Genomic DNA, 72089 nt, shown 5'->3' with positions numbered 1-72089 from the left:
GCATGAGTAGACACTTCTCCAGAGAGACATACAACTGGCCAACAGACACATGAGAAAATGCTCCACATCTCTTGTCACCATATAAATCAAAACCACAATGAAATATTACCTCTCATGAATTAGAAAGGCTAAAATTAACTATACAGGGAACAATAAATGTCAGAGAAGATGTGGAGAAAGGGGAACCCTTTACACTGTAAGTGGAATGCAAGTTGATACAGCCACCTTGGACAACAGTGTCTAGATTCCACAAAATTTAAAAACAGAACTACCCTATGACTCAGCAATTGCTCTACTAGGTATTTAGCCTGAAGATACAGACGTAGTGAAAAAAAAGGGGTACATGTACCACAATCTTCATAGGAATAATGTCCACAATAGTGAAACTGTGGAAGGAACTGAGATGTCCTTCCACATATGAATAAATTAAGAAGATGTGGTCCGTATATACAATAGAATATTACTCAGTCATCAGAAAGGATGAATACCTACCATTTCATCAACTTGGATGGAACTGAAGGGTGTTATCTCAAATTGAATAAGTCAGGCAGAGAAAGATAATGCTATGGTTTCAATTCTATGTGGAACATAAAGAATAGTGAGGAGGACCACAGGGAAAGACAATTCTCATATGGTTTTACTTACTTGTGGAGAAAAAGGAATAACACAGAAGATATTAAAAGGTTAAAGGAAAACTAATGTAACTGACTCTTTTCTTTTTTTTTTTCTTTTTTTTTTTTTTTGCATGTTAGTATATTTGTCTTCCTGTTACAACTAAGTTTCTAAGTCAGAGTCTGAATGGGTAGGCATGGAATAATGTCAAGGAGGCTCCCTTGGGGAAACTGCTCTATGGAGAGGAAACCGCAGAACCTGACAGGAAACCTCCCATAGCTTCCATCTTCAGTGGCTACTGGGGCTTAAGGACAGAATTGGTAAGTAGTGTGCACCTTCTGCTGGTCTGATACCATTGCAGTTTGAGGTTTGTGTCTGGGTTCACACTGATGTCCTCTCACTGGGTCTTTCAAAAAGTAAGACACGGCTGTGTCCTTGGCTGTCAGGCTGTTCATCTGCAGATAGAACATGTTCATGCTTTTGTCTCTGGAGATGGTGAATCGGCCCTTCACAGAGTCTGTGTAGCTTGTCCTACTTCCATTATAGCTAATACCTGCGACCCACTGCAGCCCCTTCCCTGGAGCCTGGTGGACCCAGCTCATGCCGTAGTCACTGAAAGTGAACCCAGAGGCTGCACAGGAGAGTCTCAGACACCCCACCCCCAGGCTTCACCAGTTCTCCCCCAGATTCCACCAGCTGCACCTCACACTGGACACCTACAGACACCCTAGTCAGGAAACTGTCACACACCCATGGATTCTTTCACTCATATCCACTCACATACTCAATGTCTCTTGTTCTCCAGCAATTGCCTTTTAAAAGAAAAACAAGGAAAACCCAGCCAAGTACAAACTCCATGGTGAGTTCTCTTGTTATGTCCTGATTAGTGAATGTGGACACATGGAAATCCCAGAACGGGGGCTCCTCTTCCAGCTGTATGGTCCGGGCTGGGCTGTTTTATTCAGTGCAAGGAAGACCCTATTTGCATGTCCTCTGAGTATATAGTTAGCTCCAGACACAGGTTCAGTTCTTTACAAGTTAAATACAAAGATTGCATTATTTGTGGACCACTTCGTTTAGATGGCACTTTGACAATATGCAGTATTATTTTTTGTTTGTTTGTTTAAAAATGCATTTATTGGGTGCCTGGACAGCTCACTGGGTTAAAGTCTCTGCCTTTGGCTCAGGTCACAATCCCGGATTCCTGGGATCAAGCCCCCAAATGGGCTTTCTGTTGGACCGGAGAGTCTGCTTCATCCCCCAGCCCCACCTGCCTTACTGACTACTTGTAATCTCTGTCAAATAAATAAATAAAATCTTTAAAAAATGTATTTATATAGACCCTCAACTCTATTGTCAAATAATCTTCAACAAAACAGGAACAAATATACAGTGGAAAAAAGACAGTCTCTTCAATAAATGGTGCTGGGAAAATTGGGCAGCTATATGTAAAAGAATAAAACTCGACCATTCTCTTACACCGTACACAAAGATACACTCAAAATGGATAAAAGATCTCAACGTGAGACAGAAATCCATCAGAATCCTAGAGCAGAACATAGGCAGTAATCTCTTCGATATCAGCCACAGCAACTTCTTTCAAGATATATCTCCAAAGGCAAAGGAAACAAAAGCGAAAATGAACTTTTGGGACTTCATCAAGATCAAAAGCTTCTGCACAGCCAAGGAAACAGTCAAGAAAACAAAGAGGCAACCCACGGAATGGGAGAAGCTATTTGCAAATGACAGTACAGGGAAAAGGTTGATATCCAGGATCTATAAAGAACTCCTCAAACTCAACACACACAAAACACACAATCATATCAAAAAATGGGCAGACGATATGAATAGATACTTCTCTAATCGAGACATACAAATGTCTATCAGACACATGAAAAAAATGTTCATCAGCACTAGCCCTCAGGGATATTCAAATTAAAACCACATTGAGATATCATCTTACACCAGTTAGAATGGCTAGAATTAGCAAGACAGGAAACAACATGTGTTGGAGGGGATGTGGAGAAAGGGGAACCCTCTTCCACTGTTGGTGGAATGCAAGTCGGTGCAGCCTCTTTGGAGAACAGTGTGGAGATTCCTCAAAAAATTAAAAATAGAACTTCCCTATTACCCTGCAATTGCACTCCTGGATATTTACCCCAAAGATACAGATGTCGTGAAAAGAAGGGTCATCTTTACCCCAATGCTTATACTAGCAATGGCCACGGTCGCTAAACTGTGGAAAGAACCAGATGCCCTTCAACGGACGAATGGATAAGGAAGATGTGGTCCATATACACTATGAAGTATTATGCCTCCATCAGAAACTGCGGAAACTTTTGTAGCAACATGGACAGGACTGGAAGAGATTATGCTGAGTGAAATAAGTTAAGCAGAGAGAGTCAATTATCATATGGTTTCACTTATTTGTAGAGCATAAGAAATAGCATGGAGGACATGGAGAGATAGAGAGGAGAAGGGAGTTGGGAGAAATTGGAAGGGGATGTGAACCATGAGAGACTATGGACTCTGAAAAACAATCTGAGGGTTTTGAAGTGGTGGGGGGTGGGAGGTCGTGGTACCAGGTGGTGGGTATTATAGAGGGCACGGATTGCATGGAGCACTGGGTGTGGTGCGAAAATAATGAATACTGTTATGCTGAAAATAAAAAAGATAAAAAAATTCTATTTGTTTATTTAAATGTCTTTTCAGTGTTCAGAATTCATTGTTTCTTCTCCACACCCAGTGGTCCATGCAATAAGTGCCCTCCACAATACTCAACACCAGATTCACCCAACCTCCCACCCCTCTCCCCTGAAAACCTCTCAGTTAGTTCCTCTGAGTCCACAGTTTCTCATGGTTTGTCTCCCCTCCAATTCTCCCAACTCCTTTCTCCTCTCCAGCTCCCCATGTCCTCTGTGTTATTCCTTATGATCCATAAATAAATGAAACCAAATGATCATTGACACTCTCTTTTTGACTTATTTCACTCAGCATAATCTCTTCCAGTCCCATCCATGTTGCTACAAAAGTTGGGTATTCATCCTTTCTGATGGAGGCATAATATCCGTAGTGTGTATGGACCACATCCTCCTTATCAATTCATCCATTGAAGGCGATCTTGGTTCTTTTTGCAATTTGACGACCGTGGCCATCGCTGCTATGAACATTGGGGTACAGATGGTCCTTTTCATCACTAAATATATATACTTTGGGTAAATACCTACTGGTGCAATTTCAGGGTCATAGTGAAGCTCTATTTTAAATTTCTGTTTCTTTTTTTTTTTTAAATTTTTCAATTCATTTATTTTCAGAAAAACAGTATTCATTATTTTTTCACCAAAATTGAACCAGGAAGAAATCAACAACCTGAATAAACTGATATCTAATAACGGGATTGAAGCAGTGATCAAAAACCTCCCAAAAAAAAAAAAAAAAAAAAAAAAAGAGCCCAGGACCTGACGGATTCCCTGGGGGAATTCTACCAAGCCTTCAAAGAAGAAATAACATCTATTCTCATGAAGCTGTTTCAAAAAATTGAAACAGAAGGAAAACTTCCAGACTCTTTCTATGAATCCAGCATTACTCTGATCCTCAAACCAGGCAAGACCCTACCAAAAAGGAGAATTTTAGACCAATATCACTGATGAATATGGATGCTAATATTCTCAACAAGATCCTAGCCAACATGATCCAACAGCACATTAAAAAGATTATCCACCATGATCAGGTGGGATTCATCCCTGGGCTACAAGGATGATTCAACATTTGCAAATCAATGTGATACAACAAATTAATATGAGAAGAGAAAAGAACCACATGGTCCTCTCAGTTGATGCAGAAAAAGCATTTGACAAAATCCAGTATCCATTCCTGATTAAAACACTTCAAAGTATAGGGATAGAGGGAACATTCCTGAACCTCATCAAATCTATCTATGAAAGACCCACAGCAAATATCATCCTCAATGGGAAAAAGCTTGCAACCTTCCCGTTGAGATCAGGAACAAGACAAGGATGCCCACTTTCACCACTCTTGTTCAACATAGTATTAGAAGTCCTAGCCACAGCAATCAGACAACAAAGAGAAATAAAAGGTATCCAAATTGGTAATGAAGAAGTCAAACTCTCTGTCTTCGCAAATGACATGATTCTTTATATGGAAAACCCAAAAGACTCCACCCCCAAACTACTATAACTCATACAGCAATTTCTGTTTCTTATTAACATAAAATGTGTTATTAGCCCCAGGGTACAGGTCTGTGAAGCTCTTTTAATTTATTAAGGAATCCCCACACTGTTTTCCAAAGTGGCTGCACCAGCTTGCATTCCCACCGATAGCTACACATTTTCTCTAACACTTGTTGTTTAATGTCTTGTTAATTTTGGCCATTCTAAGTGGTGTAAGTGGTATCTCAGTGTGGTTTTGATTTGAATCTCCCTGATGGCTAGTGATGATGAATATTTTTCCATGTGTTTGATAGCCATTTGTATGTCTTCATTGGAGAAGTGTCTGTTCATATCTTCTGCCAATTTTTTTTATATGATGGCCTGTTTTGTGTGTGTTGATTTTGAGGAGTTCTTTATAGATCCAAAGTCAATGTACAGAAATCAGAGATTTCCTTATACACTAATAATGAAAACACAGAAAGGGAAATTAGAGAATTGATTCCATTTACTGTAGCACCAAGAACCATGGGATATCTGGGAATAAACCTAAGCAAAGAAATAAAGGATCTGCACTCGAGGAACTACAGAACACTTATGAAAGTAATTAAAGAAGACACAAAAAGATGGAAGACCATTCCATGCTCTTGGATCAGATGAATAAACATTGTTAAAATGTCTATACTGCCTGGAGCAATCTATACTTTTCATGTTATTCTGATCAAAATTTCATCAGTATTCTTCAAAGAGCTCGAGCAAATAATCCTAAAATTTGTATGGAATCATAAAAGACCCCGAATCTTTAAGAAAATGTTGCAAAACAAAAATAAAACGGGGGGCATCACATTACCTTATTTCAAGCTTTACTACAAAGCTGTGATCACCAAGACAGCATGCTACTGGCATAAAAACAGACACATAGACCAATGGAACAGAGTAGAGAGCCCAGATATGGACCCTCAAGTCTATGGGCAAATAATCTTTGACAAAACAGGAAAAAATAGACAGTGGAAAGAAGACAGTTTCTTCAATAAACTGTGCTGGGAAAACTGGGCAGCTATATGTAGAAGAATGAAACTCAACCATTCTCTTACACCATACACAAAGATAAACTCAAAATGGATAAAAGAAATCAACGTGAGACAGGAATCCATCAGAATCCTAGAGGAGATCATAGGCAGTAATCTCTTCGATATCAGCCACAGCAACTTCTGTCAAGATATGTCTCCAAAGGCAAAGGAAAGAAAAGCAAAAATGTTGGGACCTCATCAAAATCAAAAGCTTCTGCACACCAACGGAAACAGTCAAGAAAACAAAGAGGCAACCCATGGAATGGGAAAAGATATTTGCAAATGACAATACAGACAAAAGGTTGATATCCAGGATCTATAATGTATTCATTATTTTTTCACCACACCCAGTGCTCCATGCAATCCGTGCCCTCTATAATACCCACCACCTGGTACCCCGACCTCCCACCCCCCGTCCCTTCAAAACCCTCAGATTATTTTTCAGAGTGCATAGTCTCTCATGTTTCACCTCCCCTTCCAATTTCCTGCAACTCCTTTCTCCTCTCTAACTCCCCTTGTCCTCCATGCTATTTGTCTCCCCATTTTTTTACATGATTATTTCTCTAGTGTATGTTGAGGAGTTCTTTATAGATCTTTGATATCAGCCTTTTGTCTGTATTGTCATTTGTGAATATTTTCTCGCATTCTGTGCGTTGCCTCTTTCTTTTGTTGACCGTTCCCTTTGCTGTGCAGAAGTTTTGATCTTGATGAAGTTATAAAAATTCATTTTTGCTTTTTTTTTTCCTTTGCCTTTGGAGACATACCTTGAAAGGAGTTGCTCTGACCGAAGTTCAGGAGGTTACTGCCTATGTTCTCCTATAGGATTCACTTATTTTTTTTTTAAGATTTTATTTATTTATTTGACAGAGAGAAATCACAAGTAGATGGAGAGGCAGGCAGAAAGAGAGAGGGAGGAGGAAGCAGGCTCCCTGCTGAGCAGAGAGCCCGATGCAGGACTCGATCCCAGGACCCCGAGCTCATGACCTGAGCCGAAGGCAGCAGCTTAACCCACTGAGCCACCCAGGCGCCCCTAGGATTCACTTATTTTTTAAAATAATTCTATTTAATTATTTAACTTTTAAAATTTCTTTTCAATGCACCCGAATTCATTGTTTATGTACCATGCCAAGCGTTCCATGGAGTACGTGCTTCCATAATACCCACCTAACAGGATCACAAAATCACCCACCCCATGCCACTTCAAAACCCTCAGATTGTTTCTCAGAGTCTACAGTTTCTCATGATTAATCTCCCCCTCCAATTTCCCCTAACTCCTTTCTCCTCCCCAGTTCCCCATGTCCTCAGTGTTATTTCTTATGCTCCACAAATACGTGAAATCATATGATAATTGGCTCTTTCTGCTTGACTTATGTCACTCAGCATCATCTCTTCCAGTCCTGAAAATGTTGATACAAAAGTTGGGTATTCATCCTTTCTGAAGGAGCCATAACACTTCATAGTGTGTATGGGCCACATCTTCCTTATCCATTCATCCATTGAAGGACATCTTGGTTCTTTCCACAGTTCGACGACTGTGGCCACTGCTGCTATGAACATTGAGGTATACATGGCCCTTCTTTTCACTACACTTGTATTTTTGGGGTAAATACCCAGCAGGGCAATTGCAGGGACATAGGGAAGTTCTATTTTAAATTTCTTAAGGAATCTCCACACTGTTCTCCTAAGTGGTTGCACCAACTTGCATTCCCATCAACAGTGTAAGAAGGTTCCCCTTTCTCTACATCCTTTCCAACACTTGTTTACTCTCTTGTTAATTTTGGCCATTCTAATTGGTATATGGTGGTATCTCAATGTGGTTTTGATTTGAATCTCCCTGATGGCTAATGAGGATAAGTATTTTTCCATGTGTCTGTTAGCCATTTGTGTGCTTCATTGGAGAAGTGTCTGTTCTTGTCTTCTGCCCATTTTTTGATGTGATTATCTGTTTTTTTGTGTGTTGAGTTTGAGGAGTTCTTTATAGATCTTGGATATCAGTCCTTTGTCTAACGTCATTTGCAAATATGTTATCCCACCCCATGGTTTGCCTCTTTGTTTTGTTGAGTGTTTGCTTTGCTATACAGAAGCTTTTGATATTGACAAAGTCCCGAGTTCATTTTCGCTTTTGTTTACTTTGCCTTTGGAGACATGTCTTGAAAGAAGTTTTGGTGGCTGATGAAATAGAGGTTAATGCCTATGTTGTCTTCTGTAATTTTGATAGATTCCTGCCTCACATTGAGGCCTTTTATCTACTTCCAGTTTATCATTGTGTTTGGTGTGAGACAATGGCCAAGTTTTGTTCTTCTACACATAGCTGTCCAATTTTCCCAGGGCCATTTATTGAAGAGACTGTCTTTTTTCCCACTGGATATTTTTTCTTGCTTTGTTGAAGATTATTTGACCATAGAGTTGCAGGTCCATTACTGGGGTCTCTGTTCCACTGGTCTATGTGTCTGTGTTTGTGCTAGTATCATGCTGTCTTTGTGGAAATAGGTTTGTAGTATATTTTGAAATCAGGAAACATGATCCGTCCTGATTGGTTTCTCTTTTTCAACATTTCCTTAGCAATTCAGGGTGTTTTCTGGTTCCACACAAATTTTAGGATTGTTTGTTTCAGCACAAAGTAATGAAAAACATTCCATGCTCTTGTATTAGAATAATAAACATTGTTAAAATATCTATACTGCCCAGAACAATTTGTACTTTCAGTGCCATCCCAATGAAAATTAAACTGGCATTTTTCAAAACAAGGACTTTGAATGACACACTTGAGCAGACTTATTTCTTATATTATACTTTAAAGTATTTTAATTCAAATTCAGTTCAGTTAACACATGGTGCATTACTGGTGTCAGGGGCAGATTTAGTGATTCATCAGTTGAATGTAACAGCTAGTGCTCATTCCATGAAGTGCCCTCCTTAATGCCCTTGGCCAGTTAACCCATCCCCCACAGCCACCCCTAGTTTAAACACAAAATTTTGAAGATAATTTCAAGATTCGGATTGGAGAATGTTGAGCCTAGAATTATAAATTTTTATTTATTTTCTCACAACATTATCTGTTTAAATTCTTTTAAAAATTATGTTCAGTTAGTCACCATATAGTACATCATTCGTTTTTGATGTAGTGTTCATCAATTCATTATTTGTGTGTAACTCTCATTGCTCCTCCCAGCTTGTGCCCTCTTATTGCCTATCCCCAAGTTACCCCATCTCCTGAGCCCAACCCCTCCTAAACCATGTTTGTTTCACAGAGAAACATATTGATTTCTGATTTTATTTATTTGGGTGTTTTCTCTTTTCTTTTTGATAAATCTAGGAAGAGATTTCTCAATTTTATTTTATTTTTTTCCAATAAACTAGACCTTGTTTTTTTAATATTTTATTTATTTATTCGACAGACAGAGACCACAAGTAAACAGAGAGGCAGGAAGAGAGTAAGGGAAGCAGGCTCCCTGCTGAGCAGAGAGCCTGATGTGGGGCCTGATCCCAGGACCCTGGGATCATGACCTGAGCCGAAGGCAGAGGCTTAACCCACTGAGCCACCCAGGTGCCCCCAGACCTTGTTTTTTTAAATCTGTTCTGGTGATTTTTGTTTTTTATATCATTTATTTCTGCTCCAGTCTTTATTATTTCCTTCCTTCTGTTGTATTTAGGCTTCAATCATTGCACTTTCTCTAGCTCCTTCAGATGTAATATTAGGTGGTGTCTTTTAGATTTTCCTTACTTCTTGAGGTCTTCTTGTATGCTGTGTATTTCTGTCTCAGGACCACCCACGCTAATTAGGTGAAAGTGATGAAGGTCTTATACTCTTGTGTGTGTGTGTGTGTGTGTGTGTTTAATGTTCAGGCTCCACATCCACACTACACCTGGTGGGATTTCAATGCTTTCTGATGTTATCACTAATGTTGATGCTCTGAACATTGTTTAATACAGTGACACCCACTCTCCAAAGACCCTTTCTTCTTTTTCTTTGGATTGTTGATGCTTTTGTGCCCTCATGTGCAGTATGCACTTTATGCTCCTTCTATCAAGTTTGTATAATTTGCTGGGTGGAACTGTGATGCATACTGAGTGGCTCTGGGATTCCTGTAAGGGTTCAGTTGATGAGCTTCAGGATATGTGTGATTCATTGGTATTTAGGGACAGGAATAAACAATGTGAGTGACTCTGTATTTTGTGCATTTTAGTATATTGTTTTTCCATTAGAACAAATTTTCGAAGTTAGAGAGTGAAGAGTTAAGCACAGAATCATGTGTGCAGAGAGGGCCCTGAGGGGAAGTGTTCTCGGGAGAGAAATCACCAGATCCTGATAGGAAAATTGCCCTTAACCTCCATCTGCATCTTCTTATGGGCTTAAAGACAGAATTGGTGAGGAGTGTGCACCCTCTAGTGGTCCCTATCCTCTCCTACATTGAGATTTCTGTGTGGGCTCACACCAATGTCCCCTCACTGTGTCATTGCATAATAATATATTGGCAGTGCTCTTGGCTCTCATGATGTTCATCTACAGATACAGTATATTATTGCCATTGTCTCTGGAGATGGTGAATTGGCCTTTCACAGAGTCTGTGTAGCAATGACCTCCATCATTGCTAATGCATGTGACCCACTGCAGCCCCTTCCTTGGAGCCTGGAGGACCCAGCTCATGTGGAAACTGCTGGTGAATCCAGAGGCTGCACAGGAGAGTCTCAGGATCCCCCTGGCTTCACCAGCTCTCCCACAGACTCCCCCAGCTGCACCTCACACTGGACACCTGAGGACACAAGACATCCTGGTCAGGAAATTGTCGCAGACCCACTGTTTATGTTACTCGTATTCACTCTCACACTCAAGGTCTTTTGTTCACCATGAATTAATTTTTAAAAGAGCAACAAGGAAAACCCATCCAAGCACAAACTCCATAGTGAGTTGTCTGTGTTCTGTCCTGATTACTGATTGGAACACCCAGAAATTCTGGTGCTGGGGTTCCTTTCTCAGCTGCATGGTCAGGGCTGGGCTCTTTTAATAGGCAGAGGGAAGGCCCTATTTGCATGCTTTCTGAGTGCATAACAAATTTTCCAGATAGTATCCTCATGATGGCAGTGACTTAGACCAATTGTGAGGGTCCTGGGGGAATTTGGTCACCATGATATCTTTGATGAAGCCGCACTCTTTTATTTTGTGATTTTGCTAGAGAAACTGCTTAGCACCCATTATTTTCCTTTTTTCACATATGAACCTCATCATTGTGATGTAGGTTACCAGTTTTACCACTATTTTATAGGTGGATATGTACACAATGCAGCACAGAATGGTTGTGTGAATCTCCAGGTGAGCACAACAGGTGAAATTGGGCCCCAGTGTCTGAGTCTGTGCTCCTCACCATGGGAACTGTTTGCTCCCTTGAACCTCCTGCAGGACAGAGCTGGACATGAGATTTGCAAGCTTCCTAAATTTCCATAATTCCCAGTAGACTGATGTGTGGATATCAGGTCTTTCCCTCATAGAACCTTGGAGACATTGAGAAGCCTTGACAGAGACTCACAGAGCTTCTGAAGGTGCTGTGGGTTATCAACAACCACAAGTGGCATGTACGCCTGTTCTGTCTATACACATCAATGGACCTTTTTTTTTTTTTTTCATTTATTTATTTTCAGCATAACAGTATCATTATTTTTTCACCACACCCAGTGCTCCATGCAATCCGTGCCCTCTATAATACCCACCACCTGGTACCCCGACCTCCCATCCCCCACCACTTCAAACCCCTCAGATTGTTTTTCAGAGTCCATAGTCTCTCATGATTCACCTCCCCTTCCAATTAAATGGACAATTTTAAAAAAGATAAAAGAATGGAATTATTAGTTCAACAATTAATGCCAAAACACCTGAGATAAGAAGGCATGCTGTTAGTTAAAGACAATTCTTTATTTCTGAAATGGTGATAATTGTACTTCTACACTCATATGTATTGCTATGATGATATCAATTACATTTATCCCAATGATTCATCCTTGAAAGTTTGTTTTTTGTCATTATGACGGTTTATTCTGATAATGTAGGACTCTTCTGTATTTCTACAGATTTACAAACTGTTTACTGTGTTTCTGTCTTGGAGAAGTTGTCAGAGCATTTAGCTAGAAACTGTAGGGAGGAGACCAGCCCTCAACCAACCTCTTGTGCTGGATCATGAGTGAGAGAGATTGTGAGTGCACCCTGATGGTCCCAGTGCACCAGCCGGTGTCACAGACCCTAGCAGAGATACAGGGACTCCTCTTTTCTCTTCCCCATTTATACAGCATGTGAGGAGTTACCCACTCAGCATAACCACTACAGATTGTCCTGTTGAAAGGCTATGTCCTCATACTTACCTCCTTTTCTTGAGCTCCTTACTCATCTCCTTAGGGTACAGCATCCAGCTGTATTATTTGTATTCAGAGGTGAGCAGGAACCTTGGATCAGGTCCCTACAATATATAAGATGCCCACACACTGTGAGGTTTCCCTTCTGATGGTATAAATTCATGGGTTCTATTGTATGGGAAATGTCTCCTGTTTCAGTAAAGTGAGGGTCAGCGGTTTGTCCTTGGATGTGTAGTCCTAGAAACCATGTCCCTATATGTTTCCAATTATATTAGTCGTGAATCACTAATGAAATTGTCATTGGTCTGAGAATTGTGTTCAGCAGGTATGGGATTTGTCATTCTGACAGGTATGAGGTGACATCTTTCCATGGTTTTGATTTGTGCTTTCCTGATGATAACTGATGTTGAGTGTCTTTTCATGTATGTGATATTGATCTGGAAGTTTTCCTTCAAAAAATGTTTATTCCTTTCTTCTGCCCATTTCTTAACCACATTATTTGCATGTTGAGTGGGGGAAAGTCTTAAGAGATTATGGGTATTAAACTTTATCAGATATGTCTTTTGCAATATGTTCTCCCCTTTATAACTCATATGTGGAATTTATGAAGGAAAACAGATGAACATAAGAGAAGTGGGAGAAGAAAAAAGAGGAGGGAGGGAAACAACCATAAGTGACTCTTAGTAATAGAGAATAAACTGCAGGTTGATGGAGGGAGATGAGTGAGGACTGAGGAGATGGATGATGAGCATGAAAGAAGTCACTAGTTTTGAAGAACACTAGGTGTTGTATGTAGGATGAATCAGTGAGTTAGTCTCAGGGGTCACAGGAGCTCCTGCTTGTACCCAAGTACTGCTAAAACTGCAAGCAGTATTAGTCCATAGAGCTGGCTTCTAAGGCCTGCCTTTGCCATGACTATCTGGGCAGGTCCAGACCACTGGAGAGATCTCAATCAGAGAGAGCATGATGAGATTTTCCTGTGGGCAGGGGCTTCGAGTGTTCAGGCTCTTGCTGGTCCTTGAGAGCACCAGCAAGTTGCCTGCACAGACCTCTATCAAGAGAGGGTGTGGAGCCTGACTCAAACTATGGTCACAGGGTGCACATGCAGAGTGCAAAAGGCTGGGGTTCTAGAGATTGATGGCTGGCCTCCACACCAGATTCTTTCATGTGCTCTGCAAACCAGACACTCTCACATGCACTGGCAGCTCAGGGACCATGGCTTGGATGCTTCGCCGCACTCTCTCTGGCAGGGCACTGGTGGTGGCAGTCCTGGGTATGTGGGCTTAATTAAGCCCATGCCCCTAATAGCCTGATTCCACCAATTTCACCTTAAGATCTTTTGGTCTTTTTGAATGATTTTAACCAGACTCCAAGTTAATACTGGTTCCCAATCACAGGGTACTCTTGTATTGGGGTATTACTTTCTAATGGGTCTCTTCTGGTGGCTCCCTCCCCCTTTCCTTTATCTTCCATATCCGTCCACATTCCTACTCCACTTTACATGTCCACTGGTATATTCTACCACTGTAGATATCCAGAAGTCTATAATCCTACACCTCACTCTGATTTCATGTGTGTTCAGAGTGATCCAGTAGATAATTAGCTCACTTTAGGGGACCAGTTGAAACAGCATCTCCTACTTCTCCACCATCTTGCCCCTTCCTGCCAAGTTTTATAATTCTTAATTTTACATCATAATAGTTCAATAGCTTAATTGCAGGATATTGAGGAGAAGGGTAAACCTTCCCCAAGAGCTTCACCTACTCTACTCTGGAAAATGTTGGTGTATTTTTGGCTGTATTCAGGATACTTGGCTCATATCAGGTGAAATGAAGAACTTATTTATTTTCTTTTTAAAATGAGTGTGGTTTACGGACATGCATATGGATGCCCAAGATTACAGCAGATCAACTTGTGATGGTTCACTCTACATGTCAAAATGACTGGACCATGGGTGCCCAGAGTAAACATCGTTTCTCTGGATGTCTGTGATGGTGATTACAAACAGATGGGTATTTGCATCCATGATCTCTGGGTATGAGGACATTATCCAATCCTTTAAGCTTCTGAATAGGATTAAATTCAGAGGGAGGAGGAATTCCATCATTCTTCCTTCCTACATGTTTGATGTGGAAGCTTCATATACTACTGCCTGTGGAGACAGTTACACATTCATGTCCCCAGGTTCTCAGATGAAAGATTAGTTCAGGAATAGTTGAGAACTACTCCATTGGCTTTCTGGGGACACCAGCATGTGAGAGTAGATCATGGGACTTCTCAGACTATTCAGTCATGTATGACAGTGGGCTTTGGCATCTGTTCCTCAGGAGAACCCTCAATAATACAAGGAGATCCTATTGTGTCTTGTGGATTATGGCAACTGAAAAAATAGGTCACACATACAAAGGCTTGAGATGCAAAGTGCTATGAATGGAGTGTCATGCTGTGTGTTTTGGATAAGTGCTGAGTGAGGATAAGAATGAGGATAATGAGGATCTACATGATCCTGAAGAAACCATGTACTTCAAGAAGGGAGAGATATCAGGTCGTTGGACTCCGGGGATGCCTGCTTCTCTTCATCCTGGGGGCAATTCCTAGAACCTTGAAGAAGCAGGAGTGTAGATGAGAATCTCAGCTCAATATAATAATTTAGGAAATATAGGGCATTAAACATTGACTAAGGAATAGTTGAATAAAATGAGTATAGTTGAAGTGAAAAGCTAAAACCTATCCATGTAGGGGTGCCTGGGTGGCTCAGTGGGCTAAGCCTCTGTCTTCAATTCAGATCAGGGTCTTGGGGTCCTGGGTCCTTCATCAGGCTCTTTGCTCAGCATGCAGCCTGCTTCCCCCTCTCTCTCTGCCTGACTCTAAGCCTACATGTGATCTCTCTCTCTCTCTCTGTCAAATAAATAAAATGTGAATATTAAAAAAAAACATAAAACTTATCCATGTAAAGTATATTTATGTATTGAAGTCAGCTGTGGATAATGACAAATACTGATATTTGTTTCATCATTAAATTTTATTATTTAGGGATTATTTGTGGATGTATATTTTAAAAAATCAAAACTGATGATGTACTAGGGTGGTTATCTGAACATAATAAAAAAAACATAAATTAAAGTGCCTCTCTCAAGATGAAAAAATAAATCTTTACATAAAAACAAAATCAATATTAATAAAAAGAAATCTTTACATGTCCTCTATAGATTTGGGTTCCATTACATTTATTTATACTTATGTATTAAAATCCAAGACTTTGTACTTAGATATATCAGTATGCTTTCACAAAATGTGGAAGGATAAATGCAAATCTTTACAAATAATGATTTCCTCAAATATAGATTTTCCATCTTTTATTTTCAGAGAGATTCTTTTTTCTTGTTTTTAATTTTTTTCAACATAAGAGTGGTTCACACTTCTTTTTTATATTTATTTTTTATTTATTTTCAGCATAACAGTATTCATTACTTTGCACCACACCCAGTGCTCCATGCAATCCATGGCCTCTATAATACCCACCACCTGGTATCCCGACCTCTCACCTCCCGCCCCTTCAAACCCCTCAGATTGTTTTTCAGAGTCCATAGTCTCTCATGGTTCACCTCCCCTTCCAATTTCCCCCAACTCCGTTCTCCTCTCTAACCTCCCATGTCCTCCATGCTACTTGTTATGCTCCACAAGTAAGTGAAACCATATGATAATTGCCTCTCTCTGCTTGACTTATTTCACTCAGCATAATCTATTCCAGTCCTGTTCATGTTGCTACAAAAGTTGGGTATTCGTCCTTTCTGATGGAGTTATAATACTCCATAGTGTACATGGACCACATCTTCCTTAACCATTCATCCGTTGAAGAGCATCTTGGTTCTTTCCACACTTTGGCGACCATGGCCATTGCTGCTATGAACATTGGGCTACAGATGGTCCTTCTTTTCACGACATCTATATCTTTGGGGTAAATACCCAGGAGAGCAATGGCAGGGTCATAGGGAAGTTCTATTTTTAATTTCTTGAGGAACCTCCACACTATTCTCCAAAGAGGCTGCACCAACTTGCATTATCACCAACAGTGGAAGAGGGTTCCCCTTTCTCCACATCCCCTCCAACACATGTTGTTTCCTGTGTTGTTAATTTTGGCCATTCTAACTGGTGTAAGGTGATATCTCAATGTGTTTTTAATTTGAATCTCCCTGAGGGCTAGTGAGGATGAACATTTTTTTCATGTGTCTGATAGCCATTTATATGTCTTTATTGGAGTAGTGTCTGTTCATATCTTCTACCCATTTTTTGATATGATTGTCTGTTTTGTGTGTGTTGAGTTTGAGGCGTTCTTTATAGATCCTGGATATCATCCTTTTATCTGTACTGTCATTTGCAAATATCTTCTTCCATTCTGTGGGTTGCCTCTTTGGTTTTTTGACTGTTTCCTTGGCTGTGCAGAAACTTTTGATTTTGATGAAGTACCAAAAGTTTATTTTCACTTTTTTTTTATTTTTTCAATTTATTTATTTTCAGAAAAACAGTATTCATTACTTTTTCACCACACCCAGTGCTTATTTTCGCTTTTGTTTCCTTTGCCTTTGAAAACATATCTTGAAAGAAGTTGCTGTAGCTGATATCAAAGATATTAGTGCCTATGTTTTCCTCTAGGATTCTGATGGATTCCTGTCTCACATTGAGGTCTTTTATTCATTTTGAGTTTATCTTTGTGTAAGGTGTAAGAGAATGGTCAAGTTTCATTCTTCTACATATAGCTGCCCAGTCTTCCCAGCACCATTTATTGACGAGACTGTCTTTTTTCCACTGTATATTTTTTCCTGCTTTGTTGAAGATGATTTGCCCATTGAGTTGAGGCTCCACATCTAGTCTCTCTACTCTGTTCCACTGGTCTATGTGTCTGTTTTTATGCCAGTACCATGCTGTCTTGGTGATCACAGCTTTGTAGTAGAGCTTGAAATCAGGTAATGTGATGCCCCCAGTTTTATTTTTGTTTTGCAACATTTTCTTAACAATTTGGGGTCTCTTCTGATTCCATACAGAGGTTTGGATTATTTGCTCGAGCTCTTTGAAGAATACTGAAAGAATTTTGATCAGGATAGCATTAAAAGTATAGATTACTCTAGGCAGTATAGACATTTTAACACTGTTTATTCTTCCATTCCATGAGCATGGAATATTTCTCCATATCTTTGTGTCTTCCTCAATTTGTATCATAAGGGTTCTGTAGTTATGAGTACAGATGATTTACTTCTTTGGTTTGGCTTATTCCTAGGTGTCTTACGGTTTTGTTGCAATTGTGAATGGGATCAGTTCCTTCTCTCCTCTTTCTTAAGTCACAATTCTTAGTGTATAGAAATGCCACTTATCTCTCTGCATTCATTTTACATCCTGCCATGTTGGTGAACTGTTGTATGAAATCTTTCAATGTTGGGGTGGAGTCTTTTGGGTTTTTCACAGAAAGTATCATGTCATCTGCAAAGAGAGATTTCTTCTATGATTTCTTCTATGCCAAGTTGGAATCCTTTTATTTCTATCTGTTGTCTGATTGCTGTTGCTGGGACTTCTAGTACTATGATCAGCAATAGTGGTAAAAGTGGGCATCCATGTTGTGTTTCTGACCTTAGGGAAAAATTCTCTGTTTTTCTACTTTAGGACTGATATTTGCTCTGGGTATTTGTAGATGGCTTTTATTCTATTGAAGGTATGTTCTTCCATCCCTTTACTTTGAAGAGTTTTATTCAGGAATGGATGTTGTATTTTGTCAAATGCTTTTTCTGATTGTATTGAGAGGGTTAATGGCTCTTCTCTCTTCTTTTGTTAATGTGATCTCTTAAGTCCTTTGTTTTGCAAATGTTGAGATATCTTTACATACCAGGAATAAACCCCATTTGGTCCTGGTGAATAATCCTTTTAAGTATTATTGGATGGAGCACTGGTATGGTGCATAAACAGTGAATCTTGGAACACTGAGAAAAAAAAAAAAAAAGTTGTGACTCCCAGAAAAAAAAAAAAAAAAAAAAAAAAAAGCCAACCAACCAACTGGCCAAACAAACGAACAAACAAAAAATAAGTGGTGAATTAAAAAAAGAACGTACTGTTGTATCCTCTTGATTAGTATCTTGGTGAGTGGTGTGGGAAACAAAGGCAGAGGAAAATAATTCAATTCCTTACTTACTGACAAGCTCTTGAAACAAAGTGGATCTCCTCTAGGGACTTAACTGCCCTCACCTTGAGGTTTTGCAAAGGACAATCATACACTGACTATCCCCCTACCTTGACAGGTCAGGCCAAGATCCTGTAAGTCTACTTTAACAATTCCTTTAGGAAACTTTATCTCTAAACCTCCAAGATAGTGTCGAGAATCATTCACAAGCATATGGCCCACTGATATACATCTAAAGGGTCCCACGAGAAGATTTTTACTACTGGTAATAAATAACCTTTCTCCCAACAATAGCTAGCCCCTCAAGGACCTAGAGACCTTGCTTCCAAAATTCCTTAGAAAATTCTTAATCCCCTTTGTTCTCACTCACCACCAAGTCCACCCCTACTCTGTCTTTAAAAACTCTGACTGTAATCTGGTTCAGGGTCCAAGTCCCTACTCCACTGTGTAGGGTATACTTGGGCCCAAGCTTAAGCTTGTCAAATAAACCATCATGTGATTTACATCGGTTTTGGCTCCTTGGTGGTCTCTCAGACACAAAAACTCGGGCATAACAGTGAGTATGTTGGCATTCATGTTCTGCATCCATTGGTCTGTAATTCTCCTTTTTGATGAGGCCATTGTCTGATTTTGAGATCACTGTAATGCTGGCATCTTAGAAGAAGTTCAGAAGTTTTCCTTTCAGTTTTTGAAACAGTTTCAGTAAAATGGGTATGATTTCTTCCTTGAATGTTTGGTAGAATTCCCCTGGAAGTCATCTAGCCCTGGACTCTTGTTTTTGATTACTGCTTCAGTGTCCTTGATGGCTGAGTGTCTGTCCATATATTCTGCTTCTTCCTGTTTCAGTATTGGTAGTTTATTAGTTTCTAAGAATGCACCCATTTCTTCCAGCTTGCCTAATTTGCTGGCATATAGTGGATCATAATATGTTCTAACAATTTTCTGCATTTCCTTGGTGTTCATAGTGAGAAAAACTAAGAGTATGCTCAGGAAATGGGAGAAGATATTTGAAATGACATTATAGATAAAGGGTTGGTATCAAAGATCTATAAATAACCCTGCTGTGCAGAAGCTTTTGATCTTGATGAAGTCACAAAAGTCCATATTCACTTCTGTATTCTTTGCCTTTGGAAACACATGTTGAAAGAAATTGATATGGCTGATGTCAAAGAGGTTACTGCCTCTGTCCTCATCTAGGATTTTGATAGACTCCTGCCTCACATTGAGGTCTTTTATCCATTTCGAGCTTATCTTTGGGTATAGTATAAGAGAATGGTCTAGAGTCATTTTTCTATACATATCTGTCCAGTTTTCCCATCACCATTTATTGAAGAGACTGTCCTTTTTTCCATTGGATGTTTTTTCCTGCTTTGTCAAATATTACTTAACCCTAGAGTTGAGGATCCATATCTGGACTCTCTACTCTGTTCCACTGGTCTGTGTCTGTTTTTTTGTAGGTACCATGGTGTCTTTGTGACCAAAAACTTGCAGTAAAGCTTGAAATGAGGCAACATAATGACCCCAGCTTTGTTTTTTCCTTTTTAAAAATTTCCTTAGCAATCCGGGGTCTCTTCTGGTTCCATTCAAATTTTAGGATTATTTGTTCCAACACTTTGAAAAATGCCTGCCGAATTTTGATTGGGATGGCATTGAAAGTGTAGATTCCTCTGGGTGGTATAGACATTTTAACAATGTTTATTCTTCTGATCCATGACCGTGAAATGTTTTTACATCTCTTTTGTCTTTTTCAATTTAATTCATAAGTGTTCTGTAGCTTCTTGAATACACATCCTTTAGCACTTTAGTTAAGGTTTATTCCCAGGTGTCTTATGGTTCTTGTGCCATAGTAAATGAAATTGATTCTCTGATTTCCCTTTCTGTATTTTCATTGTTAGTGTATAAGAAAGCCACTGATTTCTGTACACTAACTTTGTATCCTGCCACATTGCTGAATTGATGTATGAGTTCTAGTAGTTTGGGGTTAGAGTCTTTGGGTTTTCCACATAAAGTATCATGTCATCTGAGAAAAGAGAGGGTTTGACTTCTTTTTTTAGCATTTCAAATACATTTTATTTTTTTTGTTGTTGTTGTTGTTGTCTCATTGCTGTTGCTAGTACTTCTAGTACTATGTTGAATAAGAGTGGAGAGAGTGGGCATCCTTGTCATATTCCTGATCTCAAGTCGAAGGCTGTCAGCACTTCCCCATTGAGAATGACAATTGCTAAGGTATTTTAAGATTTTTTTTTAATATTTTATTTCAGAGTCCATAGTCTCTCATGATTCACCTCCCCCTCCAATTTACCCCAACTCCCTTCTCCTCTCCAACACCCCTTTTCGTCCATAATATTTGTTATGCTCCACAAATAAGTGAAACCATATGATAATTGACTCTCTCTGCTTGACTTATTTCACTCAGCATAAAAAAAAAAAACAATCTGAGGGGTTTGAAGTGGCGGGGGGGTTGGGAGGTTGGGGTACCAGGTGGTGGGTATTATAGAGGGCACGGATTGCATGGAGCACTGGGTGTGGTGAAAAAATAATGAATACTGTTTTTCTGAAAATAAATTAATTAATTTATAAAAAATATTTTATTTATTTTTAAAAAATATTTTCAGTGTTCCAGAATTCATTGTTTATGCACCACACCCAGTGCTCCATGCAATATGTGTCCTCCATAATACCCACCACCAGGCTCACCCATCCTCCCATCTCCCACAGTGGAGAAGCATCTTTCATGACAGCAGCCCTCAAAATAAAACTGGGGTAGCAGTTCTCATATCAGATAAAGTAAATTTTAAACTAAATACAGTAGTCAGAGATAACGATGGACACTACATAATTTGTAAAGGGTCTATACACCAAGAAGATCTAACAATTGCAAATATTTGTTCCCTCAATATGGGAGCAGCCAATTGCATAAGACAACTGTTTATCAAGATAAAGAGTCATATTGATATGAATACATAAGTAGGGGATCTTAACATGCCACTCTCAGTAATAGACAAAACATCCAAGCAGAAAATCAATAAAGAAAAGAGAGCATTGAATGAAATATTGGACCAGATGAACCACATCAATATATACAGAACATTCCACCCTCAAACAACAGAATACTCATTCTTCTCAAGTGCACATGGAACTTTCTCCAGAATAGACAACATACTGGGTCACAAATCGGAGCCCAACTGATACCAAAAGATGGAGATTATTCCCTGTATATTCTCAGACCACAACGCTTAGAAACTGGAACTCAACCACAAGAAAAAGTTCAGAAGGAATACAAACATCTGGAAGATAAAGACCACCCTGCTTAAGAATGCTTGCATCAAATAGGAAGTCAAAGAATAACTTAAACAATTTGTGGAAACCAATTAAAATGAAGACACTTTGGTCCAAAACGTATGGGATACAGCCAAGGCAGTCCTAAGGGGGAAATACATAGCCACCAAAGACTCCCTCAAAAAAAAAAAAATCCAGAACACACCAGCTGTTTTTACATCTTAAATAACTAGAGAGTCAACAACAAATTAAGCCAACTCCACACACAAGAAGGGAAGTAATCAAAAGTAGAGCAGAGATGGAAACTAGAGATATAGTAGAATGCATCAATGATACTAGAACATGTTTTTTTGTTTTGTTTTGTTTTGTTTTGTTTGAATCAATAAGATCGAAAAACCACTGGCCAATCTAATCCAGAAGAAAAGAGAGAGGACTTAATTTAATAAAATTATGAATGAAAAGGGAGAGATCAGGGCGCCTGGGTGGCTCAGTGGGTTAAGGCCTCTGCCTTTGGCTCAGGTCATGATCTCAGGGTCCTGGAATTGAGTCCCACATCAGGCTCTCTGCTCAGCAGGGAGCCTGCTTCCTCCTCTCTCTCTCTCTGCCTGCCTCTCTGCCTACTTGTGATCTCTCTCTGTCAAATAAATAAGTAAAATCTTAAAAACAAAAGAAAGAAAAGGGAGATATCACAGCTAACACCAAGAAAGTAGAAATAATCATCAGAAATTATTATTCAAAAATTACATATCAATAAGTTAAGCAACCTAGATGAAATGGTTGCATTCCTGGAAAATTATAAACTTCAGCAATTGCATCAGGAAGAAATTGAAACCTGAATAGACCAATATTTAGTAATGAGATTGAAGATGTGATCCAAAGCCTCCCAAAAAACAAGAGCCTGGGACCTAACGGATTCCCTGGGGAATTCTACCAAACTTTCAAAGAAGAAATAACACTTCTTCTCCTGAAGCTGTTTCAAAAAATTGAAGCAGAAGGAAAATTTCCAGACTCTTTCTATGAATCCAGCATTACCCTGATCCCCAAACATGCAAAGAACTCACCAAAAGGAGAATTTCAGACCAATATCCCTGATGAATATGGATGCTAAGATTATCAACAAGATCGTAGCTAATAGGATCCAATAGCACATTAAAAAGATTATTCACCATTGCCACGTGTGATTTATCCATGGGATACAAGGATGGTTCAACATTCGCAAATCAATTAATGTGATAGAACAAATCAATAAGAGAAGAACCACATGGTCCTCTCAATTGAGGCAGAACAAGCATTTGACAAAATCCAGTAACCATTCCTGATTAAAATGTTTCAGAGTACAGGGATAGAGGGAACATTCCTCAAACTCATCAAATCTATCAATGAAAAATCCGCAGTGAATATCATCCTCAATAGGGAAAGCTGACAACCTTCTCTTTGATATAGGGAAAAAGACAAGAATACCCACTCTCACAGCTCTTTTTTTTTTCCTTTTCAGCGTAACAGTATTCATTGTTTTTGCACCACACCCAGTGCTCCATGCAATTCGTGCCCTCCATAATATCCAACACCTCGTTCCCCCAACCTCCAAACTCCTCCACCCATTCAAAACCCTCAGATTGTTTTTCAGAGTCCATAGTCTCTCATGGTTCATCTCCCTTTCCAATTTCCCCCAACTCCTTTCTCCTCTCCAAATCCACTCTTGTTCAACATAGTGTTAGAAGTCCTAGCAACAGCAATCAGAAAAAAAAAAAAAAAAGAAATAAAATGTACTCAAATTGACAGATAAGAGTCAAACTATCTCTTTTTGCATATGACATGATACTTTATGGGGAAAACCCTAAAGACTCCACCTCCAGACGACTAGAACTCATACATCAATTCAGTGAGTCGGCAGGACATAAAATCAATGTACAGAAATTAGTTGCTTTCTTATACACAAACAATGAAAATACAGAAAGGGAATTTAGAGAATGGATTCCATTTACTATAGCACCAAGAATCATCAGATACCTGGGAGTAAACCTAACAAAAGAGGTAAAGCATCTGTACTTGAGGAACTACAGAACACTCATTAAAGAAATTGAAGAAGACAGGAAAAGTTGGAAGACATTTCCATGCTCATAGATCAGAAGAATAAACATTGTTAAAATGTCTATCCTGCCTGGAGCAATTTATACCTTTAATGCCATTCTGATCAAAATTCCACTGGCAATTTTCAAAGAGCTGGAGCAAACAATCCTAAAATTTGTATGGAATCAGAAGAGACCCTAAATTGCTAAGGAAATGTTAAAAAAGAAAAACAAAACTGGGGACATCACGTTGCCTGATTTCAAGCTTTACTACATGCTATTTCCTTCCTTGGTGATCTGTGATCACCAAGACAATATGTTACTGGCACAAACACAGATACATATACCAGTGGAACAGAGTAGAGAGCCCAGATATGAACCTTCAACTCTATGGTCAAATAATCTTCAACAGATCAGGAAAAAAATATACAGTGGAGAAAATACAGTTTCTTCAATAAATTGTGCTGGTAGAATTGGACAGCTATGTGTAGAAGAATGAAACTCGACCATTCTCTTACAGCATACACAAAGATAAACTTGAAATAGATAAACGATCTCAACATGAGACAGGAATCCATCAGGAGCCTAGAAGAGAACATAGGCAGTAACCTCTTTGATATCCGTCACAACAACTTCTTAGGACATGTCTCCAAAGACAAAATAAACAAAAGCAAAAATGAACTCTTGGGATTTTATCAAGATCAAAAGGTTCTGCACAGCAAAGGAAACAGTCAACAAGACAAAGAGGCTACCCTTGGAATGGGAGAATATATTCACAAATCACAGTAGAAACGGTTGATATCCAGAATGTATAAAGAACTCCTCAAACTCAACACACACAAAACAGATAATCATGTCAAAAAAGGACAGAAGAAATAAGTCAAGCATAGAGAGTCAATTATCATATGGTTTCACTTATTTATGGAGCATAACAAATATCATGAAGGACAAGGGGTGTTAGAGAGGAGAAGGGAGTTGGGGTAACTTGGAAGGGGAGGTGAATCATGAGAGGCTATAGACTCTGAAAAACAATCTGAGGGGTCTGAAGTGGCGGGGGTGTGGGAGGTTGGGGTACCAGGTGGTGGGTATCATAGAGGGCACGGATTGCATGGAGCATTGGGTGTGATGAAAAAATAATGAATACTGTTTTTCTGAAAATAAATTAATTAAAAAAAAAAGGGCAGAAGACATGAGCAGACACTTCTCCAATGAAGACATACAATTGGTCCACAGACTCATGAAAAATACTCATCCTCATTAACTATCAGGGAGATTCAAATTGAAACCACATTGAGATACCACGTTACACCAGTTAGAATGGAGAAAATGAACAAGACAGGAAATAACGTGTGTTGGAGGGGATATGGAGAAAGGGAACCCTCTTATACTGTTGGTGGGAATGCAAGTTGGTGCAGCCAATCTGCTACACTGTGTGGAGATCCTTAAGAAATTAAATATAAAGCTACCCTAGTACCCTGCAATTGCACTACTGGATATTTACCCCAAAGATACAGATGTAGTGAAAAGAAGGGCCATCTCTACCCTAATGTTTACAGCAGCAATGGCCACGGTCACCAAACTGTGTAAAGAACCAAGATGCCCTTCAACAGACGAATGGATAAAGAAGATGTGGTCCATATACACTATGGAGTATTATGCCTCCATCAGAAAGGATGAATATCCAACTTTTGTCTTTTGTAGCAACATGGATGGGACTGGAAGAGATTATGCTGAGTGAAATAAGTCAAGCAGAGAGAGTCAATTATCATATGGTTTCACTTATTTGTGGAGCATAAGGAATAACACGGAGGACATGGGGAGATGGAGAGGAGAAGGGATTTGGGGGAAATTGGAGGGGGAATGAGCCATGAGAGACTGTGGAATCTGAAAAACAATCTTAGAGTTTTGCAGGAGTAGGGGATGAGATGTTAGGTGCCCATGGTGGTGGGTATTATGGAGGGAACATATTGAATGGGGCACTGGGTTTGGTGCACAATGAATTATGGAACACTGAGAATAAATTTAAGAAAAAAAATCAATGATGTGCTATATTTTTCCTAATTGATTTTAGAAAAATAAATCAGACCCTGGTTTCTTTCATCTCTTCTGTTGTTTCCTAGTTTCTATGTAAATTATTTCTGCTCTTATCTTGCTATTTCCTTCCTTCTGCTATATGTAGGTATCAGTTTTTTTTTTTTTTCCCTAGCACCTCTAGGTGTGAAGTTTGTGGTTTATTTAATATTGTTCTTACTTCCTGAGGTCTTTCTGTATGCTGTGTATTTCTGTCTTAGGTCCACGTTTGATGCAGAGAAATTAAATGATCGTGATATAGGTTTTATACTCATGTGTTTGTGTGTTTGTGTGTGTGTGTGAGAGAGAGAGAGAGAGAGAGAGAGAGAGAGAGAGAGAGAGGCAGATCTTCTGGCTCTTCTGGAGGTTTTGTCATCCACAGTGAGTGTCGCTGTGATTCCTTTAAAGGTTTTGTTACCTGCATCAGGATATTTGTAATTTATTGGTATTTGAGGACAAGAGGAAACTAATGAAACTGACTTGGTGTTTTGTGCTTCTTAGCATATTTGTCTTCCTTTTACAAGTAAGTTTCTAAATCAGCGAGTGATTAGTGAATAATGTCAAGGATGTTCCCATGGAGAAACTACTCTATGGAGAGGAAACCCCAGACCCTGACAGGATACCTGCCATAGCTTCCATCTGCAGTGGCTCCAGTGGCTTAAAGACATAATTGGTGAGTACTGTGTACCCTCTTATGGTCTGATACTCTTGTAGTTTGAGGTTTATGTCTGGGCTCACACTGATGTCCCCTCACTGTGTCTCTCGCACAATAATACACAGCCATGTCCTCGGATCTCGGGCTGTTCATCTGAAGATACAGCGTGTTCTTGCCATTGTCTCTGGAGATGGTGAATCGGCCCTTCACAGAGTCTGCATAGCTTGTGAAACTTCCATCAATCCAAATACCTGCGACCCACTGCAGCCCCTTCCCTGGATCCTGGCAGACCCAGGTCATGCCATAGCTACTGAAGGTGAATCCAGAGGCTGCACAGGAGAGTCTCAGGGACCCTCCAGGCTTCACCAGGTCTCCCCCAGACTCCACCAGCTTCATCTCACACTGGACATCTGCAGACACAAGATACCCAAGTAAGGGATCGGTCACACCCCCATGGCTTCTCTCACTCATATCCACTCACATCCTCAATTTCTTTGGTTCTCCAGAAATTACCTTTTAAAAGAGCAACAAGGTAAACCCAACCAAGCACAAACTCCATGGTGAGTTCTCTGCGTTCTATCCTGATCAGTGAATGTGGGCACCTGTAAATCCCAGGCCTGGGGCTCCTCTTCCAGCTGGATGGTCTGAGCTGGGCTGTTTTATTCAGTGGAGAGAAAACCCTATTTGCATGTCCTCTGAGTATATAGTTAGCTCCAGACGTAGGCTCAATTCTTTACAAGTTGATAGCAAAGATTCCATTGTTTGTAGATCACTTTGTATAGATGACACTGTGTCAGTATGTAGTATTTTAATGTATGAACAGAATTGTCTTCTCTTCCTTTTTCTGTTACAGCATTTTAAAAAAATTGTTGTGTTATGTTACTCACTATACAGCACATGATTAGTTTTTGATGTAGTGTTTCATGATTCATTGTTTGTGTATAACACCCAGTGCTCTTTGTAACCTGTGCCTTCCTTAATACCCATCACCAGGCTCATCGATTCCCCTACCCTCCTCCCTTCTAAAACTCTCAGTTTGTTTCCTGTTGTTCATAGTCTCTCATGGCTCATCTCTCACTTTGATTTTCTCCCTTCACCCTTTCCTTCTGCTAATGTCCTCCACACTATTCCTTATGTTTCACAAATAAGTGAAATTTTATGACAATTGGCTTTCTATGTTTGACTTATTTCACTCAGCATAATCTTCTCCAGTCCCATCCATGTTGAATAAAAAACTCAGTATTCATTCTTTCTGATGGCTAAGTAATATTCCATTGTATATATGGACCACACCTTCTTTATCCATTCATCTGATGAAAGGTATCTTGGCACTTTCCACATTTTGGCTATCATGAACATTGCTGCTCTGAACATTAGAATGCATGTAGCCCTTCTTTTTCACTACATCTGTATCTTGGGATAAATATCCAGTAGTGCAATTGCTGGATCATAAGGTTGCTCTCTTTTTTTATATTTATGTTTTTATTTATTTCTATTTTTAATATTTTTTATTGTGTTATGCTTGTTTTATTTTATTCGCCATGAAGGGTAGCTTTATGTTTAATTTTTTGGGGAAACTCCACACTGATTACCAACCGGTTTCACCAATGTACATTCCCACCTACAGTGTAAGAGGGCTCCCTTTACTCCATAACTTCTCCAGCATTCAATGCTTCTTGCCTTGTCGATTTTTTCCACAGTGTTGTCTTATCATTTCTGTGTGCATTTTTAAAAGTCTTTCATTAACGTAGGTCATTTTTAATATACATTATTTTACCCTCTTAATGATGTTTAGTCCTAATTATTTTATTTATGGAAACAGCCTAAATGAAATTATTTTGTTAATTTCTTTTATAAATAATTTCTTGTTAATGTATGGAAGCATTGCTCTATTTTGTATGTTGATTTTGTACCCCAAAGTTTCTCTGAAATCATTAAGTAGTTCTAAGATCTTTTTAAATGGAGTTTGTGGGGTTTGACTATGTATAAGACGATGTCAAATGGAAACAAATATTTTTTTTCTTCTTTTCTATTGATTTTAGTATCTATTATTTTATTATTGCCAATCTTTTTTAGAAGGTTTTCCGGGTGAGGGCCAGAAAGTTTTCTCTTCTTTTCTTCTAGGTTTTGGTCTAATAACTCAATGGATACAGGCAAGGTCTGAGGGGAAAATGAATTTCAGTTTACATGTGCAGAGCTCCCGAAAATATGTCACCTAGAGAATGACAAAATTAGGCAGCACTTGCACCTCTTAGACAACCAAGAATTGGATTTGTGAAGATTTGCTGCAAAGATTTGGGTTTGGGTTAGTAAATTAGGGAAGAACTAACGAGTTTTGTTTGCATGGTGTTCTGGGTACTACGTTCTCTATTCTGTGGCTGAGGATGGTTCTCCCCTCCTGGAACAGGGAAGGGAAATTTACCACAGATTTATTTCTTGCTGTTAGTGTGCAATGGAGGCTCAGTCTGTCTGTCCACTGGCATGTTCTCAAGTGAATTTCATTTACAATAACCCAGGGACCAGATGACATAGTGGGATTGCACATTTTATTCTCCTTCATGATACCATGTTGAAACTTATGGTAAGAATAAGCATCCTTGTCTAGCTTCTCAGTGACAGGAAAGGCTTCGTGTTTTCACTGTTTAAAGTGAAGCTTAATACATGTATTAGGCTGTATTGGGCTTTTCATATATGGCAATGATTATGTAGAAGTAATTTTCTTTCATTCTTCAATCATTGAGATTTTTAAGTGATAAACATGTGTTGATTTTTTCAAATGGTTTTAAGCATCGATGGATTGGATGATGTATATTCAATCCTTTACTCTGTTGAAATAGTTTGCCCCATTTATTGATCTTTGTATGTTGAAGGAAACTTGCATCTGAGGGATGATTCACACAGGGTCATCATGTACGATCATTTTAGTGTGCATTTGCGTTCAGTATGCCAGGATTTTTGCAGGTATGTTCAAGGGAGATATTAACCTGAACATTCCCTTCTTGTGTGTCCTTGCCTGGCTTTGGTGTTGGAGTAATGCTGGTGTCATACAATGAACTGGGGCATATTTCTTTCTCATCAGTTTTTTGGAAGAGATTGCAATGTATTAGCTTTAATTTTTCTTTAAATATTTAGCTTCCACAAAGAAAACCATCTGATTTTGGAAATTTTGTTCTTTGTTTTTCATTTTTTTGAAACTTAAGGTTTTATTTTATTTTATTTCTTTAATTTAAATTCAATTAAAGGAGGGGGGGAAGATGGTGGAGACATAGGAGACACTGTTTCAACTGGTTCCCTAAAGTGAGCTGATTATCTACCAGAACACTCCTAACACCCATGAAATCAGCCTGAGATGTAGGATTATACATTTCTAGATCTCTATGGGGGCAGAAGACACAAGTGGACAGTGTAGGATTATACATTTCTAGATCTCTATGGGGGCAGAAGACACAAGTTCCCAGAGTGGGAACATTGGACTGATATCAGAAGATAACAGATGCCAGTCAGCTAGGGAGGAGTTTGCTCCATGAGAAAGGCAAGACCACTTCCTCTGTGCTCTCTCCCAGCATTCCAGCTACCTCAGAGTCAACTTTCAGGATACTTCCTCTTCTCTGGAATGTTTGAATAATTACTCTCACACTTGATAAACACCTTTGCTCAGGAGACAGGATGGTGGAGAAGTAGGAGATGCTTCTCCAACCTGTCCCCTTTAGTGAGCTGATTATCTACCAAAAAACCCTGATCACCCATGAAATTGCCTGAGATTAGAATGATACACTTCTGGATCTCTACAGGGACAGAAGAGGCAGTGGACAGGTAAATCAGAGTAGGAACATCGGACTGATATCAGAAAATAAATAAGAGGGGGAGGGAGCCACCAAAAGGGACCCATTGGAAAGTGATACCCCAATACGAGGGTGCCCTGTGATTGGGAATTAACTTGGAGACTGGTTAAAAGCACTCAAAACCAGCAAAAGATCTCAAGAGGAAACTGATGGAATTGGGCAGTTTGGGGCACGGGCTTAAGCTCAGGGACCCAAGACAGGAACTGCTGGTGCTGTGCCAGAGAGAGTGCAGTGAAGAATATAGACCATGGTCCCTGAGCCTCTGGCACCCACGTGTGAGAGTCTGGGTGGATGCATTCATATCATATTCATATCATACTGATATGAATACATTAATCGTAGGGGATCTTATCATGCCACTCTCAGTAACAGATCATCTAAGCAGAAAATCAATAAGGAAACAAGAGCATTGAATGACACATTGGACCATATGGACCTCATTGATATATACGGAACATTCCACCCTGAAACAACAGAATACTCATCCTTCTCGAGTGCACATGGAACCTTCCCCAAAACAGACCACATACTGGGTCACAGATCTGGACTCAAAAAATACCAAAACACTGATAATATTCCATGTATATTCTCAAACTGCAGTGCTTTGAAACTGTAGCTCAACCACAAGAAAAAGTTTGGAAGGGATTCAAACACTTGTAAGCTAAGACCACCTGGCTTAAGCATTATTGCATCAACCAAAAAGTCAAATAACTTGAGCCATTCATTAAAACCAGTGAGAATGAAGACACTTCATTCCAAAACCTATGGGATACAGCCAACACAGTCTTAAAGGAGAAGTACATAACCATTCAATCTTCCCTCAAAAACCCAGAAAAATCCAGAATACACCAGCTGTCTTTATACCTTAAATAACTGGAGAATCAACAACAAATAAGCAAACTGTGCACACAAGAAGGGCAATAATCAAGATCAGAGCAGACATCAATGAGATAGAAACTAGGCATACAGTAGAATGCATCATTGAAACTAGAAGCTGGTTTTTTGAAAGAATCAATAAGATTGATGAACCATCAGGAAAATTAATCTGCAATCAAATGCTCTACCACTGAGCTATACCCACTGACCAAGTTAATCTAAAAGAAAAGAGAGAGACCCAAATTAATAAAACTATGAATGAAAAGGGAGAGATCACAACAAACATCAAGGAAATAGAAACAATCATCAGAAATTATTATCAACAGTTATACACAAAGTTAAGCAACCCTGATGAAATGGATGCATTCCTGGAAAATAAACACCTCAAAAACTGAATCAGGAAGAAATTGACAACCTGAATAGATCTAGTAACAAAATTAGTATATGTGCTGCTGAAGCGAGCACTCTAGTAACAAAATTAAAGCAGTGATCCAAAACCTCCCCAAAACAAGAGTCTAGGACCTGCGGATTCCATGGGTAATTCTACCAAACTTTCATAGAAGAAATAAAGCTTATTCTCCTGAAGCTGTTTCAAAAATCTGAAGCAGAAGGGAAACTTCTGGACAATTTTTATGAAGTCAGAATTACCTTGAATCCCCCAAACAGACGAATACCCCACCACAAAGGAGAATTTCAGACCAATATCCCTGATGAATATGGATGCTAAGATTGTCAACAAGATTCTAGCAAACAGGATCCAACAGCACATTAAAAATATTATCCACCATGACCAGGTGTGATTTACCCATGGGATGCAGGTGTGGTTCAACATTCACAAATCATTCAATGTGATTGAACTAATCAATAAGAAAAGAGAGAAAACTCACGTGGTCCTTCAATTGAGGAGAAAATTCATTTGGCAAAATTCAGCATACATTCCTAATTAAAACACTTCCAAGTATAAGGATAGAGGAAACATTCCTCAGTTTATCAAATCTGTCTATGAAAAATACACAGAAAATATTATCCTCAAAGTGAAAAAGCTAAGAGCCTTCCCTTTGAGACCAGGAACATGAAAGTATGCCCACTCTCACTACTCGTGTTCAGCATAGTATTAGAAGTCCTAGCAACAGAAATCAGACAACAAAGAGACATAAATGGTATCCAAATTGGCAATGAAGAAGTCAAACTCTCTCTCTTCGAAGAGAGAGATTATTTGGAAAGTTTATATGGAGTTTATATGGAGAACCCTAAAGACTCCACCTCCAAACTACTAGAACTCATACAGCAGTTCAGTAATGAGCCAAGATACAAAATCATTGTACAGAAATCAGTTGCTTTCTTATACACTAACAGTGAAAATACAGAAAGGGAAATTGGAGAATCAATTCCATTTACTATAGCACCAAGAATCCTAAGATACCTGGGAACAAACCTAACCAAGGAGGTAAAGGATCTGTAATGGAGGAAATACAGAACATTCATGAAATAAATTGAAAAAGACAGAAAAAGTTGGAAGACCATTCCATGCTCATGAATCAGAAGAGTAAACATTGTTAAAATATCTATAATACCTAGAGAAATATATACTTTCAATGCCATTCCAATCAAAATTAAAGCAGCATTTTTCAAAGAGCCAGAGCAAACAATCGTAAAGTCTGTATGGAACCAGAGGAAACCGTGAATTGCTAAGGACATGTTGAAAAAGAAAAAGAAAACTGGGGAATCATGTTGCCTGATTTCTAGCATTACTACAAAGCTGTGATCACCAGGACAGCATGACAATGGTACACAGACAGACACATGGACGGGTGGAACAGAATAGAGAGCCTGGATGAAGACTCTCAACTTTATGGCCAGCTAATCTATGACAAAACAAGAAAAAATAGACAGTGCAAAAAAGACAGTCTCTTCAAAAAATGGTGCTGGGAAAATTGGACAGCTACATATAGAATAATGAAACTGGACCATTCTCTTACACCATACACAAAGATAAACTCAAAATGGATAAAAGACCTCAAGGTGAGACAGGAATCCATCAGAATCCTAGAGGAGAACATAGGCAGTAACCCCTTGGACATTGGTCACAGCAACTTCTTTCAAGATATGTCTCTAAAGGCAAAGGAAACAAAAGTGAAAATGAACTTTTGGGACTTCATTAAGAACAAAGGTTTCTGCACAGCAAAGGAAACAGTCAACAAAACAAAGAGGCAACCTGCAGAATGGGAGAAGATATTCACAAATGACAGTACAGACAAAAGGCTGATATCTAAGAACTATAGAGAACTCATCAAACTCCACACATTCAAAACAGATAATCATGTCAAAAAATGTGCAGAAGACATGAACATACATATCTCCAATGAAGACATACAAATGTCTATCAGACACATGAAAAAATGTACATCATCACTAACAATCAGGGAGATTCAGTCCTCAATCCAAATTCTGAAATTATACTCAAAATTTGTGTTTAAATTAGGTGTGGATGGGAGAGGATGGTAACTGGCCAATGGGCATTAAGGAAGGCACTTGATGGAATGAGCACTAGCTGTTATATTTAACTAATGAATCACTAAACTCCACCTCTGAAACCACCAATGTACTATGTGTTTACACAAACAATTTAAATAGAAATTTTAAAACATAAAAAAGGAAATAAATCAATCTGATGCAGTGTCATTCAAAGTCCTTGCTTCAAAAGTGACATATAGACCTATGGAACAGAGTTTAAGAACCTAGACATGGACTCTCAACTCTATGGTCAAATAATCTTTGACAAAGGAGGAAAAAATATACAGTGGAAAAAAGACAGTCTATTCAATAAATGAGGCTGGGAAAATTTGACAGCTATATGTAGAAATGAAACTTGACCATTTTCTTACACCATATACAAAGATAAACTCAAAATGGATGAAACACCTCAATGTGAGACAGAAAGCCATCAATGTTCTAGAGGAGAACATGGGCAGTAAACTCTTTAACATCAGCCACAGCAACTTCTTTCAAAATGTGTTTCCAAATGCATAGGAAACAAAAGCAAAAATGAATTTTTGGGACTGCATCAAGATGAAAAGCTTCTGCACAGCAAACGAAAATGGGTACAAGAAAAAGAAGCAACCCACAGAATGGGAGAAGATATTCACAAATGACAGTACACACAAAGGGCTGATATCCAGGATCTATAAAGAACTTCTCAAACTCAATCATACAAACCATATAACCATGTCAAAAAAATGGGTAGAAAAAAATAAAAAAAATTAAAAAATGGGTAGAAGACATGAACAGACATTTCTCCAAAGAAGACATACAAATGGCTAACAGACACATGAAAAAATTTTCATCATCACTAGCCATCAGGGAGATTCAAATAAAAACCACATTGATAGTGACATGGTGGAGAAGTAGGAGGTGCTATTTCAACAGGCCCTCTAAAGTGAGCTGATTATCTACCAAAGAACTCTGATCACCCATGAAATCAGCCTGAGATTAGAATTATACACTTCTGGATCTCTACAGGAGCAGAAGACTCCAGTGGGCAGATAAAACAGAGTGGGAACATCAGACTGATATCAGAAGGGGCAGAGGGTGAGAGGTCGGGGTACTAGGTGGTGGGTATTATTGAGGGCATGGATTGCATGGAGCACTGGGTGTGGTGCAAAAATAATGAATACTATTATGCTAAAAATAAAAAAAAATAAAAATAAATTTAAAAAATGTCACAAAGCTAAATAATAATAATAATAATAATAATAATGAAATTAAAAAATAAAATAAATAAATAAAATAAATAAATAAAATAAATAATAAAATAATATCCCAATACGAGAGTGCCCTGTGATTGGGGGCCAGCATTAACTTAGAATCTGGTTGAGAGCACGCAAAAAGAGCAAAATATCTTAGGTGGAAATAAACCCAATACACAAAATTCAGTTACATTTCTATACACTAAAAATGAAACAAAAGAAAGAGAAATCAAGGAATCAATCCCATTTACAATTACACCCCCCAAAACAAACAAACAAACAAACAAAAAATAAAGCTAACCAAAGAAGTAAAGGATCTATATTCCAGAAACTACAGAACACTTAAGAAATTGAGGAAGACAAAAAGAAATGGAAAAACTTCCATGCTGATGGATTGGAGTAAAAAATATTCTTAAAATATTTATGTTACTCTGGCCTCATAAAATGAGTTTGGAAGTTTTCCTTCCATTTCTATTTTTTGGAACAGTTTCAGGAGAATAGGGATTAGTTCTTCTTTAAATGTTTGGTAGAATTCCCCTGGGAAGCCGTCTGGCCCTGGGCTTTTGTTTGTTTGGAGATTTTTAATGACTGTTTCAATATCCATACTGGTTATGGGTCTGTTCAGGCTTTCTATTTCTTCCTGGTTCAGATGTGGTAGTTTATATGTTTCAAGGAATGCATCCATTTCTTCCAGATTATCAAATTTATTAGCGTAGAGTTGCTCATAGTATGTTCTTATAATAGTTTGTATTTCTTTTGTGTTAGTTGTGATCTCTCCTCTTTCATTCATGATTTTATTTATTTGGGTCCTTTCTCTTTTCTTTTTGATAAGTTGGGCCAGGGGTTTATCAATTTTATTAATTCTTTCAAAGAACCTGCTCCTAGTTTTGTTGATTTGTTCTATTGTTTTTTTTGGTTTCTATTTCATTGATTTCTGCTCTGATCTTTATGATTTCTATTCTCCTGCTGGGCTTAGGGTTTCTTTCTTGTTCTTTCTCCAGCTCCTTTAGGTGTAGGGTTTGGTTGTGTACCTGAGACCTTTCTTGTTCATTGAGAAAGGCTTGTGCCGCTATATAATTTCCTCTCAGGACTGCCTTTGTTGTGTCCCACAGATTTTGAACCGTTGTGTTTTTATTATCATTTGTTTCCATGATTTTTTTCAATTCTTCTTTAATTTCCTGGTTGACCCATTCATTCTTTAGAAGGATGCTGTTTAGTCTCCATGTATTTGGGTTCTTTCCAAACTTCCTTTTGTGGTTGAGTTCTAGCTTTAGAGCATTGTGGTCTGAAGATATGCAGGGAATGATCCCAATCTTTTGATACCTGTTGAGTCCTGATTTAGGACCGAGGATGTGATCTATTCTGGAGAATGTTCCATGTGCACTAGAGAAGAATGTGTATTCTGTTGCTTTGGGATGAAATGTTCTGAATATATCTGTGATGTCCATCTGGTCCAATGTGTTGTTTAAGGCCTTTATTTCCTTGCTGATCTTTTGCTTGGATGATCTGTCCATTTCAGTGAGGGGAGTGTTAAAGTCCCCTACTATTATTGTATTATTGTTGATGTGTTTCTTTGATTTTGTTATTAATTGGTTTATATAGTTGGCTGCTCCCACGTTGGGGGCATAGATATTTAAAATTGTTAAATCTTCTTGTTGGACAGATCCTTTGAGTATGATATAGTGTCCTTACTCATCTCTTATTATAGTCTTTAGCTTAAAATCTAATTGATCTGATAAAAGCATTGCCACTCCTGCTTTCTTCTGATGTCCATTAGCATGGTAAATTCTTTTCCACCCCCTCACTTTAAATCTGGAGGTGTCTTCGGGCTTAAAATGAGTTTCTTGGGAGGCAACATATAGATGGGTTTTGTTTTTTTATCCATTCTGATACCCTGTGTCTTTTGACAGGGGCATTTAGCCCATTAACATTCAGGGTTACTATTGAGAGATATGAATTTATCATTGTATTGCTTGTAAGGTGACTGTTACTGTATATGGTCTGTGTTCCTTTCTGATCTACCACTTGTAGGCTCTCTCTTTGCTTAGAGGACCCCTTTCAAGATTTCCTGTAGAGCTGGTTTGGTGTTTGCAAATTCTTTCAGTTTTTGTTTGTCATGGAAGCTTTTAATCTCTCCTTCTATTTTCAATGATAGCCTAGCTGGATATAGTATTCTTGGCTGTATGTTTTTCTCGTTTAGTGCTCTGAAAATATTATGCCAGCTCTTTCTGGCCTGCCAGGTCTCTGTGGATAAGTCAGCTGCCAATCTAATATTTTTACCATTGTATGTTACAGACTTCTTTTCCCGGGCTGCTTTCAGGATTTTCTCTTTGTCACTGAGACTTGTAAATTTTAATATTAGTTGACGGGGTGTGGGCCTATTCTTATTGATTTTGAGGGGCGTTCTCTGAACTTCCTGAATTTTGATGCTCGTTCCCTTTGCCATATTGGGGAAATTCTCCACAATAATTCTCTCCAGTATACCTTCTGCTCCCCTCTCTCTTTCTTCTTCTTCTGGAATCCCAATTATTCTAATGTTGTTTCGTCTTATGGTGTCACTTATCTCTCAAATTCTCCCCTCGTGGTCCAGTAGCTGTTTGTCGCTCTTTTGCTCTGCTTCTTTATTCTTTATCATTCGGTCTTTTATATCACTAATTCATTCTTCTGCCTCATTTATCCTAGCAGTAAGAGCCTCCATTTTTTATTGCACCTCATTAATAGCTTTTTTGATTTCAACTTGGTTAGATTTCAGTTCTTTTATTTCTCCAGAAAGGGCTTTTATATCTCTTGAGAGGGTTTCTCTAATATCTTCCATGCCTTTTTCGAGCCCGGCTAGAACCTTGAGAATTGTCATTCTGAACTCTAGATCTGACATATTACCAATGTCTGTATTGATTAGGTCCCTAGCCTTCGGTACTGCCTCTTGTTCTTTTTTTTTTTTTTTTTTTTTTTTTTTTTTTTTTGTGTTGAATTCTTCTGTCTTGTCATTTTGTCCAGATAAGAGTATATGAAGGAGCAAGTAAAATACTAAAAGGGTGGCAACAACCCCAGGAAAATATGCTTTAACCAAATTAGAAGAGATCCCAAATCATGCGGGGGGGGAAAGGGGATAAAAAGAGGTTCAAAAAGAAAGAAAGAAAGAAAAGAAAAAAGAAAAAAAAAGAAAAGAAAAGAATTAAAAAAAGAAAACAAATAAGAAAAATATAAAAAAGAAAAAAATATACATTAGATAAACTAGTTAAAAAACGTTAAAAAATAAAAAGGTAAAAGTTAAAAAAAAATTAACCCGAAGGCAAGAAAAAAAACAAAAAATGAAAATGAAAAAAATTAAATTAACTGCAAGACTAAAAAAAAAATCACAGGGATAAAGCCATGAGTTCCGTGCTTTGCTTTCTCCTCCTCTGGAATTCTGCTGCTCTCCTTGTTATTGAAACCCCACTCCTTGGTAGGTGAACTTGATCTAGGCTGGATTTCTTGTAGATCTTCTGGGGGAGGGGCCTGTTGTAGTGATTCTCAAGTGCCTTTGCCCCAGGCAGAATTGCACCGCCCTTATCAGGGGCCGGGGTGAGTAATCCGGCTTTCAGGAGCTTTTGTTCCCTGTGCGCTTTCCGTAGAGTTCCGGAGGACGAGAATACAAATGGCGGCCTCCTGGTCTCTGGCCCGGAGGAGCCGAGAGCCCGGGCCCCCACTCCTCAGTGCGCCCTCAGAGAACAGCGCCCAGTTACTCCCGTCTGCCTGACCTCCGGCCGCGCTCCGAGCTCACCGAGCCTGCGACCGGTTCAAGGTAACACCGAGCTGTGAGCTTACTGTCGGCTCTGTCTCTGTAGCCGGCTTTCCTGTTCCAATACCCGCAAGCTCTGCGACACTCAGACACCCCCGATCATTCTGTGACCCTGCGGGACCTGAAGCCATGCTGACTCCGCGTGGGCTTTGCCCCGGTTTAGCCTCTGGAGCGATGTCCCTCAGCGGAACAGACTTTTAAAGGTCCTGATTTTGTGCGCATTTGCTCCGCCGCTTGCCGGGAGCCAGCCCCTCCCCCCGGGGTCTATCTTCCCGTCGCTTTGGATTCACTTCTCCACCGGTCCTACCTTTCAGAAACTGGTTGTTTTTCTGTTTCCAGAATTGCTGTTCTTCTTCTCTTCGATCTGCTGATGGATTTTCAGGTGTTTGCAATCTTTATATAAGCTATCTAGCTGATCTCCGGCTAGCTGAAGTAGTCTCTTCCTGCTACTTCTTCACCATCTTGACTCCTCCCTCTGTGTATTTTTGTCTTAGTACCACCATTGCTGCAGAGAAATTAGGGGAAAGTGAAATAGTTTTCATACTCGTGTGTGTGTATGTGTATGTGTGTGTGTGTGTGTTTGTGTGTATTTGTAATGTTCAGACTACGCATCATACCTGGAGAGGGTTCCACTGCTTTCCCATGTTGTCACTAACATTGATGCTGTGAGCATTGTTTAAGACAGTGACTCCCCAACCAAGACCCTTTCTTCTTTTGCTTTTAATTGTTGATGCCTCTGGAGGTCTCATGTCCAGCAGGCACTTTATGCTGCTTCTAGCATGTTTGCACTTTGAGCAAGGTGGACGTGTGTTGCACAGTGAGAGCGACTGGGAGTCCTGTAAAGGCTCACTTCATGAGCACCAGTTTATTTGTGGATTCTTTGGTATTTAGGGACAGGTATATATAACCTGAGTGACTGTATTTTGTACAGTTTAGTATAATTGTTTTCCCATTAGAAGACATTTTCAAAGTCAGAGAGTGAGAAGTTAAGCACAGAATCATGTGTGCAGAAAAAGTCCCTGAAAGTAAGTGTTCTCTGGAGAGGAATCCCTAGATCCTGACAGGAAACCTGCTGGTAACCTTCATCTGCATCTGCTCCTGGGGTAAAGACAGAACTCGTGAGTAGTGTGCACCCCCTAGTGGTCCAGATCCCGTCCTACAGTGAGGTTTGTGTCTGGGCTCACACTGAGGGCCCCTCACTGTGTCTCTCACGCAGTAACACAGGGCCATGTCCTCGGCTCTCAGGCTGTTCATCTGCAGATACAGAGTGTTCTTGCCGTTGTCTCTGGAGATGGTGAATCGGCCCTTCACAGTCTGTGTAGCTTGTGCTACTTCCATCATATCTAATCCATATGACCCACTGCAACCCCTTCTCTGGAGCTTGGTGGACCCGGTAGATGGCACAGCTATTGAAGATGAATTGAGAGGCTGCACAGGAGAGTCTCAGGGAACCCCCAAGCTTGACCATGTCTCCCACAGACTCCATCAGCTGCATTTCACACTGGACACTGGCAGACACAAGATATCATGGTTAGGAAACTGTCACACATCCATGGTTTTTCTCACTCATATCCACTCACAGCCTCAACGTCTCTTGTTCATCATGAACTACCTTTTAAAATAAAAGAACAACAAGGAATACCCAGCCAAGCACAAACTCCATCGTGAGTTGTCCGTGTTCTGTCTTGATTACTGATTGGAACACCTGGAAATCCTGGAATGGGGCTCCTCTCCCAGCTGCATAGTCAGGGCTGGTCTGTTTTAATCAGAAGAGGCAAGGTCCATTTGCATGTTCTCTGATTATATAACATGTTTTCCAGGTAGCATCCTCAAGAAGGCAGTGACCCAGAGCAGTTGTGAGGGTCCTGGGGGAGTTTGGTCACCATGAGATCTTTGAGGAAACCACACTCTTTTATTTTGTGATTTTGCTAGAGAAACTACTTAGTACCCATCATCTTCGTTTTTCCACATATTCACACCATTATCGCGATGTAGGTACCAATTTTACCACTATTTTATACGTGGATATGTGCACACTGCAGCACAGATTGGTTGTGCGAATGTCCAGATGTGCACAGCAGGTGAAATTATGCCCCGGATCTGAGTCTGTGCTCCTCACCATGGGACCTATTTACTCCCTTTAACCTTCTGCAGAACAGAGCTAGGCATGAGATTAGCAGGCTTCCTGAATTTCCAGAAGTCCCAGCAGACTGATATGTGGAGACCAGGTCTTTCTGTCACAGAAACCTGGAGACACTGAGAAACCTTGACAGAGACTCACAGAACTGCTGAAGACATTTTGGCTTATCAACAACCACAAGGGGCATTTCCACCTGATATCTCTGTATACATCAATGGAAAACTTCAATAAAGATAAAAGAATGGAATTATTAGTTAAGCAATTAATGTCAGAACACCTGAGATCAGAAAGTATGGTGTTAAAGACAATCCTTCATCTCTGAAATGGAGGTTATTGTACTTCTACCCTTGTATTTATTGCCATGATAATATCAATTATATTTATACCAATGCTTTACCCTTGGAAAGTGTTGTAATTGCTATTTTGATGGTTTATTCCAAGAAATGGAGGACTCTTCTATATTCTCACAGATTTACAAAGTGTTTACTGTGTTTTCTCTGGGTGAAGTTAACAGAGCACGTAGCTGGAAGCCCTTGAGTGGAGACCAGCCCCCATCTACCTCTTGTCCTGGATCATGAGCTACATGGTTCTTGATTCAGAGGAATGGTGAGCACACCCTGATGGTCCCAGTGCACCAGCAGGTGTCACAGACCCTTACAGAGATATGGGAACTCCTATTCTTCCTTCCCAATTTATCCAAGATGTGAGGAGATACCCATTCAGAGTAACTGCTGCAGAGTGTCCTGTTGAAAGGATATGTCCTCATGCTTATTTCCTTTACTCGATCTCCTCACTCTGCTCCTTGGCTACAATATCCAGCTCTATTTATTGTATTTATTGTATTCAGATGTGAGCAGGAATCTTGAATCAAGTCCCTACTATCTAGCAGGTGCCCTCAATCTTCTGAGGTCTTTCCATCACGAGGGTATAACTTCATAGGTTCTATTGTATGGGAAATGTCCTCTCTCTCAGTAAGGTGAGGGTCAGCTGCTTGTCCTGGGAGTAGTACTAGAAACCATGTCTCTATATGTTTCCAATTATATTTGATGTGAATCACTAATGAAATTGCCATTGGTCTGAGAATTGTGTTCAGCATGTATTGGGTTTTTGTCATTCTTACAGGTATGAGGTGATATCTTTCCATCGTTTTGATTTTTGCTTTCCTGATAATGACTGATGTTGAGAGTCTTTTCATGTATCTGATAGTCATATATAAATGTCTTCTTTTAATAAGTGTTTATTCCTACATTTCTTCTGACCATTTCTTAACTGCATTCCTTTGGTGTTAAGTGTGGTAAAGTCTTATGGATTATGGATAATAAACTTTATCAGATATGTCTTTTACAAATATCTTCTCTCATTTATGACTCATATGTGGAATTTATGAAGGAAAAGAGATCAACATAAGGGCATTGGGAAAATAAAAAAAAAATAATGGAGGGAAACAACCACAGTTGACTTTTAATAATAGAGAACAAACCGCAGGTTGATGGAGAGAGACGAGTGAAGATTGGGTAAGGATTGTCCATGCTTCATGAGTTCTCAGATGAACCGCTGAGATCAAGCTTGTCCCAGGAGCTCAGGACGACCACATTTGGGCAGGATGTGGGATGCAAGGTGTTTGGACAGCTGCCAGTGAGGTGTGGACACAGACAAGTTAGGAAATGCCAACCCATATGGCACCACACAGAGAGTTATGACAGTTTTAGTTAATTATGTCCACAACCAGTCAGGGAGAAAATGGATAAATGCAAAAAATTGAATTTCATTACTCTACATCCCAATGGTTATGGCATTTGAGACACAATTTCTCCCTTTCTACCTAAATTAGAGAAAATAATAAAATTATTCTAAACCTTGAAAATCATTCACTAAATATATGAGCATAGATTTTTTTTTGTTAGCTGTTAAAAATACCTGCCTTTAATTGTTTTATGTTAGAAAAAAGGTACCACATAAATGTAGAATCTTAAATTTTTATGAAATGTAAAATGCAATGGTGACAAGCATATGCACCACATGATTTCACACTGAAGCATCTCCAACAGAGTCTCATTTCTTCCACCACACCTGACATGTGGACCAGCCCTTCCATGATCAGGGTCTCAGGACTGGACCTTAGTTTTGCCCCTCATAGGATGTCATCTGCACCTTTCCAGGAGCTTCTTGGTGTTACTGGTTCAACCGAGTAGAGTTGAGATACACATAGGATGTTAATGTTTACCAGTTGTGTTGTTCTTTTCTTCTTTCATATAGAAAGGACATAAACAGAAGGATCATTATGCAAAAGTTAAAATAAAGCAAATGAATAGTCAAGAAGCAAAATTTAAAAATAGGCAAGTAACTCCCTACCCATACAAGCTACAAAACCTTAAAAATCTAAGGATTAGTGATGTTCCCCAGTATGAGTCACTTTATATTAATAGGAGTTCAGTAATATGGACACCTCATAGTTTTTTAACCATTCAGTTTCACAGAAGTGGTAATTAGTAAATCCCTGAGTAATATCAGTTTTTGTTTTTAAATTTTTTAAAAAAATTCATTTTTAGTGTTGCAGAATTCATTCTTTAGGCATCACACCCAGTGCTCCATGCAATACGTGCGCTCCATAATACCCATCACCTGGCTCACCCAACCTCCAAAACCCTCAGAGTTTTCTCAGAGTCCATAGTCTCTCATGGTTTGATTCCCACTCCAATTTACCCCAACACCCTTATCCTCTCCAACTCCACATGTCCTTCATGTTATTCCTTATGCTCCACAATTAAGTGAAACCATATGATAATTGACTCTCTCTGCTTGACTTATTTCACTCAGCACAATCTCTTCCAGTCCCATCCATGTTTATTCAAAGTTGGGTTTTCATACTTTCTGATCGAGACATAATTCTCCATAGAACATGTGGACCACATCTTCCTTATCCATACGTCCGCTGAAGGGCATCTCAGTTCTTTCCACAGTTCGGCAACTGTGGCCATTGCTGCTATAAACATTGGGGCAAAGCTGACCCTTCTTTTCACTACATCTGTATCTTTGGCGAAAATACCCAGTAGTGCAATTGCAGAGTCACAGGGAAGCTCTATTTTTAATTTCTTAAGAAATCTCCACACTGTTCTCCAAATTGGCTGCACCAACTTGCATTCCAACCAAAAGTGTAAGAGGGTTACCCTTTCTCCACATCCTCTCTGACACACGTTGTTTCCTGTCTTGCTAATTTTGGCCACTCTAACTGGTGTAAGGTGGTATCTTGATTTGGTTCTGATTGGAATCTCCCTGATGGCTAGTGATGATGAACATTTTTTTCATGTTTCTATTAGCCATTTGTATGTCTTCTTTGGAAAAAGAGTCTGTTCATGTCTTCAGCCCATTTTCTGATGTGATTATCTGGTCTGTGTTTGTTTAGCTTGAGCAGTTCTTTCTACATCTTGGATATCAGCCCATTGTCTCTACTGTCATTCTGAAATATCATCTCCCATTTCGTGGGCTGTCTCTATGTTTTGTTGACTGTTTCCTTTTCTGTGCAGAAGACTTGATCTTGATGAAGTCCCAAAAGTTCATTTCACTTTTGTTTCCTTTGACTTTGGAGACATATCTTGAAAGGAGTTGCTGTGGCTGATATCCAAGAGGTTACTGCCTATGTTCTCCTCTAGAATTCTGATGAATTCCTGGTTGAGGTCTTTTCTCCATTTCGAGTTTACTTTTGTGTATGGTGTACGAGAAAGGTCGAGTTTCATTCTTTTACAAAAAACATAGACCAGTGGAACAGAATAGAGAGCCCAGGTATGGACCCTCAACTCTATGGTCAAATAATCTTTGACAAAGCAGGAAAAAAAATATATACAGTGTTAAAAAGACAGTCTCTTCAATAAATGGTGCTGGGAAAATATCAGCTTTGTTTAATGGAAAAATCATTCCGTGGTATGCTATGAAGTTCAGGAGCATGACCAGCATTTCAGTTTGCAGTTATTTTTAAGTTTTTATTTAAATTCCTGTTATATAACATAGAATATATTTAACATTACACAAACCTACATAACCCACTTCCCTGCCACATCTCTGGTAACCATCAGTCTATTGTCTGTAGTTAAGAGTCTGTTTCTTGTTTTCCCTCCTTCTTCCCCCCTTCTTCATTTATTTTGTTTCTTAAATTCAACATATGAGTGAAATAATGTGGTATTTTCTTTCACTGACTAATGCACTTATCATAAAACTCTCCAGCTCCATACAAGTTATTGGAAATGTCAAGATTTCATTCTTTTTTATGAGTGAGTAGTGTTCCACTCTCTCCACATATACCACCTCTTCTTTATCATTCATCAATGAGTGGACACTGGGGCTGTTTCCATAGTTTGGCTATTGTAAATAATGCTGCTGTTAATATAGGGGTGAGAGGTTCTCTGTGCACTAGTCTCTTTGTGCTCTTCAGGTAAATATCCAGTCATGTAATTACTGGATAAACTACATATTCAGTAGTGTAGTTCTACTTCTAGTATTTGGGGAATCTACACCCTGTTTTCCAGAGTGTCTTCATCCTGCACACTCCACATCTCCTGACCAGGGAATTCTGCAGGGCCTCAGTTCTGAGGAAGTGGTATCAGGTCTCATTTAACAAGCCCAGCAGAGCACACCTATTTAAAACTCCCACATTCTGGTCAAGGGCCAAACACTGACCACTGCCAGGAAGGAGAGGCTCTGTACACAACTAGCCTGAAGGCAAGTTATGCTAAAAAAGAACAGCAAAAAACACAGAGCACACACTAGAGATATCTCTGAAGCACAAGCCCTCAACACTGTGTGACCTCTTCTACATAAAGCTGTTACTTTCAGGAAGAGGAAACATACTGACTTTTACAACACACAGAAGAAGGTAGAATCTTAGAGAAAAAGACAGGATGGAGGAATTCAATTTCAGGTGCAGTTCTGGTCAACCTCAATATAGGTTTTCTTAGATCAGGCCCTGTGACCCTGCTGGGTGGGCAGAGTACTTGTGTTCTGTCTCCAGATCCAGTAGTTTGCATTCCTGATAGGATCCTGTGCATCAAGAACACTGCCATGCAGCCAAACCATACACAATGTAGCAATGTCCACTGCACTGGGATACTGAGTGCTGCTAACAATATCCCTGCAATTCTCATCCTATTGGATCACCCTTGACTTCCTGCTCAAAGGGAGTGTCTCATTGTTGACAAATGCTTTCTTCTCTATGTGACTTGCTAGGTGAGATTATGTGCCTGGACTTCAGGTGGCAACAGTCACTTAGTGCAAAATGATATACTAATTAAGTAATATTCAGTGGGCTTTCCGCACTAAAACATCAGTTGGGATCATAGGATCACTGAATAAGCTATTCTGAAATACAACAGCAGAGTGCCATTTTGAGCCTCAATATATAAAGCACTGGGTAATTATCACACCATCTTTGAAGCAAGAGAATGTGGAAAATATTTTAAAAAGAAGACACATTTCTTGGTCCCCTTTGAAAGTTGAGGTCACAGAGGAGTCCATCCCCCACACTACAGGGAGGCACAGACATGGCTGAGTCTACAAGCCTTGCATAGAAACCTTGGATCTACATAGGAGTGAGTTTTCCTCTAGGTGAGATTACCATTGGGTCACTGCTGTGTATCAGATTTCCTTTCCAAGGGGAGGTGTGTATCCTCCAACCGACTGAGAACCTGGAGAACAAAGGCATAACAAGTAGGAAGGCACCCTTTTATTTCAATCTCATTGCCTGAATTGCTTACCTCTTCTTTTCCTTTACTAACTTTGTACTGAGCAATACACCAGGGATCCCCTGGTTCTCTGTCCAACAGCCTGAGAATGATTTACTCCACCATCGCCTACCAGCTTGTAGAGAACAGAGCCTGGGTCTTCTTAGGCTCTCTTACCATGTGATCTAATTATATATGTTCTTTCTGCAGGAGAAATTTCAGCTGGGAATAAATAATAGTTCTACATTCTGTACATGCTTGTTGGAATATGGTATTGTCAACCTTGTTGTATTGTAGCCATTTTTATTGTAGGTGTAGTGGTATCTTGTGAGGATGAACATACTGACGTATATAATTCCTCTTTACAGAAGAATAGAACATTATGCTGATGCATGTTCCTTGAAGAACTGCTAAGATTAGTGCTACCATGGATATAGAGGATATAGGGCTGGTGATTGTCATCCCATGCCTATTCCCATGTCCAGTTTGTGCTGCACAAGTTGTTAAGAGCTGTGGCAGTTCCCTATAAATAAATCACAGTCTCAGACTTTAAAATCTTAAAGTCCTGCCAGTCTTTGCAGATCATGAGTCTTCTTTTGAGAAATAGCTGGAAGCCTTACCTGGATCTTAGTAACTATAGGTTCAATCCTGAGTCACTAGTTTGCCATGGAAATTAAGCTGTCCATCTTGAAATGGGTATTATTTTTTTTAAAGATTTTATTTATTTATTTGACAGACAGAGATCACAAGTAGGCAGAGAGGCAGGCAGAGAGAGAAAGAGGGAAGCAGGCTTCCTGTGGAGCAGAGAGCCCGATGCAGGGCTCGATCCCAGGACCCTGAGATCATGACCTGAGCCGAAGGCAGCAGCCCAAACCACTGAGCCACCCAGGGGCCCCAAAATGGGTATTATTTTAATGTCCAAGCCATAAAGTGGAACATGTACAGTGATACTTCAGCAGCCGATGGAAGAAATGATGGTGTCTGAAGAGATCCTGAAGACACAAGCAAGTCACATGAAGTATTTTCCACATGCCCATTATCCCCCGTCCTGCTATACTGGTTTCTCTCTCCCAAGCTTCACATGTGGCCTCATGGGGAGAGTCCTACAATTTCTTCAGAGGGGAAGAAAAAGTTGAGCCTGGGTCACATTTGTTTCTGTATGATATTCAGACACCAGTTAAAGGTGGAACTTACTGCCTTATCATGTTCTCCACCTCCCTGGAGCAGCTGTTTTATATGAGAGAAATTCCCTCATGAAGACAAGATTGCATCATTCATTCAGTGGCAACTTCTTGCAAGTTTGAGGCAAAGTAGAGTTTCTTCATGGTCATCCTGCCAAGTAATGGACTGGGACAGGCTCTAGAGTTAGCTACCAATAAAGAGAGTATGTCATTGGTAAAATATCAAGGCAGCTATAAATACCAGTTTTCATTCATTTATGGTTACAAAAATGAAGACCTTAGCTATCATGCCTATCTCCTCATTTTTTATAAATATGTGTGTGTTTTTGTGTTGTTCCCTGTCCTTTTTATTTGCCATGTAATAAAAATAAAGTTGGCTTTATATCATTGTATTTATGAATTATTAATCACTCATTTTAATATTTCAGTTGAAGGATATCAATGAGAAGAGAAAACCCTACTGAAGGGCTTCACCTCTTCTAGGGAAGGTTTTAGATGGTTTTGGTTGTATGAAGGATACTTGTATCATATATGGTGAAATGGTGACTGTGTTATTTTCTTTGTTTCCAGAATTAGTGTGATTAAGACAATGAAATATGGATGCCCAGTTTATTGGAGGTGGATGACTGGTGGTTAACTCAATGTGTCAAAGTGACTGGGACATGGGAGAGTGGATTTAACATTGTTTCTCTGGGGCTTTGTGAAGCTGTTTCTAGGAGAGATTGATGATCTTATCCATGGTCTCTGTGTATGTGGGCATCATTCAATCCATTAAGGTTCTGAATAGAACAAAAGGCTGAGGGAGAAGGAATTCCCTCATGTTTACTTCTTGTGTGCATGCTTGAGCAGGAACACTGGTCACCTCCTGCCATTGGATGAAGTTACACCTTCAGGTCCCCCAGGATCTCCAACTAGATCCTACTGAGAATCTGATGAGACTTTCATCCCTGGCCATCCTGGGTCTCCACCTTGTGATAGTAGATCATGGGACTTCTCAGACTCTCCAGTGATGTATGCCAATGAGCTATGGGTTCTGTTCCTCAGGAGAACTATGACGAATACATGGAGATTTTAGAATGTTCTTGTGGTTTACCATAACTGCCAAAATGAGTCAAATATATGAAGGCCTAACAATCAAAGTTCTATGAAGGAAGTGTCCTGTGTGTTTGGGAGAAAAGCTGGGTGAGGATATTGAGGAGTGAAGAGTTAATGAAGAAATTAACAGAACTCAGAAGGGAGTGATCCTTGGTCTTTGGATGTTAATGGGAGAAACCTGCTTCTGTTCATCCTGGGGGCTATTCTTAGAGCCTTGGAGAAACAGGAGTGCAGATGAGTCTCAGAATAATGTCATCATTTCAAAACACAGAGCAATAATGATTTTTGTCAAAGGGACAGTCTAATGAATGAGTACATTTAAAATAAAAAATTAAAATTAATTTATGTATAGCTTACATATTATGAAAGTCAGTTATGGGCAATCCAATATAATGGTACTTTGTCCATCATTCAATTTTATTATTTATTAATATTTATTTAAAAGTATTATTAAAATATTTAATGAGAGCTTGGGGTACCTAGGTGTCTCAGTGGGTTAAAGCCTCTGCCTTCAGCTCAGGTCATGATCCCAAAGTCCTGGGATCGACACCCACATCAGGCTCTCTGCTCTGCAGGGAGCCTGATTCCTCCTCTTTCTCTGCCTGCCTCTCTACCTACTTGTAATCTCTGCCTGTCAGACAAATAAATAAAATCTTTTTGAATCCTAGAGGAGAACATAGGCAGTAATCTCTTCGATATCAGCCACAGCAACTTCTTTCAAGATATGTCTCCAAAAGCAAAGGAAACAAAGGCAAAAATGAACTTTTGGGACTTCATCAAAATCAAAAGCTTCTGCACAGCAAAGGAAACAGTCAACAAAACAAAGAGGCAACCCACAGAATGGGAGAAGATATTTGCAAATGACAGTACAGGCAAAAGGTTGATATCCAGGATCTATCAAGAACTCCTGAAACTCAACACACACAAAACAGACAATCATATAAAAAAAAATGGGCAGAAGATATGAACAGACATTTCTCCAGTGAAGACACATGAAAAAATGTTCATCCTCACTAGCCCTCAGGGAGATTCAAATTAAAACCACATTGAGATATCACCTTACACCAGTTAGAACGGCCAAAATTAGCAAGACAGGAAACAACATGTGTTGGAGGGGATGTGGAGAAAGCGGAACCCTCTTATACTGTTGGTGGGAATGCAAGTTGATGCAGCCTCTTTGGAGAACATTTTTAATTTCTTGAGATTTCTCAAGAAATTAAAAATAGAACTTCCCTATGACCCTGCCATTGCACTCCTGGGTATTTACCCCAAAGATACAGATGTCGTGAAAAGATGGGCCATCTGTACCCCAATGTTTATAGCAGCAATGGCCATGGTCGCCAAACTGTGGAAAGAACCAAGATGCTCTTCAACGGATGAATGGTTAAGGAAGATGTGGTCCATGTACACTATGGAGTATTATAACTCCATCAGAAAGGATGAATACCCAACTTTTGTAGCAACATGGACGGGACTGGAAGAGATGATGCTGAGTGAAATAAGTTAAGCAGAGAGAGTCAATTATCATATGGTTTCACTTATTTGTGGAGCATAACAAATAGCATGGAGGACATGGGGAATTAGAGAGGGGAAGAAAGTTGAGAAAAATTGGAAGGGGAGGTGAACCATGAGAGAATATGGACTCTGAAAAACAATCTGAGGCATTTGAACTGGCAGGGGGTGTGGGAGATTGGGGTACCAGGTGGTGGTTATTATAGAGGGCACTGATTGCATGGAGCACTGGGTGTGGTGAAGAAATAATGAATACTGTTATGCTGAAAATAAATAAATTTAATTAAAAAAATAAAAATAAATAAATAAACACATTGAGATACCACCTTAATCCAGTTAGAATGGCCAAAATTAACAAAACAGGAAACAACGTGTGTTGGAGAGGATGTGTAGAAAGGGGAACCCACTTACACTGTTGGTGGGAATGCAAGTTGGTGCAGCCACTTCGGAGAACAGTGTGGAGATTCCTCAAGAAATTAAAAATAGAGCTTTCCCATGGCCCTGCAATTGCACTACTGGGTATTTACCCCAAAGATACAGATGTAATAAAAAGAAGGACCATCTCTTCCCCAATGTTCATAGCAGTAATTGTCACAGTCGCCAAACTGTGGAAAGAATCAAGATGCCCTTCTACAGACAAATTGATAAAGAAGATGTGGTCCATATACTCTATGGAGTATTATGCCTCCATCAGAAAGGATGAATATCCAACTTTTGTATCAACATGGACTGGAAGAGATTATGCTGAGTGAAATAAGTCAAGCACAGTGCTTGCTTCAGAAGCACATATACTAAAACTGAAGTAAGTCAAGCAGAAGAGTGTCAATTATCTTATGGTTTCGCTTATTTGTGGAGCATAAGGAATAACAAGGAGGACATGGAGAGATGGATCAGAGAAGGGAGTTGAGGGAAATTGGAAGGGGATGTGAACCATGAGAGACCATGGACTCTGAAAAACAACCTGAGTATTTTGAAGGGGTGGGCAATGGGAGGTTGGGGGAACCAGGTGGTGGGTTAGACCAAGAAAGACCAGGCACTCCCAGCCCATGCCAGTGGGAAAATCTCAGTGTGTGATTACTGCTTGGAACCTCTCTGGCGGTCTGGAGCTGCCCAGACAGCTGCTGCTGCCATGGTTTTGGGTACAAGCAGAAGATCCTGTGTCCCGATGGAATGCTACTTGGAACCTGCTCTGCCAGTGGCCAAAGGGGAACTTATTTGGGCTCTGCAGCCAGACTGAGGCTTCTCTCTGAGAGGGAGGTCAGGGTGCAATTTTAATTTTTTAATTTATTTTCAGCATAACAGTATTCATTGTTTTAGTACCACACCCAGTGCTCCATGCAATCCGTGCCCTCTATAATCCCCACCACCTGGTTCGCCCAACCTCCCACTGCCCCCACCACATAAAACACCTCAGATTGTTTATCAGAGTCCATAGTCTCTCATGGTTCACCACCCTTCCAATTTCCCCCAACTCCCTTCTCCTCTCTATGTCCCCATGTCATCCATGCTATTTATTATACTCCACAAATAAGTGAAACCATATGATAATTGAATCTCTCTGCTTGACTTATTTCACTCAGCATCATCTATTCCAGTCCCGTCCATGTAGCTACAAAAGTTGGGTATTCATCCTTTCTGATGAAGGCATAATACTGCATAGTGTATATGGACCACATCTTCCTTATCCATTCGTCTGTTGAAGGGCATCTTGGTTCTTTCCACAGTTTGGCGACCATGGCCATTGCTGCTATAAACGTTGGGGTACAGATGGCCCTTCTTTTCATGCCATCTGTATCTTTGAGGTAAATACCCAGGAGAGCAATGGCAGGGTCATAGGGAAGTTCTATTTTTAATTTCTTGAGGAATCTCCACACTGTTCTCCAAAGAGGCTGCACCAACTTGCATTCCCACCAACAGTGGAAGAGGGTTCCCCTTTCTCCACATCCTCTCCAACACATGTTGTTTCCTGTCTTGCTAATTTTGGCCATTCTAACTGGTGTAAAGTGATATCTCAATGTGGTTTTAATTTGAATCTCCCTGAGGGCTAGTGAGGATGAACATTTTTTCATGTGTCTGAGAGCCATTTGCATGTCTTCACTGGAGAAGTGTCTGTTCATATCTTCTGCCATTTTTTGACATGATTATCTGTTTTGAATGTGTTGAGTTTGAGGAGTTCTTGATAGATCCTGGATATCAACCTTTTGTCTGTATTGTCATTTGCAAATATCTTCTCCCATTCCGTGGGTTGCCTCTTTGTTTTCTTGACTGTTTCCTTTGCTGTGCAGAAGCTTTTGATTTTTATAAAGTCCCAAAAGTTTATTTTTGCTTTTGTTTCCTTTGCATATGGAGGATATCTTGAAAGAAGTTGCTGTGGCTGATATCGAAAAGAATACTGCCTATGTTCTCCTCTAGGATTCTGATGGATTCCTGTCTCACATTGAGGCCTTTTATCCATTTTCAGTTTATCTTTGTGTACGGTGTAAGAGAGTGGTCAAGTTCCATTCTTCTACATATAGCTGCCCAGTTTTACCAGCACCATTTATTGAAGAGACTGTCTTTTTTCCACTGTATATTTTTTTCCTGTTTTGTCAAAGATTAATTAACCATAGAGTTGAGGGTCCGTATCTGGGCTCTCTACTCTGTCTCACTGGTCTATGTGTCCGTTTTTATGCCATTACCATGCTGTCTTGGTGACCACAGCTTTGTAATAAAGTTTGAAATCAGGTAACGTGATGCCCCCAATTTTATTATTGTTTTTCAACATTTCCTTAGCGATTCCGGGGCTCTTCTGATTCCACACAAATTTCTGGATTATTTGCTCCAGCTCTTTGAAGAATACCACTGAAATTTTGATCAGAATGGCATTAAAAGTATAGATTGCTCTAGGCAGTATAGACATTTTAACAATGTTTATTCTTTTAATCCAAGAGCATGGAATGGTTTTCCTTCTTTTTGTGTCTTCTTCAATTTCTTTCATGAGTGTTCTGTAGTTCCTCGAGTACAGATCCTTTACCTCTTTGGTTAGGTTTGTTCCCAGGTATCTTAGGTTTCTTGGTGCTATAGTAAATGGAATAGATTCTCTAATTTCCCTTTCTGTATTTTCATTGTTAGTGTATAAGAAAGCCACTGATTGGGGTGCCTGGGTGGCTCAGTGGGTTAAGCCGCTGCCTTCAGCTCAGGTCATGATCTCAGGGTCCTGGGATCGAGTTCCGCATCGGGCTCTCTGCTCGGCAGGGAGCCTGCTTCCTCCTCTCTCTCTCTGGCTGCCTCTCCATCTACTTGTGATTTCTCTCTGTCAAGTTAATAAATAAAATCTTTTAAAAAAAAAAAAAAGAAAGCCACTGATTTCTTCACATTGACTTCGTATTCTGCCACATGGCTGAATTGCTGTTTGAGTTGTAGTAGTTTGGGGGTGGAGTCTTTTGGGTTTTCCATATAAAGAATCATGTCATCTGTGAAGAGAGAGAGTTTGACTTCTTCATTGCCAGTTTGGATAACTTTTGTTTCTCTTTGTTTTCTGATTGCTGTGGCTAGGACTTCTAATACTATGTTGAACAAGAGTGGTGAAAGTGGGCATCCTTGTCTTGTTCCTGATCTCAACGGGAAGGCTGCAAGCTTTTTCCCATTGAGGATGATATTTGCTGTGGGTCTTTCATAGATAGATTTGATGAAGTTCAGGAATGTTCCCTCTATCCCTATACTTTGAAGCGTTTTAATCAGGAACGGATGCTGGATTTTGTCAAATGCTTTTTTTGCATCGATTGAGAGGACCATGTTGTTCTTCTCTATTCTCATATTAGTTTGTTCTATCACATTGATTGATTTGTAAATGTTTAACCATCCTTGTAGGCCAGAGATGAGTTCCACCTGTCATGGTGAATAATCTTTTTAATGTGCTGTTGGATCCTGTTTGCTAGGATCTTGTTGACAATCTTAGCATCCATATTCCTCAATGATATTGGTCTGAAATTCTCATTTTTTGTAGGATCTTTTCCTGGTTTGGGTATCAGGGTAATGCTGGCTTCATAGAAAGAATCTGAACGTTTTCCTTATGCTTCAATTTTTTGAAACAGCTCCAGGAGGATAGGTGTTATTTCTTCTTTGAAAGTTTTTTAGAATTCTCCAGGGAATTCGACAGGTCCTTGGCTCTTGTTTTTTTGGGAGGTTTTTTTTTTTTTTTTCTTTTCTTTTTAATCACTGCTTCAATCTTGTTACTAGATATCGGTCTATTCAGGTTGTCTATTTCTTCCTGGTTCAATTTTGGGAGATTATAGTTTTCCAAGAATGCATCAATTTCATCAATGTTGCTAAGCTTATTGGCATATAACTGTTGATAATTACTTCTGATGATTGTTTCTACTTCCTTGGTGATAGTTGTGATCTCTCCCTTTTCATTCATAATTTTATGAATTTGGGCTTTCTCTCTTTTCTTTTGGATTAGTGTGGCCAGTGGCTTATTGATCTTATTGATCCTTTCAAAAAACCAACTTCTAGTTTCAATGATACGTTCTACTGTATCTCTGGTATCTACCTCATTGATCTCAGCTCTAATCTTGATGATTTCCCTTTTTATATGTGGAGTTGGTTTCATTTGTTGTTGATTCTCCAGTTCTTTAAGGTGTAGAGACAGCTGGATTTTTCTTTTCTTTTCTTTCTTTCTTTCTTTTTTTTTTTTTTTCGGAGCCTTGGATGGCTATGTATTTCCCCCTTAGGACCACCTTTTCTGTATCCCATAGGTTTTGGATCGAAATGTCTCCATTCTCATAGGTTTCCATGAATTGTTTCAGTTCTTCTTCAATCTCCTGGTTGATCCAAGCATTCTTAAGCAAGGTGGCCTTTAGCTTCCAAGTGTTTGAGTTCCTTCTGAACTTTTCCTTGTGATTAAGCTCCAGTTTCAAAGCATTTTGATCTGAGAATATGCAGGGAATACTCTCGGTCTTTTCGTATTGGTTGAGTCCTGATTTGTGACCCAGTATGTGGTCTATTCTGGAGAAGGTTCCGTGTGCACTTGAGAAGAATGAGTATTCTGTTGTTTTAGGGTAGAAATTTTTGTATATATCTATGAGGTCCATTTGTCCCAATGTGTCATTCAATGCTCTTGTTTCTTTATTGATTTTCTGCTTCGATGATCTGTCTATATCTGAGAGAGGCACGTTAAGATCTCCTACGATTAGTGTATTCATATCAATATGATTCTTTATCTTGATTAACAGTTTTCTTAAGTAATTGGCTGCTCCCATATTGGGAGCATAGATATTTACAGTTGTTAGATCTTCTTGGTGGATAGTCCCTTTAAGGATTATGTAGTGTCCCTCTGTATCTCTGACTAGAGTCTTTAGTTTAAAATCTAATTTATCTGGTATGAGAATCGCTACCCCAGCCTTCTTTTGAGGCCCATTGGCGTGAAAAATGCTTCTCCATCCCTTCACTTTCAGTCTGGTTGTATATTTAGGTTCAAAATTGGTCTCTTGTATACAACATATGGATGGGTCCTGTCATTTTATCCAATCTGCAACCCTGTGCCATTTTATGGGCACATTTAGGCCATTCACATTGAGAGTGATTATTGATAGATACATTTTTATTGATATCGAATTACCTTTGAAGTCTTTCTTACTGTAAATTGTCTCTATATTTCTGTTCAATGCTATTCTTAGGATTTTCATCTTTTATAGAACCCCCCTTGATATTTCCTGCAGTGTCGGCTTGGGGGTTGAATAGTCTTTTAAGACTTGCCGGTCTTGAAAACTCTTTATCTCTCCATCCATTTTGAATGTCAGTCTTGCTGAATAAAGTATTCTTGGCTGCATGTTCTTCTCATTTAGTACCCTGAATATATCTTGCCAGCCTTTTCTGGCTTGCCAGGTCTCTGTGGACAGGTCTGATGTTATTCTGATGGGCTTTCCTCTGTAATTAAAGAGCCTCTTTGCCCTAGAGGCTTTCAAGAGATTATACTTACAATTATAATTCCTCAATTTGACTATCAGGTGTCGTCATTTTTTTTGGAATGTATAATCTTGGGTGGAGACCATTCAGGCTCTTATACATGAAAACTGGTTTCATTCATGAGATTGGGAAAATTTTCATGAAGGACTTGTTCCACTCTTTTTAGACTTATTTCTTTATCCTCCCCTTCAGGGATTCCAATAATTCTGATGTTGGAATGCTTCATGGCATCATTTATTTCCCTGATTCTATTTTCGTGGTTTCTAAGCTGCTTGCCCAGGTTTCCTCCTGATTCTTTCTCTCTATCTGTTTGTCCTCCAGATCACTAATTCTATCTTCTGTCTCAGTTACCCTAGCTTTGAGAGAGTTTAGATTAGATTGGAACTCTTTTAGAGCATTGTGAACCTCCTCCCTTGTAGCTTTAAGCTCCGCCCTAACATTGTGAACATCCTGTCTGGTCGCTTTCAGCTTGGCCCTAATCAATTCCGTTTGGTCATCCATCACTTTCTCCAACCTAGCTATTTCCTGGATAATTGTTAACCTGAATTCTCTTTCCCACATATTGTCTATGTTGATATCCCTTAGGTCTGTTGCAGAAGGTCCATCCTATGTATTTTTCTTCTGTTGGGCATTATTCCTCCTAGTCATTTTGGTGGGAGATGACTGAACAGATGTAGCTGGATGTATTAACCGTGGTGGAGTCAAGGTGCACCCTGGAACACTTCTGAGCAATCAGGATTCCCCACCCAGACGAAAGACAAAAGAAAAGAAAAAGAATAAAAAAAAAAAAGAGAGAGATAGAGAGAGAGATAGGAAAGAAAGGGAAGATGAAAGAGAAGGTGCAGCCCAAATGGGCCCCAAGGTAAGATTTATGAAGTAAGCAAACAAAAACGGACAAAAAAAAAAAAAAAGACTGATAAAAGTATATGACAAGAGAAAAAAATATATATGCAAATAAAGGAAGAACCTCATCAAAAAGAACTCCAAGTGTAAGTTTTATATACTATCAGGAGAAACACAAAAACACAGAAAAACTTGTGGAAGAAAAATATGGGAGAGTGGTTATAAATTCTCAGTGTGTGTGAGGAAGGTTGTTTTGATTCTTCCTGGATGTATCTCGGTATCTTTGTTAAAGGACTCAACTTTCCTAAGATAAAGGCAGATTAAAAATTAGTTTACCTATAGGGGTAGTATTGATTGGGGAAAGGAGATTACTTTGAAGTTTAACTCTATATGAATATTAGAAGATAAAAATAAAAAGGAATAAACTAAACTAAAATTAAAAAAAAAAGAAGAAGGAATTCAAAAAATAGAAATGCAAAAGAAAAAACATAGGTGTATGTATCCAAAAGTTCAGGTTTAGAAGGTTATTATGGAATTTGATGTACTGGACAGCTCTCTGTGATGGTTATTAGGTTAAAAAAAAATCACCTATATATTAAAAAAAATGTACCAGAATAGTGGGAATGAATGAAAAATAAAAGTTTTCCTATGAAGTAGTGGTTGTTCTCTTGTAGTCCTTTTTTTTTCCTCTCTTTTTTTTCTTTTTTTCTTTCTTGGTTTGTTTTCTGGGGGGAGGGGCCTGCCACGTGGGTTTTCAGTCAATGATGTTCCCTGACTTAAGTCCTCCTGCCGCCATCAAGGAGGTGGGCTCTGAGGAAACTGTTTTTTGTGTTTTGTGTTTGTTTTTTCTTTTTTCTTTTTTTTCCAGGCTTTAGTTCTCTGGCGATCTTTATGTTTGTTCACTTTTATTTTTCTCACTTTGACCACTTTTGATGGTTTTTGTAGTTTTAGAGGAAAACAAACAGCACCCTGATCTCCCTCTCAGAGAGAAGCCTCAGTCTGGCTGCAGAGCCTAAGTAATTTTTCCCTTGGCTGCGGGCAGAGCAGGTTCCAAGTCGTGGTCCCTGGGGACACAGGATCTTTTGCTTGTACCCAAATCCAAGGCAGCGGCAGCTGTCTGGGAGCTCTAGACCACCAGAGAGGTTCCAAGCCAAATTCACACTGAGATTTTCCTGCTGGCCCCGGGCTGGGAGTGCCTGGTCTTTCTGGGTCTAAGAACACCCGGCTTGAGCGCACCAATTTCAGGTGAGGCTGAGGTTCACGCGAGGGTCTCAGGCTCAGAGAACGGGGTGCAGGTCCGAGAACACCAGGCTGGGCCTTTGCGCACCTCTCTGGAGGGAGAGTTTGGTGCAGGTTCTGAAACAATGGCGCGTATCAAAGGGCACAGGCTGGGACTTTATACCTCTCTCAGGGGAGTATCTCAGGCTCTATAGCAGGGCTCTCGAGTTCTGCTGCCCAGCGTGGCTCCCATCCCCTCACAGGAAAGGGACCTCACTCGGGCACTGGTGGCTTAGGGACCAAGAGCTGGTTTCCCCGTCGCACTCTCTGCCTCAGCTCCAGGGAAGGCAGTCCTGGGACCAGGGCTTAAGCCCCTTTCCCTAGCTGTCCCAATTCCCACAATTTCCCCTGAGATCCTTTGCTCTTTTGGAGTGCTTTCAACCAGTCTCCAAGTTAATGCTGGTCCCCAGACACAGGGCACTCTAGCTCCTATTGGGGTATTACTTTCCAACTGGTCGCCTCTGGTGGCTCCCTCCCCCTTTTGTTTATCTTCCAATATCATTATCTACCATTCCCACTCAGCTTTACCGGCCCACTGGAGTCTTCTCCCCCTGTAGCAATCCAGACATGTATAATTCTAATCTCAGGCTGATTTCATGGGTGATTGGAGTTCTTTGGTAGGTAATCAGCTCACTTTGAGGTACAAGTTGAAAAGTCGCCTCCTCCTACTTCCCCGACACCTTGTCCCAGCCCACCCTAGTGTTGTAAACAGAGTCTCTACCAGAGCAAAAGTGGGAGTCTCAAGTGGCTTAAGGTCCACTGTTGATAACCAACCACATTGCCTCCCTATTTGTCTCCAGCTGTTTCAAGATTTCAGACAGGACAGTGAAATCTTGGTGGTGGGTATTAAGGAGGGCACATATTGCATGGAGCATTGGGTGTGCTGCATAAACAAAGAATCTTGGAACCCTGGAAAAATAAAACAATGAAACAAAACAAAAACAAAGAAACAAATAAACAAAGACAGGATAGTGAGAAAAACAATCAGAGTAGAAAAATGGGAAACTGATCTCTCCAGATGCCATCACCCCCAGTGTGTTCAATGTCCCCTCCTGGGGACAATTAGGTCCAGCTGGTCCACAGTCACACTACAGTGCCCACCATTAATTACATGTAAAAAGAGGATGGGGGGGTCCTGGGTGGCTCAGTTGTTTAAGCGACTGTCTTCAGCTCAGGTCAAGATCCTGGAGTCCTGGGGCACCTGGGTGGCTCAGTGGGTTGAGCCGCTCTCTTCGGCTGGGGTCGTGGTCTCGGAGTTCTGGAATCGAGCCCTGCATCGGGATCTCTGCTCAGTGGGGAGCCTGCTTCCTCCTCTCTCTCTGCCTGCTTGTGATCTCTCTCTATCAAATAACTAAATAAAATCTTAAAAAAAAAAAAAAGATCCTGGAGTCCTGCATTGTGCTCCCTGCTTGGCAGGGAGTCTACTTCTCCCTCTGACCCCCACCATGTTTGCTCTCTCTCTCTCTTTCTCTCTATCTCTCAAATAAATAAATAAAATCTTTAAAGAATCTTTAAAGAAAAAAAAAAAAAAGATCAGGGCCAGGATTAATCTACTCGCTGACACCTCGTGTAATTCTGCTGTCTCTCAGAGAATATATCTCTCCCCTTCACCTGAGGCTATTGGAGCTGCCATGGTCCCTGTGTCACCATTTCATATCCGGCACCTGAGGCCTCCAATCCAAAGGTTCCCTAACAGGGTCATGCCTTTCTGGCTCCTGGCCAGCAAGACATGCAGGCAGAGAAGTGTTTTACAATCTACTGCCACCTGCAATTAAGGATAATGAAGTTCTCATTTCCTGCCTTCAGACCAAACTTTAAACTTCCTCCTTTCCCTGATGGAGACCCACCTTCATTCAAAGTGCATTGCAGAAGATGCATCTTTAAAAAAAATGTACCCATTGCTCTTTGGGCCTCCCATGCACACGAGGCTGGATTGCCTACAGTGTAAAGCCTACATTCAGGTGTCCAGGGTGAGGAATAGCCACCTCCCACCAGCCACCCAACTTCCTGTCCTAGTGCAGAAGGGGGGCTTATATAGACTCTGCTACAACAGGGTGTTTTTGCTTTTCCCCTGAACCCTGTGACAACCAGAACTTGTGAGTCAAGAAAGAGCAGAATTTTATTCAGGCAGCTACTAAAGACACTGATTTAGTAGGAGATGTAGGAGCCATAGTGAAATTTGTCATCTCTAGGGTCCCTGTGTCTGGAAATCAGTGACCATTCATGCCTCAGTTCTTGGACATGGAGCTACTTTACAGGAACAGGCATCTTCTCAGCTTTCTTGCTAATCCCATTGAAACCTGACTGACACTTTGTCTTTGCAAGTGTTGTTTGGGAGAGATCATAAACTTGGGCTAAATATGTGCCTAAATTCTTGAAGCCAACTTACATTCTGTAGCTTCTCCCAAGGCTGCACTTTTGTTCAGCAGGTCCAATACTTGTTCCTCTGTTGTCAAACAAATATTACAGACTTTTCTGAAGAGACCAGCTAGACAAGGCCACACACCTTCTGTCTTAATGTCCAGGGGTCTAAATGCAAGGTTTGAACTAGGACTATCTCACAGTTCTTCAAAGCTCCCCACAAAATGTGTTTGTTCTGTGCATTCCTATCCCCAAAGCAAAGACTCATCTAAGTGAACTCCTAGAGAAACATGGGTAGAGCTGCCATTGGACTTTACCCTTCTCTGCCTTTGCAAGATCTCTATAAAACAGGGTCTTATCCTTGCCAGATGCAATTTCAGGGAGCTATTCCTTGCACTCAGAGGCATGCACATTCTTTATGCACCTACTATTATGTCTGTGCACTCCCTGGGTCTCAGCTATCTCAGTGTTAATAACATGTTCACCTATCACTGCCTGGAAATAATAGCATGTCAGCCTAGGCAAATCGTGCCTCTGGGATATGTGCTATAAGTTCCTTCCCATGCCAATTAGGCTTTGGGACATCAGGAACTGTTGCATGCTTACACCCCTACAACAGATGCCTGGATACATTAAGTGTCCCATTCTCCTCTATTCTTCTCTGACAACTTAATCTTTCCCAAGGCAACCACAACCCTACAAGCAGTACACTGAACCCACCCCTCCATCACTTTGTATCATGTTAACACTTTAAAACCAGCTACCCACACACCCCCTGAAGATGGAGACTCTACTCCAATGCACACAACTGCCTTTGACTATGGGAATGATTCCTAGGACACACTGAAGTCAACCCTGGCTTCTATTCCGGGCTGCTACTCTATGTGGATAAATATATAAATAGTTATGTCAGTTTGCTCACTCAAACACTCAAAATGCACTCTGCCTACTGCAAAGTCAGTCTAAGCCACCTGGCTCCCAGCTCTTCGAAAAGTTTGTGCATATGAAAAGGGGGGGGGGCTTCCATGATTTACACCATTCTAGACAAATCTAGGGTCTGCCAGGCCATTGGCACCATCAGAAATCCCATGGTTACCAACCGCTGTAGTTACTGAGGACATATTGTCTATGTCCAGTACTTGATGCCCTGTTTTAGGCTACTGATCCTGCTATCCAAATGACTAATAGTCCCTCCCCAGCACAAGCTGTAAGAACACAGACACTGTCTCTCCAGGAACCACTAGAGCTGAAAAGGCTGACAAATTCACAGCCAAGAACAGAGTTTCTTCTCCTTTCCCCCAAGTTGGAAATCTGACTTTATCCCTGACCAACATTATTGGTTACCATGTAAATCCCCCACAATGTGAAAAAGACACATGGTACTATAGAAGGACAGACAATTCTCAGATGGGGTGTGCATTGGGTTGAGTCAACATCCTGCCCCCTTTATTCTGACCTTCAGGTTTGCACTGACCCCATAAGATGGGATAATGAAAAAAAAAAAAAAAAGAGACACGTTCTTCCCAGGAATCCATAAAAACTCTGAATTATTTATTTCTCAGAGAATTCCAGTAAACTCCACCCAGTTTCTGTAGGGGTTTAGTGGAACCCAGGGAGTCCCCATAGGCCTCATTGTCCTTTGGAGCTCTCCAAGTGCATTTGATAGTTTTTCTCCCATTTTGGCTACTGTCTGCATGCTTGGTGGATGGACATATGCTGTCTGAAAAGACAGGACATTGCCACACATGGTTAAAGAGGCAGTGCCTGAGATGTGTCCCAGCTTTGCCCTTGTGTTAGGGATTCAGCTTGACCAAGAAACTCACATTAGCATAGAGACAAACCACCTGTTTGCAAAGCCTCCTTAGAATTTCATATCCCAGGTCATCCTTGGTCATCACAGATAAGTATGAGGAGGATGAAAATAATGATGGGACAGATTGCAATATGAAAATCTAGACACAAAAAGTGACTTTAGGAGAGAACTGTCAGAAATCTGATCTTAAATGCCCAGAATCCATTGCACTTGACCTTTACTGATATTGGAATACTCTAAATTAGACACATGGACTGATGCCATGAAATAGTATTTTATAAAGGAATCCTTAGCCCTACATTCTTGGATTGAGAAAACTTGGTGATGACTTAAGTGGACAAGATGATGCCATGTCTAGCTATGCCCAAGAACCATATGGCAAACTTGGAGCATGTCTTCCACAGATAATGATGACATGGCCTCTGCCCCTGACAAGCCTTGACACCCCTTTCTACCAGGACTTTCTCAAAAAGTGCTCATGTCTTTAGGGAACACACAATGCCACCTTGCTAAGAAAGGCTTTACCAAGTACTGCTGACCACCTACACACCTATCAGAATGAAAAGGAGATGTTCCTGGATTCACTCACAGTGACCAAATAGACCCAGGTCACCATTGGCAAGACACTTAATGGTCATCTCCATGGACAACTGCAGGTAAAGATCCCAAGAACCAATTTTGAGGCTCCAACAGCACATGACATAACCATGCAGGTCATTGATTGAGAAACTGGATGTCCACGACCTCTTTTCTTGTTGCAGACTTTCTCTTATACAGAAAGCAAACTTTTCGAGATGAGACCTGCCCTTTCTTCCCTATTGAAAGACTGTACTGCACCTCTTGCTCTTCCTAGACTGCCAACTGCTTGTCATCCTTCAGACTGTGCCTGCCCCATTACCTGTGCTGCTGACTCAGCAGGTCAGGCCCACACCGTACTCCAGTTTTCAAGGCCTGTGTGTGTTAGAAAATTGGCCCGATGGTCAGTTGTGTTGACATCAGGTTTGTGAATACAACTCTGAATTATTTTTCATGCCTGTCAACTCAAGCCGGTGATTCCATCATAGTGATGGAATCCCTGTGATGGGATGAACATTATGGAAGGCTGTAATATCCACAACCAGAACAACAACGTCACTCTGCCTTTCCTTCTACTGAGTTGCTTCAGCCCAGAAACCTTACATGGAAGCTCCAGGACTGGCACTAGGATAAATGATCTCCCTATGCATGAACGCAGGCATGGTGCTGTGTTCCCTCTCACTCTCACGGACATAGCAAGCAACATGACAATCATACATTTTGCCTGATGTCCACAGCACTCCAGAGTGTCACTAGATGTTCCAGCATAGCCACCATAGCACAGAGATTCTCCAGGCCATGAAATGTGTCTTACTGCACTGGGGCCCCCTGTGCATGAGCTTACATAGCTCCAAACTTCCCTGATAAGTCTGCTTAATATCTTGAGTTATATAAAAGTAGACCAAAACTCTGCACTTAGTCAGGTGAGGAAAAAGGTCTTATAGCTGCCAAAAGATTGCAGGCCTCCCAGGTCTCACAAAGTGGCAGGTATACATGGGAATTTGGGTGTGCAGACAGCAGCATGACCTGTGATAGAGTGCCTCAGTTGTCCAGACCAGGAGAACAACTGACCCCCTCCCTCGACCTGGGGGGGGGGAAACATCATGGTGATGTTGAGGTTGTCAAGATTGCCCACAGGCAGCTGGACACAAGTGTACAGGGTGAAAACAGATCTGGGCTTTGGCTCCTCTGACATAGATTCTGAAAGGAACATACTAGCTAGATCAGTCACTGCAGTGTGGTCTCCTGCAGCTTTTTGGAGTTCCTCAGCTGCCTTCACAGTATTGGGATGTACACCATTAGACAGGACCTGGGTATTTATATTTCAGTAGTGAACTGTAAAGTGCCATCTTCCCATAGGGGCTATAAGGTCTGGCAAATAAAACTGAATGGATACAAATTTTGTTTAATGACCACTCCCTTCAAGTAACCTTGAATTATGGGCTCAAATGTTCAGTCCCCAATTACAAACAATATTGAGGGGGTATATAGAGTCTCAATCTGGCAGAGGTGGTATTGGCAATCCTACAGCCTACTGATGGGCACTCCCATCAGAAAAGGCCACTGGCCTTGGGGATTTCAGTTCACATGTACCTTTACCTCAAAAGGGCAGGGCCAAAGGGGCCACTGTTGCTCAGTTTCAGTAAAGTTTTTTTCCAAGAGTGACATCCCAGGGAAGTTGAACCCCTTCTTCTATCCTGTTTGTTCTGCTGGAAGACTAAAATACACCCCTTGCCTATGTTTGGAGGGGTTCCTGCAAAGCTTTGTAACTTGGTTCCAGGGTCAATGAGAGCAGCAAAGCTTGTGTATGAGTGTGTCTAGAGGTAACTAGACATGTATATAGGTGCTTGTACCCAGAAGAGTGACAGGATCTGAACTTCCAGGTCCTGAGGAAACAGCCTGGGAAGTAGTCTATCACTCCCTCCACTGCTGGTCAGGGTTGGAGTTCCATTAACGCCCCTACACCCCAGCTAGTGCTGTTTTGTTTAGAAAGGAGATGCAACCAAATGAAATCTAGGGCCTGCAGTTTCTGGAGGAACCCCAGGTACCTGAGGGAAGTTTAGACTACCAGCAGTCCTGAGATGAACTCATTAGGGAACCCTGATCTCAGAGCTGCCCATACAGAGAAGTGTGGGGGTCACCCAACTCCAGAGGAAGGGATATGGAATGAAGTTCCACCCCTTGACTGAGGCTAATAAGATGTCCTTAAACCCCTTATACCCTTGGGACCCTCCCTGGGTTCCTGTCTGTAGAGGCGGTGGGTCCACTAGACTTTGTGGCAAAAAAAAAAAAAAAAAAAAAAAAAAAAAGACTTGGGCTCCAGGAAAATTCTTTTTGTCCTATCTGGCTATGGCATCCATGATGTCTAATGCCTGCTGTCCTGAATCTGGTATTACCATTAATTATAAAGGCACAGGCTTATACTTAGAGGTGTGCTTTATGAAGAACTTTTCAGATTCTGGCAACAAAGGCATCTTCTTAGGGCTGGCAATGGTCTAGGGCTCATTTGGACATGACACTAGGCAAAAGGACACACCCATTGTACTTTCCCAATTCTACCTAGAAAGGAGGCATGCCACATCTGGGCTTATCTCCTGCTAGAGGGCCTGAGCTCTCATGTCACAAAAATCCAAGTCCATCAATCAAAATCTCTTTCTTCTTATCTCAGTGGGCTCTGCAATCTCAGGGAGGCTCTTCCTGAGATCACTTCCCCTTTTTATGGGGTTTGCATCTCCTTTCCTGGTGGCTTGATGTGCTTGTCATGGACATTGGGAGCAGCAACAATGTGTGGAGGGTCTTCAAGGATGTCCTTAAGAAAACATACCTCTCCACAAATAAGTGAAACCATATGATAGGTGACTCTCTCTGCTTGACTTATTTCACCCAGCATAATCTCTTCCAATCCCGTCCATGTTGCTACAAATATTGGGCATTCATCCTTTCTGATGGAGGAATAATACTCCATATTATATATGGACAACATTTTCCTTATTTATTCGTCCGTTGAAGGTCATCTTGGTTCTTTCCACAGTTTGGCGACTGTGGCCATTGCTGCTATAAACATTGGGGTACAGATGGCCTTTCGTTTCACTACTTATGTATCTTTGGGGTAAATACGAAGTAGTGCAATTGTGGGGTCATAGGGAAGTTGTATTTTTAATTTCTTGAGGAATCTCCACACTATTCTCCAAAGAGACTGCACCAACTTGCCTTTCCACCGACAGTGGAAGAGGATACCCCTTTCTCCATATCCCCTCCAACACATGTTTTTTCCTGTCTTGCTAATTTCGGCCATTCTAACTGGTGTAAGGTGGTGTATCAATGTGGTTTTCATTTGAATCTCGCTGATGGCTAGTGATGATGAACATGTTTTCATGTGTCTGATAGCCATTTGTATGTCTTAATTGTATTTATTGTAGTAGTGACTGTTCATATCCTCTGCCCATTTTTTGATATGATTGTCTGTATTGTGTGTGTTGAGTTTGAGGTGTTCTTGATAGATCATGAATATCAACCATTTGTCTGTACTGTCATTTTCAAATATCTTCTCCAATTCCGTGGGTTGCCTTTGTTGTTGTTGTTTTGTTTTGTTTTGTTTTACTGTTTCCTTTGCTGTGCAGAAGCTTTTGATTTTGATGAAGTCCCAAAAGTTTATATTCGCTTTTGTTTCCTTTGCCTTTGGAGACATATCTTGAAAGAAGTTGCTGAGCCTGATATCGAAGAGATTACTGCCTATGTTATCCTCTAGGATTCTGATGGATTCCTGTTTCATGTTGAGGTCTTTTATCCATTTTGAGTTTATCTTTGTTTACGATTTAAGAGAATGGTGCAGTTTCATTCTTCTACATATAGCTGTCCAGTTTTTTCGGTGCCATTTATTGAAGAGATTGTCTTTTTTCCACTGTCTATTTTTTTCCTGTTTTGTCAAAGATTATTTGACATAGAGTTCAGGGTCCGTATCTGGGCTCTCTACTCTGTTCCACTGGTCTATGTGTCTGTTTTTATGCCAGTACCATGCTGTCCTGGTGATCACAGCTTTGTAGTAAAGCTTGAGTCAGGTAACGTGATGCCCCCGATTTTATTATTGTTTTTCAACATTTCCTTAGTGATTCGGGGTCTCTTCTGATACCATAAAAATTTTAAGTTTATTTGCTCCAGTTCTTTGAAAAATACCACTGGAATTTTTATTGGAATGGCATTAAATGTATAGATTGCTCTAGGCAGTATAGACATTTTAACAATGTTTATTCATCCAATCCAACAGCATGGCATGGTCTTCCATCTTTTTATGTCTTCTTCAATTTCTTTGATGAGTGTTCTACAGTTCATCGAGTACAGATCCTTTACCTCTTTGGTTAGGTTTATTCCCAGGAATCTTATGATTCTTGGTGCTATAGTAAATGGAATAGATTCTCTAATTTCCCTTTCTGTATTTTCATTGTTAGTGCATTTGAAAGCCACTGATTTCTGTACATTGACTTTGTATCCTGTCACTTTCCTGAATTGCTGTAGGAGTTTTCCTAGTTTGGGGATGGAGTCTTTTGGGTTTTCCATATAAAGAATCATGTCATCTGCGAAGAGAGAGAGGTTGACTTCTTCATTGCCAATTTGGATACCTTTTATTTCTCTTTGTTTTCTGATTGCTGTTGCTAGGAATTCTAATACTATGTTGAACAAGAGTGGTGAAAGTGGGCATCCTTGTCTTGTTCCTGATCTCAAAAGAAAGGCTGCAAGGCTTTTTCCATTGAGGATGATAATTGCTGTGGGACTTCCACAGATAGATTTTATTAAGTTCGGGAATGTTCCCTGTATCCGTATACTTTGAAGAGTTTTAATCAGGAATGGATGCTGGATTTTTTCAAATGCTTTTTATGCATTGATTGAGAGGACCATGTGGCTCTTCACTCTTCTAATATTAATTTGTTCTATCACATTGATTGTTTTGCAAATGTTGAACCATCCCTGTAGCCCAGGGATGAATCCCACATGGTCATGGTGGATAATCTTTTTAATGTGCTGATGGATCCTGTTTGCTAGGATCTTGTTGAGAATCTTAGCATCCATATTCATCAGTGATATTGGTCTGAAATTCTCCTTTTTGGTAGGTTCTTTGCCTGGTTTGGAGATCAGGGTAATGCTGGCTTCATAGAAAAAATCTGGAAGTTTTCCTTATGCTTCAATTTTTTAAAAAAAGATTCAAGAGAATAGGTTTTATTTCTTCTTTGAAAGTTTGTTATAATTCCCCAGGGAATCCATCAGGTCCTGGGCTCTTGTTTTTTTTTTTTTTTGGAGGTTTTTGATCACTGCTTCAATTTCATTACTAGATATCATTCTATTCAGATTCTCAATTTATTCCTGGTTCAATTTTGGCAGTTTATACTTTTCCAGGTATGCATCCATTTCATCTAGGTTGCTAAGCTCTTTGGCATATAAATGTTGATAATAACTTCTGATTATTGCTTCTCCTTCCTTGGTGTTAGTTGTGATCTCTTCCTTTTCATTCATAATTTTATTAATTGGGGCTTTCTATCTTTTCTTTTGGATTGATGTGGCCAATGGTTTATTGATCATATTGATTCTTTCAAACAACCAGCTTCTAGTTTCATTGATACGTTCTACTGTATCTCTGGTTTCTGCCTCATTGATCTCGGCTCTAATCTTGATTATTTCCCTCTTATGTATGGAGTTGGTTTGATTTGTTGTTGATTGCCCAGTTCTTTAAGGTGTAGAGACAGCTGCTGTGTTCTGGATTTTTCAAATTTATTTGACAGAAGCTTGGATGTTTATGTATTTCCCCCTTAGGACTGCCTTGGCTGTATCCCATAGGTTTTGGACAAATGTTTCTTCATTCTCATTGGTTTCTATGAATTGTTTCAGTTCTTCTTTGATCTCCTGTTTGATCCAAGCATTCTTAAGCAAGGTGGTATTTAGTTTCAGGTGTTTGAGTTCCTTCCAATATTTGCCTTGTGATAGAGCTCCAGTTTCAAAACATTGTCATCTGAGAATATTCAAGGAATAATATCAGTCTTTTAATATTCTTTGAGACCTGATTTGTGACCCATTATGTGATCTATTCTGGAGAAGGTTCCATGTGCACTTGAGAAGAATGAGTATTCTCTTGTTTTAGGGTGGAAAGTTCTGTATATATCTATGAAGTCCATCTGATCCAATGAGTAATTCAATGCTCTTGTTTCTTTATTGATTTTCTGCTTTGATGATCTATTTCTAAGAGAAGCCACTCCAAAACACTCAGTTTGTTTCTCAGAGTCCATAGTCTCTCATGGTTCATCACACCCCTCCACTCTCCCCTGATTCACTTTTCCTTTCCTTCTTCTGATGTCCTTCCTGTTTTTCCTTATTCTCCACAAGTAAGTAAAGCCAAATGATAATTGACTCTCTCTGCTTGACTTTTTTCAATCAGCATAATCTCCTCCAGGCCTTTCCATATTGATACAAGAGTTGGGTATTCATTTTGTCTGAAGGAGGCATAACACTCTATTGTATATAGAGAGCATATCTTCTTTATCCATTCATCCGTTTATCCATTATTCCATTAAAGGGCTTCTTGGCTCTTTCCACAGTTTGGCAACTGTGGTCATTGCTGTTATGAACACTGGGGGCAGATACCCTTCCTTTCACTACATCTGTATCTTTGGGATAAATATACACTAGCACAATTGCAGGGTCATAGGGAAGCTCTATTTTCAATTACCTAAGGAATCTCCATACTTTTTTCCAAAGCAGCTGCACCAACCTGCAATCCCACCAACAGTGGAAGAGGGTTCCCCTTTCTCCACATCCTCTCCAACACACGTTGTTTTCTGTCTTGTTAATTTTGGCCATTCTAACTGGTGTAAGGTGGTATCTCAATGTGGTTTTAATTTAAATCTCCATGGTGGTCCATGATGATGAACATTTTTTCACGTGTCTGATAAACATTTGTATGTCTTCTTTGGAGAAATGTTTGTTCATATCTTCTGCCCATTTTTTGACACGAATATCTGCTTTTGTGTGTTGGTTTGAGGAGTTCTTTATAGACCTTGGATATCAGTCCTCTATCTGTAGTCTTTATTCCCAGGCATCTTATGGTTCTTTGTGCAATAGTAAGTGGAATTGATCCTCTAATTTCCTTTTCTATACTTTCATTGTTAGTGTACAGAAAGCAACTGATTTCTGTGCACTGGTTTTGTATCCTGTCACATTATTGAATTGCTGTATGAGTTCTAGTTTGAGGGTGGACTCTTGTTGGTTTTCCATATAAAGTATCATGTCATCTGTGAACATGGAGAGTTTGACTTCTTTGCCAATTTGAATAGCTTTTATTTCTTTTTGTTGTGTGATTGCTTTTGCTAGGACTTCGAGTACCATGTTGAAAAAGAGTGGTGGGAGTGGACATCCTTTTCGTGTTCCTGATCTCAAAAGGTAGACCATCCGCTTCTCCCCATTGAGAATAATATTTGCTTTGGGTTTTTCCTACATAAATTTTGTGAAGTTGATGAATTTTCCCTCTATCCCTATCCCTATACTTTGTAGAATTTCAATCAGGTACTGTATTTTGTCAATTTTTTTTTCTTTTTTTCTGCATCAATTGAGGGGACTATGTGGTTCTTCTCTCTTCTTTTAATTATTTGTTCTATCACATTGATTGATTTCCGAGTTTTGAATAAACCTAGCCAAAGAGGTAGAGGATCTGTATTCAGGAACTACAAAACATTCATGAAAGGAATTGAGGAAGACTGGGGCGCCTGGGTGGCTCAGTGGGTTAAGCTGCTGCCTTCGGCTCAGGTCATTATCTCAGGGTCCTGGGATCGAGCCCCACATGGGGCTCTCTGCTCTGCAGGGAGCCTGCTTCCCTCTCTCTCTCTGCCTGCCTCTCCATCTACTTGTGATTTCTCTTTGTCAAATAAATAAATAAATAATCTTAAAAAAAAAAAAAAAGGAATTGAGGAAGACAAAAAAAAAAAAAAAATAGATGGAAGACAATTCCATGCTTATGGATCAGAAGAATAAACATTGTAAAAATGTCTGTACTTCCCAGAGTAATATATACTTTCAGTGCCATCCCAGTCAAAATTCCACTGGCATTTTTCAAAGTACTAGAGCAAACAATCCTAAAATTTGTATGGAATCAGAAGAGATCCTGAATTGCTGAGAAAATGTTGAAACAGGAAAACAACCCTGGAGAGCCTCATGTTTCCTGACTTCAAGCATTACTACAAAGCTGTGATCACCAAGACAGCATGGTACTGGCATACAAACAGGCACATAGGTCAGTGGAAAAGAGTAGAGAGCCCAGAACTCTATGGTCAAATAATCCTCAAAAAGAAAAAAAATGGAAAAAATACAGCGGAAAAAAAGACAATTTCTTCAATAAATTGTGCTGTGAAAATTGGACAGCTATGTATGGAAGAAGGTACCTTGACGTTTCTCTGACATCATTCACAAAGATAAACTCAAAGTAGTTAAAGAACTCAATGTGATGTGGGAATATATCAAAATATTAGAGAACATAGGCAGTAACTTCATTGACATCAGCCACAGCAACTTCTTTCAAGACATGTCTCCAAAGACTAAGGAAACACAAGTGAAAATGAACATTTGGGACTTCATCAAGATCAAAAGCTTCTGTGCAGCAAAGGAAATAGTCAAAGAAGTACTCAACTCAATAAGGCAACCCAGGGCATGGGAGAAGATATTTGCAATTGACAGTACAAAAGGCTGATATCCAGGATCTATAACGAACTCCTAAAACTAACACAAAGCAGTTAATCATGCCAAAAGATGGAGCATAAGACCAGGACAGACAATTCTTCAAAGAAGACATACAAATGTCTATCAGGCACATGAAAAAATATTCATCATCACTAGCCATCAGGGAGATTCAAATCAAAACCTCATTGAGATACCACCTTATACCAGGCAGTATGGCCAAAATTACCAAGACATGGATCAAAATTTG

The sequence above is a fragment of the Mustela nivalis genome (genome assembly GCF_964662115.1).
Source record: "Mustela nivalis genome assembly, chromosome: 6".
Taxonomy (NCBI): domain Eukaryota; kingdom Metazoa; phylum Chordata; class Mammalia; order Carnivora; family Mustelidae; genus Mustela; species Mustela nivalis.
The sequence above is the reverse complement of the archived record's forward strand: the minus strand, read 5'-3'. Positions refer to the sequence as shown.